The 70,563-nt window shown below is 48.0% G+C and overlaps 2 protein-coding genes across 10 annotated transcripts; both read right to left on the bottom strand.

Moving 5' to 3' along the window:
• On the bottom strand, positions 43,701 to 49,727 carry TLR4 (toll like receptor 4). Its single transcript, XM_021414061.1, has 3 exons — positions 49,405 to 49,727; positions 48,246 to 48,412; positions 43,701 to 47,250 (listed from the first exon to the last, which is right to left on the bottom strand). The coding sequence occupies exons 1-3, from the start codon at positions 49,507 to 49,509 to the stop codon at positions 44,991 to 44,993; spliced, it is 2,532 nt and encodes an 843-aa protein (XP_021269736.1). The 5' UTR covers positions 49,510 to 49,727; the 3' UTR covers positions 43,701 to 44,990.
• Positions 54,428 to 70,242, bottom strand: LOC110406974 (CMP-N-acetylneuraminate-beta-galactosamide-alpha-2,3-sialyltransferase 4-like). 9 transcript variants are annotated; one of them, XM_021414131.1, is made up of 14 exons: positions 70,159 to 70,242; positions 69,606 to 69,664; positions 69,359 to 69,501; positions 63,345 to 63,442; positions 61,725 to 61,779; positions 61,172 to 61,252; positions 60,979 to 61,035; positions 60,151 to 60,278; positions 59,482 to 59,545; positions 58,568 to 58,663; positions 57,817 to 58,009; positions 57,353 to 57,481; positions 55,757 to 55,909; positions 54,433 to 55,368 (listed from the first exon to the last, which is right to left on the bottom strand). In XM_021414131.1, exons 4-14 carry the CDS (start codon positions 63,439 to 63,441, stop codon positions 55,261 to 55,263), a joined length of 1,161 nt encoding a protein of 386 aa, XP_021269806.1. In that variant the 5' UTR covers position 63,442; positions 69,359 to 69,501; positions 69,606 to 69,664; positions 70,159 to 70,242; the 3' UTR covers positions 54,433 to 55,260. The 9 variants fall into 9 exon arrangements, with proteins under 9 accessions (XP_021269799.1, XP_021269806.1, XP_021269805.1 ...); XM_021414130.1 differs by having other exon boundaries at positions 70,089 to 70,172; XM_021414129.1 differs by lacking the exon at positions 70,159 to 70,242 and adding an exon at positions 69,833 to 70,082.

Genomic DNA, 70,563 nt, shown 5'->3' with positions numbered 1-70,563 from the left:
ACCCAGCCACCTACCTGGGATGCAGAGGCGCATCCTGCGTGCTGGGTGCCAGATCCCAGGCTTCAGGCAGGGACCTGAGTGGTCCCACAGGAAGGGCTCAACTCCTCAATGAATGCACCTCACAGTTCTTTCTGCAACAGGCTCCTTGGAAGCCCCACTGAAGGATTCAGTGGGTTAAACTATTCACGGCTGCCTTGCGCTCTCTCCCTGAAAGAGAAATACATGCTGCTTTCTGTGATCTATCTTCTGTTTGAGGAGCCTGGTGATTCCCAAATCTGCTATTCTTCCTCATAAATGTGGTATCCTCCTCACTTAGTAGCCTCCTTGTTGACAGCTTAATACAAGGGGGCTCTGAAGCAGATACCGAATACCTGGAAAGGTCTTGGAAACCTGGAGTCCTGCAGCAAGCTGGACTGCATCAGTGGAGAAAACTGCATTCAGAGGGAGCTTACAACCCAGCCCTGGTCATTTGTGGCCAATAAATCTTCTTTTGATGTTTTAAAGGAGCTGACACTGATGTCTGTGCCCCAGTAAACTTTCTTTCCTCCCTTTCTGGCTCACATGCATCTCTCTGGCTGGGAAGGACGGAGACCAGCAGCACGTGCAGCATTTGACAGGAGACTCGGACTTTGATTCACAGCTCCACTTCCCTAAACTTTTCTGGTGGAAAACGGGGCTGTTTTGCATAAGGCAGGCATATGTTGCAGCTTTGGCACGAGGAAAGCCAGTTGGCTTTTCCTTGCCAGACTTTTCCCACCCTCCTCTGATACCATCTGCCTCTGCGAAACGCTGAAATTCCCATCTGTCAATTTTACTGTAAACACACAATTACCCGGGCTGCCGGGAAGGAGTGTGGCTCAACCAGACCCTGGCCATCGTGGAACGGGCTGAGCTGGGACATGAGGACCTCTGGCTGTGGACCCTGGCCATGGACAGCACGCAGCCCATCGCAGCCAAGTTCTGATGTTTCCACTTTCCTTCTTATGGCCATTGTCCCACCAGGAGGAGAGACCACCTCAGCCACCCTGCACAAAACCTCAGCCCTGCAAATCTCCCTGGGGCAGAATCCACACCAGAACATTGTCAGCACTAGCAAAAAAGCCTTCCCGTGCCTGTTCACACCAGCAGTGTATTTGCTGTCAAGCTGATCCCCTGCGTGCAGCTTTCATCGCACCAATGCCCAGATCCTGCGAGTTTGAATTATCCCCTCCAGGGTCTGTGAAGCTGAAAGAGAGCGTGAGCCCAGCAGGATGAATGCAAGGGCTGCAGGGAGCTGTGGGTTGGGGGCTGGCTTTGGGGCTGGAAGGGAGCTCTGTGTTGTTAGATGGGCTCTCAGTCCCTGTGCGGTGCCTCCAGCCCAGGAGCCGGCTCCACCACCTGTTTCATTTAGATGAATGAGGAGGGAGAGGGCTGTGGGGCGGCGGAGGAGCTGGCAGATGGCATGTGTTCCCAGAGATAACATGGGGCTAGTTCAGAGGTCACTAATTGGGTTCCTGTTTGCCTTTCATATTCAATGTGAATCAAAATGAGAACATGCTGTTCAGTGCGTGGTGGGCTCCCTCCCCAAGGATGCTCCCTGCATCCTGCGCCCTGCCCACCCTCCCCCAGAAGTCCTGTGTGTGCTGTTCATTGACAAACCAAAGTGAAAGGGAGAGGAAGAAAATAGCCAGGAGGAGCGTAAAGAGGCAATTAACACATTTCTCCGCCAGGGCAGGCCCTCGGGCCTGCAACCAGCCCTTCTGCACATCATAGAATCATAGAATCGTAGAATCATTAAGGTTGGAAAAGACCACTAGAGATCATCAAGTCCAACCATCGACCTGTCAGCACCATGCCCGAAAAACCATGTCCCTCTTCATGGTGTTGGTCCGTGCAGCCAGCACAGGAGTGCCACACCACGTGCAGGTGATGTGGCAGCAGGGCCTCCTTGCAGCACAGGGCGCAGTGTGTGTAGTTGGCCAACTCAACGGGAGACCATAGGCTTCCTCTCCATGTCCCACATGCGGAGCCACACATCTCTGGGTCCCCTTCCTACCACAGCCTGCAACAGACTGAGAATCATCTAGGCTGGAGAAGACCCTCAAGATCATCACCTCTAAAACTTTCAGCATCTAAGGTTGATGGTAGAGCTGCGCAGGGGAGTCCAACCACAACACTCTCAAGCAAAGTGCATGACCCTGTTATTACAAGTGCCCATCCCCAGCCTTAATTTCTGGTGCAGAGATACCTCTAACAGCCTGATTTGAGGAAAACCTCAAAATTTTGGAGGTAGCAGCACACTGTTAAGTCTCAAGAGGAGTTTCAACCTTGAGGTAGGGAGAATGGCTCCCACTCACAGAGGTTCCCAAAGTACTGGTACCTGGTACCCCAGAAGGAAGAACACAGCTTCTCTGGGGAAGTTCTCGAGTTCTGCAGCCTCCGCAGCCCCTGGGGTGCGTTCTGCGGTGAGATGAGATCTCACAGGGAGAAACTCAGGAACAGAATGCAGGAAGTGTGCACACAGGCTCCGAGCGTGGAAGAGGACAGAAGTCGACTGAGAAAAACAGAAAGCGCTTTGGAAAGGAAAAGAAAATCGAAAAAAAAAAACCCAACCAACCTCCTTTTCAAAGCTTTTTGCAAATATTGCTTTTTCTCCCATCCCTCATTTTCCAACAAGCTGCAATCAGCATTCAATATTGTCACTCAGCACCCGATTTCACAGGGGCTAGGTATCCACAGCGCGCTGTGAGAAATACATAAATACATCTGGCCACGTAGCACTGGGGCTTAGCTGAGAGCTGAGCTCCTCTGAAAATCCGGTCAATCACGGTGACATTGATTTCAGGACAATTACTCCTGATTTACACTGGTGTAAATGAATGGAGTGGCATTAAAGTGCTGACTGGGGAGTCCACGCACAGGCAGAGCTCATCAGGAAGCCGAGTTCCCGTTCTGTGAAAGATGGAGATTAGCTTCCCCATCCAAATCAGGACCAAAATGGTCTATTTTTCTTAAAATGGAACTAAAAATGGGTGAAAAAAAGGCACTCGGGTTCAATAAAAACTTTGTTTTTGAATGCGTAACATTTATCAGTTTGACACTTTGAAATGTTATTCATATCTCATAAACACGGCTAAGCCAACTTCCCCAGTGTCATAATGAAGCAACTGGCTTCAAGTTTTCTTTTTGCCCAACTAAAACCTAATTGGGTTTGGGGAGGACACTGCGTGTCGCTGACCCCCACCCCATTCACCTCCTGCATCTCCACTCTACTGTGCAGTGCCTGTAGCAGCACATGGAGGGATGGAGAGATGGGGAGAGGAAAGGAGAAATGTCAGGAACCTTGAAAAGCAAGAAGAGGAGGGGAAGAAGCTAAAGCTCTTCGAGGTTCCCTACTCTGGATTTTAAAATACTTTTTACCTGGATGTATGCCCTGGACATAAATCACTGTTGCTCAGGATGAATGCAAGCCCGTAAGTGCCACACACGCTAATGACAACATCCATCAAACACTGAGCTGCTCCATATTGTGGCGGTCTCCGGGATGCCCATGGACATATGGACCCAACGCGCTCCAGCAGCCCCATCCCAGCCCTGCTGGGGCAGGGGCAGCCCTCTGGTGCTCCTGGAAAAACACACAGTGCACAGAGTAACCCCGCTCAGAGGAGCATCTTGCTGCACTTTCCCCTTCTCCTGAGAACATTTTACTTTGGATTCCCAAAATCATGCAATCACTATGGTTGGAAAAGACCACTAAGATCGTCTAGTCCCACCACCAATCCATCACTAAACCATAAAATACAGGTCTCGACCCCACAGGAAAAAAATGCAACCCTCCATCAGAAGTCACCGCAGCAATGAGATGCATCCTATGAAGCAACCAAGTTCCCGAGCCTCTCCCAGGCAGTGGCTTGCTGCTAATCCTGCTCTCTTGCAAAGTGCAATGCATTAGTTTAATTGGCAAGGAGAGCAGGGCAGAATGCTGGGAAGGGTTTGGGCCAGCAGGAGCTGCTCCATGGCGTCACAGCAGCTCGGGTGATGGATGGAGACTGCACCGTGCATTTACCCCTCTGGTCCCCGAGTGCTTCCCTTGGGAGAGGGCATTGAGCAAAACAAAGTTTTCATAATTCTAATTCTGAGGGGGACACTCAGAGCTTTGTAGATCCAATTCAGGGCAAAATCCCAACCCCAGAAGGAAGGATTTAAAGCCAGAAGGGAAGAAAGCGACCTGAAGGGGGGTTCCTGCATGTGAAATGCGTTCAGTGCAGGGGAGCACTAAGTCCGTGTGTCCAACGTTTCATAGCACAGCCTGAACCATCACACAGGCTGCTCTATAATTACATTTATCAAGAAACGTATTTAAAATGAGATCTTTCCTGCAGACGTGTTTCAAGTTCAAGAGTACATGTTCTCAAGGTGAATAGTCAGGAGCTGGAGGACCAGGAACCTTGCAGGATGCGGAGCGAGGCATCGCTGCGTGCTTCCCAGCAGGAATCTAAAGCTGGGTCTGTCTCACACCCCCGGCTGAGCTGATTTCTTGCCAGACCAAACTCTTTCCCTCTAAAAAAAAAATCTGAAAGAACACATCCTTATGTCAGCACTGAATAAAAAAAAATTAAGAAATCCAGAGCAGGGTAACCTTCTCATTTCCCGGCTTTGAGCTTTAAGAACAAGGTAAGCAAAGCAATTTCCTCCATCTCCTAATTTAGCTAAGTAAGCTGCAAAACTTGGGTTCGATTTGAAAACAGAAGGTACAGCTACAGCCACAAATGAAACAGTTTTCATTAGGAAAAAAAAAAAAAAAGGAAATAAATGTACTACTCAGATAATGAGAGGTTAGAGATTTTGTTTGCTTGCTCGCTTGTTTCCTTAAAACCTATCAGAAAGTTAATTTTGTGTTTGAGCTAAAGCAATTGTTTATGAAGATGTTGATTATAGTCATCTCGCTGCTCTCCCATGGGCACTGCGGGAGGAATATCAGCGCAGACTGAAGGGGGACGTGGCATTACCCAAGTGAAAATCAGCATTAGTTTTGGACTGAGTTCTGAATTGCTCAAAATATTCATGAGCAGGAACATTCGCTCAAATGGAAATAAATAAAAGTTTATTGAAATATGAAACTGCAAATAGAAACGGCTGTTTTAGGCCCTTCTCAGCAATTATGCGGGAGACATTCATTTCCTAGCTTTTATATGCAACTAAAAAGATGCTTTAAAGTAATTTTATAATTTATTTACTCAGGGAAAGCCCAGCTCAGCAGCAGCATCTGCTTTGTTTTAACTCTTCTCTCTAAACCTCAGTGCAGAATGCATTGCCCCCCAGTGCTTGCTCTTTATCCAGGTTCTAGCTATGACCCAGAAGAAAGGCTCCTGAGGTCACCGTGGTGGCCAAAATCAGCACAACACCCCTTTGCCAAGGCTACTTCATGTTGCATGGTTGGTATTGTTGTCAGACTTAGGAATATATCAGAAAGGAATGGTGCTGGAGAGAGGAGCATGAGCAAACAGAAGCTGAAGGCTGGTCCAGAATGATGACGCTCGTTGCTGGTAGAGCTTCCTTTGGACATCTCCCAGCCAAGGGCTGTAACAGCCTGGGGAGCAGACACCAAAATTCAGTTTTCAGAGCAGCCAGCGGGAAACACTGGTCCTCTTCTCTTGCACGAATGCCCGGGCCATGCTGTAGTTTGAAGGCAAAGATCTGGCTTTCAGAAAAGGAGTCAGAGTGATACATGTCATATTCATCAGAGCTGCTGCTCAGGGAGGGGTTAGAGACGTAAGAGTGCAACAGAAGTGTTCCTCAGGTCTGAGCCCAGCTGCACCACACAGATAGGTTTTAAAATATACACAGTGCCTACCCTGTGCCTTCATCTTGTCAGACTGAGCCAAGCCAAGCTGAGTTCTCAAGACACTTAATTTCATCATTCCCTTATTTCATGGGTGAATTTCATGTGTAGAAAGGCAAAGAATTAATGGTATGAGTGTGCTCTGCAGGTATAGGACTGAATGAGATCAGGATGGAAGACACCTTCTTCCTTGAAAAAATTCAAGTTATTTTTTAAATTCATTTAAGGGGGAAAAAACCTTCATTCCTTCATCCTGAAAGGTCAAATATTTTATTAAAAAGTCGGGAAAATAATTTCTTGGATGAAGAAAGCTGTTACGTTCTACTTTAAGAAAAGTTTAACAACTTCTCAGCCACACCATTCTCCTCTCAGGAGAATGTTCAGGACGAGACCGCCAGAAGCTAGAAATGAATTGTGATGAGCAGCAAACATTGCCTTTCCTCCTTGAGTGGCAGGAGCTGGGTGGTTGGCTCGGGGCAGAGTAGAGAGCTCCGTAACACCCATGTGCCCTTCTGGCCACCAAAGCACCCACATCTCCCACATCTCCCATCCCCTCCTGCCCCACTGGATGGAGCTGGCACCAACCTGAGCACCCATCATTCCTTTCTTCACTCTCAAATCTCTTTACATCAAAAAGGAGAAACCTGAGCTCTGAGGTTTCCTTTTCTACCTTCACAGGTGTTCTGCATGACTTGGTTTGTGTCTGTCAGCCTGACCACGGTCCTCTCTCCCCATCTATAGAATCACAGAATCATAGACTAGAACTGCAGAATAATTTAAGTTGGAAAAGACCTCTGAGGTCACGAAGTCCAACCCCAACCCATCCCACCATGCCCACTGACCACATCCCTCAGTGCCACATCTCCATGGTTCTGCAACACCTCCAAGGACGGTGACTCCACCTCCTCCCTGTGCAGCCTGTGCTGATACATCACTACTCTTTCTGAGAAGAAATATTTCCTGATATCCAACCTGAACCTCCTCTGGCACAACTTAAAGCCATTACCTCTCATCCTATCCAGACGTTCTCCTTCCAACATTCACCACCCCCAGGCCCCACAGACTGCATCCACCTGGGTGGGATGTCTTCTTCTCCTTGCAGCCACCCTGTCCTTCTCCCAGCTGCCATGTGCTTTCACATTTATTCCATTCTGAGCTGCTCGTTCTCTTATGTCACATTCATAGGGAACTGCTTCACTGGGATTTTCTCCCTGGAGGTGTCCAAGGCCAGGCTGGATGGGGCCCTGGGCAACGTGATCTTGAGCCTGATTTAGTGGCTAGCAATCCTGCCCGTGGTCAGGGGACTGGAACTGGATAATCTTTGAAGTCCTTTCCAACTGAAGCCATTCTATGGTTCTGTGATTCCATGATTTTCAGTGGGACTGCCTGGGAGGAGCAGGGGGAGAAGCAAACACTACAGGGACGGCAGTGCCGGCGTGTGTCAGCTTGCATTTGTTCCATGGAGAACTGAGGAAGAGAGGAACACAGAGGATGGAAAAATATATCAGTGGAAGAAAAATAAGCAGATAATAAAAAATAAGTGGGCATGAGTGAGGGAGTGGTGGAACATGCGAACAGCATGGGTCCTAATCTCGTTACGCCTTTGGTTCGAGAGGCTGATATACCCCTGAGGACAGGTTGACATTTTGATGCTCCTAGTTAGGGAAAACATGAACTGGGGGAAGCTGCATTAACAAGCAAATAAATTTATGGTCGGCTGGCACCAAAATGAATCTCGCTGTTTGTCGGTGGCGTTTTCTCAGTGATGAATGAGGAGGGCAAGCTGCCGGCAGAGCATCCCTGCTGCCCCTCGGAGCCAGCGCTCGGCACTGGGGGAAGGTCATGGGATTCCCAGCGCTGGAGAAAGGGAATGGATAAACCACTCCAGCTGGGTGCCCAGCCTAGGGGCTGGGTGTTCTGCACCTACAGAGGGCTGATGCTGGGGGGTCCTTTGGGACAGCCCCCTGGTCTCATCCAGCCTCTGCTTTTGGGGTTTGAAGCCCCACAGAGGGCTGGGGAGGGGTTGGGTGCTCGGGGGTCCCTCAGGGAGAGGCTTCCTGCAGTGGGGATGGAGCCCAGCGCTGGAAGGCACAGCTGCGTCCTTAAATCCTCGTCTTTCTGCTGTCTGGTGAAAAATAAAACTTCACAGAGTCTTGCATCTTTACACAGCGGATAGGGAAAAAAACACAGAAAGCCGTGAAACATGGACTTTCTCCACTCCCCCTCCAGCAAAGGAAACCTTTTGCTCTGAAAGCTCCCTCCAAGGCACCGTGTGCACAACAGGGGTGTCAATCACAGGGCTTTGTCTCGCGCTTTCAGGATCCAGATCAAAACTCACCGAAGACAAAACTCTTCTCACTGACATCCGTGTGTTCCTCATTGCACTTTTATATTCCATTTAAGGATATGATTGAATTAAACCTTCCAACCCCTCCACATGGGAGAAGGGGAGGAACGGTGCGTACTGAACTGCCTCCCGCACACTTTGGGGACAGCCCAGCAGCAATTTAGCACCATCCATTAGTGCAGGGAATGCACCACGGGCTCCCATTCCCTTCCCACAGATTGATGCTGAGTGGGCACGACCCCACAGCCGTGACCCACGAGTGAAGAGGAAAGCCAGGCCACGCTCCTGTCCTTTCTGCTCCTCCCCCCCTCAAGCAGGCATTGCTAATAGCCTGTGTTCCAAGGAATCGGATGTGGGAATTTATAGAAGTAATAACAATATTAATCATGATTTGCACTTCTTGAGCATATTTCGTCTTGGGAACTCAAAGTTCTTTTGAAACCGAATTAATTATGCTTCTCGTCCCACTCTGGAGGTAGGTCAAGGGCAGTGGGGGGTTCCCACTCCCCCGGGAGCAGAGGGAAGCACTGAGCAGCTCGGAGCCACCAAGGATGTGGAACTGTGGGACAGCAAAGTGTCACCAGCTGAGGTGGGACAGCCTGGGATCCCAGCATCGCTCCTGCAAGAAGCAGCCTTGGACGAGCTGGGAGCAGGTTGTTTCTGTATACCACATGTACTGTATACACTGTAAAACTATTCATATTCATTTGTTTCTGGCATGACTAATGCTGAAATATATTTACTTTTCTCATAACACTTCAGGGAGAGTTATCAGCGCTACTGGTCCAGTCACACTGGATACTGCATCAGTCACATCTCTACTGGTGATAGAGAGGGATGGGCTGAGCCGTGAGACCTTCAGATTCATTTCCGCTCCTCTCCTAATTAGGACCGAGGATTTGGAGCAGGTTTTCTTTTGTATCAGCTCAGCACCTCCCTCCAAAGCTTCTCAGCCGTTCTGCTCCCCCTTTCTCTTCTCTCATTTAACAGAAATTTGACCCCAGACCCCAAAAAACTTCTCCAGTGAGAATCTGTGGAAGCAGACAGAGTCCCTCAAGAGCTCTGGGCCTAGGAACCTCCTCCCACTGCGCTGTCCTCTGGGCTGGGGAGGAGCTCAGCACAGCAATACAGACCCAAGGCACACAGCTGGTGGTGGGCTGTTTGGTGTGGGGAACCTTCATGCCAAAGAAGACCCCAAACTCCAACCTCTGCTCTCAGCCCTCCCTCCCTCTCTCTCACCTGGTGCAATTTCATTCAGTTTGGGTTCCTTTTCCCCACTCACTGAAAACTCCGGGATGGGTGAGGTGCTGCAGTCCCAATATCAAAGCCCTGGTGAGTTCAGCGGGGTCACAGTTATTCTGAGCAGAAGTACTGCAGAAAAAGCAGAGAACTGTGAAGAGGAGGGAGCTGCAGTCCCAGGAAAACCCCATGCAGTCACAGAATTACAGAACCATTAAGGCTGGAAAAGACCTCCAAGATCATCAAGTCCAACCATCAATCCATCCCTGCCGTGCTGGTGACAGCAGTAGAGTCCCCATCAGCCCACCCTGGGGACCTCCTTATAAATTAACTGCACCATAAGGGAAAAAGCAGAGCACTCAGAGAGAAAGAACCGCCCCCCCCATCCCCCACCCTCACCCATCTCAAGGCATTCGCAGGGATTCTCTGCATGAGCACACAGAACCTTGCAGCCCCACTCAGAGCTTGGCACAGCCCTGGGTGCACAGAGGCTGAGCCCGCACAAACTCAGCACAACGAACACAGGATCATAGAAGGGTTTGAAATGGAAGGGACCTTTAAAGGTCATCTAGTCCGGCTCCCTGCAATGAACAGGGACACCTACGCCAACCTCAGGGTGCTCAGAGCCCCCGACCTTGACACACCAAACCTCACAGCCAGGTGCGCTCACAGCGGGTGTGCAAAACAAGATCCCAAAGCACCTGCACAAGCAGGAGCATGCTGGTGTGCTCGTCAGCCTCATTCCCCTTCCATGCACTGCTCGGGGTCGGGTGCTTTCAGTGTGAGCCCCCCAGGGAAGGCAGCACGAGGCCGTGCTGCAGAGCAGGACTCAGCTCAACACTGGGCAGCTCCTGCCCCATCCTCCTGCACCCTGCAGCGAGCTGTTATTGCAGTCCTCAGGCACAAAAACTTCCCCGATAAAATGTACCTTATGGGTATTAGGGACAGGCTGGCTCATTTTCCAAGTCCTTCATATCACCTGCCAGCAGCACCAGTGCCTCAAAACTCCATCAAAGCACAGCACCCCAGGAAGGCTCGCAGCCCCCGGCCTTATCAGCACGGCTCAGCGCAGCTGATTTGCCTAATGGCTTCTGTGCACCGGCACACCGTGCACCTGCAGGCAGCAGCCACGCTCAGCAAGGGCTTCCCCGGCAAAGCAAAGCACCCCGCAGCCCTGCACCCTTTCTGCTGCCCCTTTGCTTCCCTGCTGCTGCCTTCCAAAGGCAAAGGAGCTGGCCAGCAGGGTGGCCGCAGCCATCAGAGCTGTTAAATCATAACCAAGCAGCTGGAAAACAAACCTATAAATCCATATAAAAATATATGCGTGTCTATGTGCAAATGCTCACATATAAATACAGCTCAATTTATAAGTAAAATTATAAATTACAATGCAGCCTGACCTGTGGATTGCATATGCGCGCTGCTCTTTACTTTGCAAATGGAAATCTGAGCACAGCTGGGTCAAAAGTTTCTCCGCAGCAGATTTTTCAGGCAGTGGATGCTATTCAACGAATGCAAAGTGGTTTGCAGGAGGATGACAATTCCACTTACATTTTATTGCTATTTAAAAAAAAAAAAATACATCAAAATGATACAGTTCTTCTTTGCCATTTTTTGGCCTTTTTTTTTTTTTTTCTCTCTTTTTTTTTTTTTCTTCCCTCTCTTCCCACATCATCCCTCGTCAAAGACTCCAAAAGTCAAAATGGAAATCTCCGGGTGAGCTACCAACCATCAGAGCCCAAACAGTTCGATGCTGATGACGTTTTTTTTTCTAAATGCAAATGCTTCTTTCCAGATTATTCTGCTATGGGGTTTGGGAAGGGGGAGGGGGCGGAGGGAAGGGGGCTGTGGTTTTTTTTGTTTTGTTTTGTTTTTTTTTTTTCCCAGGATAAATAACTTTTATTCTCCTTTGGAACGAAATGAGCCCTGGGAATATCATACAACACAAGATCGGAGCTCTGTGCTTTGCTGCTCCCCACACACCGATGCAAACCTCCCCCCCCCCAACCCGCCCCGCCTCTCAGAACGCCGGCCCCCGGTGCCATCCGCGTCTATTCCTGGGAATATTGGAATCCACGCAGAGCCAGCGCTGCGAGGAAAGCATTGAACCTTCTGCCAAAATGGACCCGAGCCCGCATTTCATCCGGAATTTCATTTCTATATTTAGTCGTAGCGCGATCCCTGCTGCAGCGGTTCTGGCAGTGTCCCCGCAGCCTTTCTGAAGCCGAAAACTGAACAGCGCTTAAAAGCGCCGCAAAAATAAATTAACAAGAAAGCCGAGCGCGCTGCATTCTGCGCTGCCCCAGGCAAATCGCAGCGCGAAAACGCCGCACAGCCAGGGCGCAAAGAGGGACAGCGCTAAGGGAGGGGGGTACGTCAGGGAAACCTCAGTGTTTTAGAAGCTGAAACACCCTCACAGCGGTGATTTCCCAGAATACGGATGGGTTTCACTAAAGCACCCCCCAATAACTCCGCTCTTCGCGCGGATCGGCCCCTCGGCCTCCAGGGGCCGGGAGCGCGCCCTCGGCCGCCGGCTGTGGAGTTGTGGCGCCCCCTGCCGGGAGAGCGCCGCCTCCGCACGCCCCGAGCTGGGAGCGGGCGTGGTGCGGGGCGGGGTGCGGGGCGGGGCGGGGTGCGGGGCGGGCGCTGCGTGCTGAGCGCGTTGTGCTTCGTGTCGGCGTGCCCACGCGTGGCTGTACGTACCTCTACGCGCCGGTAGCTCGGTGTGCGTCCCTAAATCGGCGCCTATACGTCTCTCGGAATGCCTGTAGAGAGATGCGGCGTTGCTCCGAAAGTGATGCCTCCATATTGTGTCTGTGGAAACTACGACAAAAAGCACAATGACGCGGCTAAAAAAAAAAAAAAAACAACCGAGTATTTTTCAACATGAATGTCAATGGGTGCTGTATCTTCCACATGGAGGAATTCAGTTCCACACCTTTGCTGCATATGCATTTCCATTCCAGACACTGTTTCCTCAGGCCGCCGCTCTGCTGCCATCTGTAGCACGGCAACAAAACGTAACGGGATATTTTGGGGAAGATTCAGCATCTACTGTCATTCCACCAACATCCGCCTCTGATGTTGTGGGCCAACGTCATAAAACAGGAGGCATTACTTTTGGAGCAGCCCTCTCGTATATCTTAATCTCATAGAATCATAGAATGCTTTGGGTTTGGAAGGGACCTTAAGGCTCAGCGAGTTCCAAGCCCACAGTTCGCACTAGCCTGGCCCACCAGCATCCCACCGCTGTCCTCTGCTTGTGCCCATGCTGAAAACGGAGCCACCAGGAGCCTGGCAAGGGTCAGCTTTCAGCATGAAGAAGGATGAAGCAGAGAAGCAGGCGTGCGTTGTCCCCACCTCACAATTTTATGGAGTCACCTGCGCCCCAGCCACCCCAGGCTGAGAACCACACTGGCAACTTTAAGCAAAGCCCCAGGGACAGCCAGGGAAAAGCCCTGAGATGGGGGTGATTTGGGGACAGGGACTCATCCTCTCACAGCACAGCTTTGGGGAGCCCTTGAGTTCTTACCCTGGCACAGCACTGGCCTGACAGTGCTGAGAAGTGGCTGGGCACCTCCAAAGGCAGATTCTGCTCTACTCGGGGCACCGCTGCTTTAAAGGGAGTTAGAGAAGTTTTTGTTTGCTCAGTTTGCATGAAGAAAATCTCCAGAGTTAAAAGGTGAATTTCAACCCCAAAGTTTCTTTGCAATTTCTTTGGGAAGCCAGGGGAAGGTAAGCAGAACATCACATTCAGAACACCTCCCTGGGAATATTTCTCTTGGTACGACAAGACAGTTTGTGCTTTATGAATAGTGTTGAAGGTGAAAGCAACTCTAACCCAACACACACAGCCACCCCACTGGCCTTCTGCACAACCTCTGCAAAACTGGGGACAATAAACACTCCTTTATCCAGCAGGCATGTTAGTGAGGCTTCATTAACTCTGAGCTTCAATTAAAGTCCATAAAAGGCTTTGAGCTGCTTGACCAAAAGGTTCTTACGAAAATTAATTTAGTGCTTTTGTGGCTGCTCAGCACTGCAGTGGGATGCTCCGTCCCACAAATGGGTGCGCTGTGCTGGTGGCAGGTGGGGATGCAGTGGGAAGGGATGCAGTGGACAAATCATCTGCTGGGTTTAAGCACTGCTCTTCCTCAGGTAGCTGGCTCACAGCTGCAGGCTGAAAGCAGCATGCTCATCTCTTCTCAGCTGTGATGTCTGCAGAGCTTGAGATCCTGATGAGATGGCTCAGAGTAGGACGGGGGTTAATGGCGCAGCAGCAGCATTCTTGTGGGATCTCCCAGGTAGCCAGGAGCAGAGACAAGCCTGGGGCCCAAGAAACCAAATACTCTGAGTGTGGCCACTTCCTCAGTTTCCCCCTCTATAAACAACCTTAGAGTGCATCCAGGAGCTGGGCACCCTGGCACACGAAAGTACAAGCAGGGAATTTGCCAAAGAAGAGGAAAAGTGAAGAGGAATGAGGGAAAGGGAAACACAAAGGGAAATAAAAAAGAAAGATGAGCATTGGTGAGACACTCCATTCTGAATTTAAATAAAACCAATCTCTTTTCTCCTGTTCCCTGACAGTTCTGTCTAGGGGTTTGTGTTCAGCATAGGCTCCTCAGTAAACAAATACGAGAGTTTTATGCAACAGAATAATTGTTTAGTATTAAACAGCTCTCTCCATTTGTACACTTCAAGCTGCAGACGCCTGGCAGAGCCGACACTCCCTCCTCAGTCAGAAAGGGAATAAACAACACAGGTATGGGCAAAGCAGTGGTGGCCCCAAAATGGACCCAATATGGGGACTGTCCTCTTTGCTGTCACCCATGGGACATCACCATGAACATCCCCTAGAAACCAGGAAGCCCTGCTTGTAGCTCTCCACTTAGAGCAGCAGACAGACAGCAACTCTGAGGACCCCAGCGCTGCCTTAATACAAGACACTGCAGTAAGGGAAATATTATATTAAATCTCTATATTTATATGTGTAACAAAAGTGGTATCAGCAAAATCCTACAGCATCAAAGCAAATCACTTACCTATTTTTAGCTGTGTGATTTAGTCACACACTGAGGAAATAAGGTCAGGTTCTTTGCAATGTATCCCTTTTCTCTCTGTCTCTCACTTTATTTTTTTTTTCTTCTCCTTATTAAAATTCTTCACCCTGCAGCAGAGCTTTATGACACGGAGAGTTTGTGAGATCCTCACCATCTGCAGGGTCAAGCTGTAGCCCTGTCCCAGTAGGAGTCTGTCCTGCTGTCAGCGTCTCCAGGTTAGAGGCAGCAAAGGCAGAACCAGGATCTGCATCCCAGCATCTCCACCAACCTCCACTCAACAGGCTGGAGACCCCTGGGCTTCTTCCAGCCCAGTGGGGATGCAGTAGGAACCCTGGTGAACAGCAGTGCTGGAACCACGAGGGACATGGCCCTGGAGTGCCAGTGCTGCCTCCTCATGTGGCTCCCTACCTCCGTTTCCCCAGTTTCTGCTTCATGCCTTTGGTCTTGTTCAATAGCAAAATGGGAAGTTGAAGTCAAGGGAAGTCAAGGGACATCAAGGGAAGTCAAGTCAATTCAAGTGGAAAGAAAGGGAAAGGGAAAGGGAAAGGGAAAGGGAAAGGGAAAGGGAAAGGGAAAGGGAAAGGGAAAGGGAAGGAAAATAATTCTTATATTTAATACAGAAACTCCCTGACAAATCTCCCATAAAAGAGTTTTCTCTATTTTCTATGCATCTATTTTCTACCCCTGTGCAGCACCTCCACATTATTAGCAGTGACAAACAGGTAAGGGAAGCTAATTACAAGAAAATATGAAATGGCTTCTGTCACTTCTCTTGAAAGACTTTAAGTGAGACTTGTTCTGCCTTCAGTTGCCAGGAAAAGGTCTGGGCTGGTAAGCAGTAATACATTCATCTCATGATGCTGCTGACCTTTGAACTCCTTCATACGGCACAAGATAACCTTATTACTTCTTCTTTTTCAGCTTGATAATTCACAGTTATTTATAACTGGAACATTAACCACTGTCTAATACATTGTGATATTTTACCTGTTGTGCAATGCTCATGATTTATAGCCTTACTATCCTATGAGTACAGTTACTGACCCCTGAAAATTCCTTTTTGCTTTGCAAGTTACAGTAGTACACATGAAACAGCTAAAATTGGCTCAAACTCAATTTCTGTACCATGTGAAACCAAGCTTTCTAATAAGGAGATATAAGAAAACCTTCAGACAATTAGTTTGCAGTCAGTCTGAAGTCATCTAATATTCTCTTCTTTTTAATAATCAAAAATTCGGAATAATCAAAAGTAACATCCAATTGAGAAATATTTTCACACTCAAACTTTTTTTTCTTACTTTTATTCTGAGAACCTCAAATGGAATAGACCTTGACCCCACAAAATGTTTTACTTCCATTCCTTCATACAAAATGATGGCAATGTTGCGAGGATTATGTCAGTGTCAATTAATTGATACCATCATTGGGAACGGATGTTATGGCTGAATATTACCAACGATCTCCTAGGCAAATAAATGCCTCAAATACTGTTTTCAAATTCAGAGGTGCCATGTAGCCTCCAGCCCTGTACACAAACTATTTTACAGCCAAGTTCTGATTGCTCCAAACTCTGGATGCTCTTTTCTGTGTTGATTATTTACTCCTTGGAGAACGCATTTTATTTCCATAAATTATGCTGGTTTTGGTACCGGGGCAGAGTTAAGGTTATTGTTGAAACTTTAATCAATACCTTTGTTGCTTTTTGGCCAATGTGTTTTTTGACCTGCAGACTCTCCATTTGTTTTAAATCTTTCCATTGAGTAATGACAAAAGAAGTCCTACTTTTTTTCATGAATAACTGCAAGGTACTAATTACGTTCCTGTAAATTAATGGTCTATTTACTGCCTTAACCTATCTTAACAAAGATTTTGTTTGGGAATATATTACTAATGAAAAAGCCTTGACATCTTAACACTCTCCTGGGTAAATCGTTAGAATAGATTCCAAATGCAATTAAAGAAAGACTTTTTTTAACCACTGTATTAGCAGATAAATGGGCACATTCTCCCCTCTGAATGATTGTTTGTAAATTCACAGAATTTCCATTAACTCCATGCTTCTTGCAAAAAGAAAAAAATGTTTGCTGAAGATGGACTACGATGGAGGAAAGTTTGGGTAAGAGGGACAAGAACAGGACCTCTCCTGCACGGCTTGCACCAGGCAGATGTTGTCCCAGGAACATCTCCCTTCTGAAGTTCCAAATACATTTTCAACCACTCTTGCCAACTTCGATTCTCTTTATGAAAGTCTTGTAAGTTGGGGAGTTTCTAACCACTCAAACCATTTACGTTTCTCAAAAAGAAGGAATTTTTCAACCTTTAGAATCTCTAAAGCCAACCCTAAAATTTCCTACAACAAATTGCGAGAAGCTGTGGTTTATTATTTAATCATTCTTTCCGACATAGCTCGGGGAGGACCTGACCCTTGGTTCTGCAGTGATGGGAAATTGCTGTTTTTCTTTCGAAGCATCCAAATCCTTTCCTGGCAGGTTTCAAACCTGCAGCTCTCAAACCTTTAACTTTTCTGGTCACCCTAGTTATGGAGGATCTATTCAGGGAGGAAGGCGGCAGAGGAAGGGAGGATGATGCTCCTGCCATTGCCGCTTCCTTCGCAGGACCAGCGCACCGAGGCCATCACTTCCCCTGGTCATTGTGCCCCTTTCCAGTAGCAAGACCAGTTTATCAACGATGGCCATATAGAGAGGCCAAACAAGGAGCACAGCTGAGGCAGGAGGAAGGAGAAGGCAGTTGCTGCCTCTCTGCTGTGGATCAGCATCCAAGTGACTCAGTTGATCCCTAGCTCCATGCTTGGTGGTCCCTCTGATTGGGCTTTTATAATTAGAACAATCTTGCCTCGAAGTGTATATGCAAGGGCTGCAGTGCAAGCTCCCAGCTTTTTATTGCAGATGAATGTAAGGTGTTTATTCTGCTTATCACTACCTCTCCCCCATCCTTATTTGCCAACAGGGGCTTTGTTCTGCGTGGGGAATTTGCAGGGACACAGGATTAGTGCACCCCTTCTCTCCTCGTCCCAGATCTGTCTCTCTGGTGCATGCTGGCCCCATTGGATTATGGCACTGTGCCACGCTGCCGCTCGCCTCTTGCACTGCGGTGATGTCCCCCTCCCACATCCCTTCCCACTTTCTTCCATGAGAACAAACAGACTCAGATATGCCAGAGCTGCTTCTGTCACCGCTGAGATTTACTGCGCCGTGCAGAACAAAAGCATGTACCATGTGTCCGGAGAGTGAGAGTGACAGCAGGAGACGGATACTGGGTCTGAGGAAAGAGAGGAAAAGGAATTACAGGGGAAAGCTCCACGCCAGGGCTTGGAAATGAGGCAGAGCATGGCCCAGCACACCTCACTCCTGCTACCAGGACTGGGAAAAATGGGATGCTTTCTCTTAGGAGGGCAGATGCCCAATGCCATGCTCAGAGAACTCCTTCCTATAGTGTCTTGTCCTCTCCGGAGTGGGAGCTGTCCTGTGACAGCAGTCCTCAGCCTGCCCAAATCTGCATTGTTACCCAGATCCTGCACCAAACACGCACTGCACTGCTTTGCTGTGTTTCTGCGCCAGTGTGGTTCCAGACCTCTATGGGCTTTGAACAGTGGTGAAAGTTGTTTTTTTCTTTAAAAGGACACTTTCATTCCTGAAGAGGGCATTAGAAATCTCCATGTTCGGTCGCTCACTTTCTTCTTCCCAGTTTGGTTTTGGTTTTGTAGATTCATTTCCCCCCAGTGACTTTCCTGCAATTTAAATATGCGCTAGCAGTTTACAAGCCTTTCTAGATGCTGCCGTAGGCAGTACTGTATGTCTTCACCTTCCCTGCTGTCAAGATTTAGCTGGAGGGTCCAACTTCAGTGGTAAATACCTGGCCCTTAAAATTCCAGCCTACTGCCATTGATTGCAAGGGTTTAACTGCTCAAACTGAACAAAGCAGCACCTTTAAAGCACAAAGTACCCATCCCATCCATATGGGGCTCAGAGAGTGGATGGGGGGAACTGGAGGCACAGCCACGGGTGCTCACCCAGCTCCATGTGCACCCCAGCACCCCACACCCAGTCCAGCGCGCTGCTCTCACCCCACATGGTAGATGCAGCAAGCTATTTCCAGCAGGTAGGCCATAAATCCCCCGTTTATTGCCTTTTATTATGTTGTTTCAACAGCTCTTAAAGCTGGAACAGCCACCAATTGATAGCTGCTTTAAATCTCTTTCATTTTCTGCCCATATTTCTTTATTTTCTGGGGAGGGGGCATCCACTTTTTTCACCTTTCCACCATCGCCTTCCCTTTGTGAGTCAAACCCCATCTCTTTCCCTTTATGAGCCAAGTTTTACAGATACCCCCTTTGTCAGAAGATTGTACTGAAAGAGAAACACTGGAGGTGCTGGGGGACCACGGCCAGGGAGCATGGGATGAGGATACAGTGTTTGTATTTTGCACAGAGGAAGGGAGAAGACTCAATGGAGAAGGATTCACTGCTGTGCGGTGGGGAAGGAGAGACCTGCAATTAAAATAATATGAGATGATTGTAGCTTGGATCGATGTTAAGGTGTTCGTTTGCAATTGCATTCACTCCTTTTGAACGACCGTCTTGTTCTGCAGGGGACAGGACAGCAAGCACAGCCCTGTCACTACGGCTCTAAGGATGCCAGCAGGTCTTTATGAAGACGCTGGAGGAAAGTTATGGATTAAATCTCAGTATCTCAGGCAGCCCTGAGCACGAACCCTCAGCTAAGGGTCACCAGGGTCCTGTGAGTCACAGCAGCAGCAGCCATGCTCCCAGGGCTTGCTGAGGCAACCAGCCTGCAGGCAGGGATGTGATTGATGGCAGTGCTGGGGATCTGGAGCATTGCCCTCCCAAAGCCTGTATTTTTCCAAGAGTTGATCAAAATCTTATTATTTCGGTCAGGGTAGCTATCTACTAGCAAAATAGAGTTTTCCCATGAAAACATTTCATAAGGATATGTCCACAGCACTGAAATTTATCGTGGGGGGAAAAAAAATCAGAGTGAATTATTTCAATAGTGTTTGCTCCAGTTCTCCTTTTGATTACCTTCATTTTGACACGTATTTTAATATATTCATATTTTCATGCTTTGACCTTATCAGAACGAAATGCTTCATTCCATCTAAATGAAGGGATTACAAATGGGCTGGATGAAACTCTTGGCTGCTCTGAATCCACTAGTGTGACAATTTCTGTTCTGCAGGAAAGTTCCAAATTTCAGCATCTCATATGCATTCAAAGCAAACTCCCCAAAGAGTGAGAAGGTCTCGAACAAGCACCAATTAAAAGTCTGGATCCTCTCACCATCCAGGAGCCTTTTTAGGCAGGTTTCCAGCGTTCATTAAGGCTCCTGAACTAACAGCTGATTTTCATGCTGGATTCAACCTGGTCACCGCAGAGAACTTCTTGCTTTAAGGGTGGTTTTTAAGCACCTGGAATTGCAGCCCCAGGTTGCCTGGGCACTCTGATCCCACAGCCCTTCACACATCTCTAATGCTCTTTTCTCTGGCTGGAGGTGAAGACTTTTAGCAGTCCATTAGCTGTAAGCAGCCCTTTCTCTAGGGGTTAAGAAAGACACTGAACACACACACACACAAAATGGTGCTAAAAAACAAAAAGTAAACAGTCACAGGAATTAGCATCCTTCCTAGTGAGACTCTCTTAGGGCTGTGGCTGCATGCTGTGAAAGATGCCATCCACCCAGCAGGGCTGCTCATGTACCATCTGGGAGGCCAGCAAAATGTGTCTTCAGGCTTCCCGGGTTATGTTTCTCCACAGAGTGCATAGGGATTTATTGGTATAAATCCCAAAGGGCAAGCGTGACAAAACTAAATCATGTACACACACGAAAGAGGGGGAAAAAAATCTCCAGTCACTTCAACACACTCAGCAGGTTTCCTATCCAAAATGAGAATTAACTGTCTTATTTTCTCTTTAAATTAACATGAAGTGCAGAAGCCAGACATTTTCAACACATGACTTGTAGTTTTACAGTGAATGCGTCTGGATCCCATGTCTTGACTGGCTCCACCTTTCCTGATTTATGTGACAATTTGCTCTACTGGGAACTGTGACAAAACCTCGACATCTCTGATGGATGGGGTGTCACCACCAAGTAAATTCTTACCTGGGCACTTTTCAAGCAAGGAGCACACCTATTGTCTGACATCTTCATTTCAACACTCTGTTATTACATTTTTAAAGCATTCCCAGATAAAGGCCAAGTGTACACTTAAAAGTTTGGCGAGCCTGAGCTATGTCAGTATAAAGGGTGAATCGCTTTTTTTAATTTTTTATTTTATTTTTTATGACTTAAAAGTGCCAATAAAACTCTTGGCTAGTTTTCCACAGTTTGCTTGCTGAATGGAAAGCAAATTAAACTGAGAAAGCAATTATTTTTTCTAGGAGCAGGAGTCGGTAGCAGAGCTGCTTTCTAGGACAACCGTCCAGGCAAACCTCTGAGCGTTACCCAGAGGCAGAGCTGGGATCTGCAGGACTTCAGAGACATCAACAAAGATTCTCTTCTTTATGCAGCGTGAGGACAGAGCCATCCCTTTCTGAAATGTCTCATTCCAAGGAGTTTAACAGACGATTCAAACAAAGAACCACAGAAACAGAGTTAAGGAAAAATGAGGTCTAAGCCAAGATAAATCTTTATCCAAACAGGAGTAAGAGTGGCTTGGGAGTTTCAGGACTATGGGTGCCACAGTGCAAAAAAGACATAAAACTATTAGAGAGTGTCCGAAGTAGAGCTACAGAGACGGTGACAGATCTGGAGGGAGCAACGTGTGCGGACGAGCTGATATCCCTGGCTTTGTTTGGCAAAGAGAAGAGGAGGCTGAGGGGAGGCCTCATGGCGGCCTGCATCTCATCATGGCGGCCCACAGCCCCTCATGGCAGCCTGCAGATCCTCATGGCAGCCCATAGCCCCTCATGGCAGCCCACAGCTCCTCATGGTGGCCTGCAGCCCCTCATGGCGGCCTGCAACCCCTCATAGCCTGCAGTCCCTCATGGAGGCCTGCAACCTCTCATAGCCTGCAGTCCCTCATGGCGGCCTGCAGCCCCTCATGGTGGCCTGCATCTCCCTCACGGGAGAGCTCAGCAAGGGGCATTCCTCCTAGGACCCCTGTACACCTGTTCCATATTGATTTACTGAGTACACTTCGGGCAATGCCGGTGTCACAGGCTGCATCCTCCCACCGCATGATCTGTGCATCGGTTTCCTCGTGTTGGGATGGTAGGCAGCAATATTCCCCTATTGCCCCCATCTTGCTGTGCTTGGGAGGTGGCATGGATACCACCAGCACCTTGCAAAACCCAGACTGCTGCTTCTCATCAGCAAACCGTTTATTAATAACCACTGTCACAGCAACCAAATATTGTCCTCATTGGCTCCTCACAAATGAGGACAATCGCTCACAGAACTTCTCCCTTCACCCAAGTGCCAGACTGCCGGCTCTGGTGACTGGCGTTCTGACTATTTCTGCCTTTAATAGCTGCAGCACTGATTAGATTGCTCAGAGTAGCCCATGTTCAGCAGTTTAATGGGTACCAGCCCAGACAGACTAATGGATCTGGAGACCAGGAAAGAGCAGGAAGGTGAGCTGAGTGGGGAATATTGAGGCTTTTAAGACAGAAAAGTAGCAGCTAGACATGGGGTAGCTGACTCGCAGAGCCTCAGTGGAGACAGATATCCTCGCAGAACGTCCTCAGCCATTCATCACAGCGCGACATGCCCATGAAAAGCGGTCATTTCTAGAAACAATTGGCAAAATGCAAAGCAGAGCTGGGAAGGGTTCCTGGGGCTCAGGGCCAGGTGAGTTATTGTAGTCTGCACTCACAGGCTTTTCCCTCTGCTAACGAAATGCATTTCTATTCCCAACATCTCATGTCACCACCCAAGAGGTGTCAGCTGTTCAGACACTCAGTGTCCTTGCTCCATCCAGTACGGGTCACTGTTCTGGCTCTGAGAGGTACAGAGAAGAGATGTCTGCTGCTCCTCCTTGCAACAAACCACCCAAAAACCCCACCAACACATTGAGCCTTCTCTCATAGAAGAAAAAGAATAAACAGGGAAGGATTTTCTAAAATTGTTTCTCGTATTCAGTGACTTCCCTTTGTTCTGCATTTTCGTAAGAAAAGATTCTGATTACATATGGAGGGAAAAAGATGGAAACCAGAGATGGTGTGTGTCCTTCGGAAAAAATATTTGTAGAATAATATTTATCCTTTTCAGACTATGAAGTGGATGAATCTTCCCCAAACATTAAGCACTCTGAGCAATGAAGAAGGATTTGCACCAGCAGGAGTATGAAGAGAACACCTAGAAACCATCCGAGCTCATGTAAACCACCATTCTCCAGTGGATAGAAAAGAAGTTCATGGACTTCTCACAGATGCAATATAAAGAGAGGCTGGGAGGGTCTGGAGAGAATCTGGGTGATCCCATAATTAAACAAAAGGCTTTCTCTAAAGTCCCCACTGATGGATATCCTCCTGTGGGCTGGGAACCAGCTTGTGTCATTTGGTTTTGTTCCACCAGCCATAAATAACAGCCCTTTCAGGAGTTGTGAGGAGGGTAAAAGTAGCGTTTGGCAGAAAAATTGCAACAAGGACAAGGATGCAATGGAGATCTCAAGTAAGGGATGTAGAAGGCAAGGTAGAGACAAATTGCCAGTTTATCCCAACCATCCCTTGGGGCATCCCCCCCCCTTCCCCAAACTTACAAAATGAGCCAGGCAGAAATCAATAGCTCAGCACAGTCACAGAGATAGAGATGGTGAAGAAAGCAGCAGACGGACAGGACATCAGAAAACAAAGCCCTGGGGAAACAAGCTTCCACAGAGGAAAGAGAGGAGCACCATGTGACTCAAGGATGTTGTCCTTGTGATCACACCTGGACTTAGGTGCCCTGGTGATGCTGAACCTCCTCCCTCACACTGCTCAGTGAGACAGTTTTAAGTGCCCTGCATTCAGGGCACAGGGCAAGTCATCTTGGTACCTAAGAAGTCCTGAGAGCACTGGGAATCTCCAGCCCCACCAGCAGAGTTGCAGGTTTGCTCCCCACGGGTTTGGAGGAGGACAGGCCAGGTCAGTGGGGATGTTTGTGGGTTTGTGCCCAGCAACACAGACTGCCAGGAAGATTTTGGTCTCGGGTGGTTTCTCATGCTGCAGTTCCATGGCAATGTCCTCAGTAAAAAGATCACTCCAGCCTGCAGCTTCTCACCCTTGTCTCTGATTTACCTCCCTCCTCGATTGTGCCAACGTCCTTATTTTGCGGAGCCATGCAATGGAGCAGGGATTGGCCTAAATTGCCACCTGGATTAAAAACCTTCATCTCAACCTAGATGAAAAATCTCTCTGAACACAGCTTCCCCCTGCAGCACCCACACAAAAAGGGGGAAGCACATGAGTAGTGATACATAAGTCTCTGGGGAATTGCAGCAGACTTTGCTGTCACTTTGCTGACTAGAATGGGGTGGGTTTGTCAGCAACTCTGTCCCTTGGGTTTTCGCTATTAAGTCCACATATTCAAATGGGAACACACACTTGCTGATTGCATTCATCTGCATTTCTGGGTAGCGCTCTGAACACAGTAATGCCCCTTCTCCTACAGACCTGACCCCTGGCAGCTAACGCTCTACAACAATGTTGTGCACATTTTCAGTTTAGTTACTTAAGCTAAATTGCATCTCAGCCCTGGCAAATTTAAAAGGTAGACGGCAAACCCGCCAAAGAAGAGCCATGATAGAATTCAATTTGTGTTGACTCCAACGTGGCAAGGATTTACAGCCGTGCTCAATCCGACACAATGCACTTTCGTCTTTTTATAGTGCAGCCTGAATGCAATAGTGTAACCGTCACGTTAGAGGGAGTCAAGCAGAAGCTAAAGAATAGAAAGGGATTTTATGGATACTATAAGATTTATGAAGAGAGACGTTTCTCTGGAGCAGGAAGTGAGGGAACTTCCAAAGTACCAGAATAATTCTGTTCTTTCCCCAGATGCTTTCAATGGAGCAAGGAGTCTACTGTATCCTTCAGGTGTTTTTTTTTTAATCATAAAGTAGAAAGGAGCACACAGTAGGGCTGTGTTCCAGTTAGGATGATAGGCAATAGCCTTAAGTTGTGCCAGGGGAGGTTCAGGTTGGATATTAGGAAAAATTTCTTTTCAGAAACAGAGGTCAGGCAGTGGCACAGGCTGCCCAGGGAGTGGTGGAGTCACCGTCCCTGGAGGTGTTCAAGAACCGTGGAGACGTGGCACTGAGGGACGTGGTCAGTGAGCATGATAGGATGGGATGGAGTTGGACTTGGTGATCTTAGAGGTCCTTTCCAACTTTAATGATTCTATGAGTCTATGAACCAATAGTTTAGGAGGAGTACAGATGTCCGGGCGCCCTCACACACCATAGTTACGTAGAAGGTCTGTAAAGCATTTGGAGGCTCTCAGATGTTAGCATATTAACATACGTGAGGCAATGGACCTCTGCTAGCAGTGTGCATGAGAACAGTTCTTCCCCCCCATTGCAGCAGGTCAGCTGAGTATCCACAAAGCCACTGCTGGGTCGAAGTACCTTTCTGAGACCATAGGGAAATCCAGGCAACTTCCATGGCCCCTTGAAAGTTTCAGAGGCCCCAGCCCTGCCACATGCCCCACTGTGCTGTCCCAGTGGCAGAGGACACCAGGCTCCTGCTCATCTTCTACTGCCATTCTCCTTCCCCTGCCGCAAGCACTGCAGCTCCACCGGCTCCAGCCGCGATTAATTGGAAGATCTCCCACTGATTCCTGATTAGCTGCTTTTGATTAGGGTTTAATGACTTCACTAGGGCCCCTAATTCACAAGGATGAGTTCTGAAACGCCTGTGAACTGCTCAAACAGAATTACATTTTCTCCCACCCCGGAGCCACCACTTAAGCTCTGTACACACAAGCCCTGCTCCTCCAACCCTGCGTAACCTGCTCCCTCCTCCTCCTCCTCATCCTCTTTGCAGCATCAGGCAGCCAGGGATGCTGACTGTGTCTCTGGATGGCTGGGAAGGAGCTGGAAGGAAACTGTCTCCAGAAGTGCAAATGCAAGGATGGATATTTTGAAGCCACCTTGGGATTCAGGGGATATATAAAATTTAGTTTTTGAATAAATTTTGTATTTATCATCAATTTATTATTTGGAATTAATATTGGCTAAGGCTCCCACATAAGCACGCTTGCAACACTCATGGTAGTCAGAATCACAAGGCCCTTGGTATTGCCCTAATGCACAGTGGGATGTCCAGGAGTGGCCAGGACAGACCTATATTGGACTTTCAGTCTTCATGGAGTGCAAGAACTAGTGCAGTGTGGCTCTCCATGGCACTGCACATTGGGAGCTAGACATCACTTTCCTAACTGATGGATCCAGGGTCTGGATGTAGGGCTCAACCCAGGTCTCTGTGTACTGAATCCTGGAGAGTTTGCTTCCCTCCTCTACCCCAAAACTCTCATTCAGTGCCTGAAGAAGGAGAGCACATGGGAGGTGGGTGACAAGTCCCTGGTCCTTGGGGTCTTTGCTCCCCCTGGGTTGCAGAACCTTCATCCCAGCCTGACCTTGGTGCTGCCGAAGGTTGTGTGTCTCTGTCTGCCTGCCTTGTTGCCAGCCAGAAGCAGTTGTAAGCACAGGTTTCAGAGGCTGCCTCGCTTTTTGAAGATCTGAAAGTGCATTTATCTTCTTGAGACATGCATTAATCTATCAGCTACAGGTGAAGATAAGGGGATGAGAAGAGGCTTGGGGGGGGGGAGAGGGAAAAAAATAAAATAAAATAAAATGAAAAACAGAAGTCATTTTCATCAGGAAGAGGATGTTTGTGGGCTCTTTCTTGCTGCCTTAGGCAAATGTCCCACCGAGCAGCTGCCTTATCACAGCTCCCTGCGCGCCGAGCTTGCCCCAGCACTGTTTGGTGACAGCTCACAGGGCGACTGGGTCCCTCACTGTGCCCCAAGCCCTGCAGTGGATCTCTTTAATCGCCACATCTCAGTGACGAGGCGAGAAAGTGGCTCAGCTCCCAGCAAGGCAAACCCAAGGCAGGCTGTCTGATCTCACTGTGCCTGGCAAGAGCTTCTGTTTCACTGGCTGGGAGAGGAACAGAGCTGGTTCTCGTCCTTCTACATAAAGATGATGACAAATTACCTTTTTTTGTTGGTTGCAGTCTGTTTCCCTAGTGGCCTCCCAGCTGCATTGCCTGCCCTGTGTGGCAGAAGTCCTCTGGGTGCAGGTACTGCCAGCTAGAGGAAAAAAAACCCTTTGTGAAGGGCACCCAGTGAGGACAGTGCACTATGTGACAGGAGAGGGAGAGAACACACAAAGCCCCCAGCCCAGGGAAGGCACTATCCCAAAACTTTGTTGAGGGGAATGAGGGCTCATCACCATGCATTCTGCTGGTGATTTCACCAGCAGCACGATCTGGGCAGAGTCATTTTGGTGACCTTTTTTTGGGGGGGAACCTCAGCTGCATCCCGGCAGGCTCAGGGTGATGCCCGGCTGCTCGTGCAGCCAAGGTGCCCCTGGGTGTCCCTGGGCTGCTGGGCTCTGCTGTAGCTGACAGCTAAGGAGAAATTAGGGAAGGGAAAGGTGGGGGGAAATGCCGCAGAACTAATAAACAGCTTTGAAAGGGATGGGGAATTGACTCAGGCCCACATTAAAGGGCAAGGAAATGAACGCTGAGATGAAGGCGCCTGCAATTTCAAATGTATCAAGCTGATAAATAAATAAAGTTAAAAGAATGACTTTCAATTACATTTGAAAGAAAAAAAAAAAGAGAGAGAGAGAGAGAGAGAGAGCAGAGAGAGCTGGAGTGGGGGGGGTGGAGGGACTGCAAAAAAAAAAAAAAGCCCATAAACTCCACCACTGTCAGACCCAGCTGCTCACGAGCTGTGCTCCTGTCTCCAGAGCGCTCCCACGGAGCAACCGCAGCCAGCGGGTCCCAGCAAGACGAGCCAACGTGCCCTTAATGCCTCAATTAAGGTTCACTCCGTTCAGCTTTAAAAAGCGATTTAGCCCTGCTAAGCTGCACCGGGGTCAGAAGCAGGGATAGATGGCAAGTCTCATTTGAAAGCCAAACACATATGTTCCCATCATTAGCAGTCCCTTCCCATTAATGAGAATAATATTGTTGGCTTATAATGTTGCTTTCATTTAACAACTTGAAGAAGAATGAAATGCTTTCCTCCGTGCTTGGTCTGGTGCCAGGAGGCGCCTGTAAAATCCAGATAAGCGTTCTTAGCACAAAATTCCAATAAGGGAATTACCAGGTAAATCTTAAACTTTGGTGAAGGAGGAGGTGAGGAGGAGAGGGGAAGTGCCTGAGGTCCCTCACAGGTGTCAGCCCAATAGGCTGAACCTTACCAGACCCAGCTTCCCTGCTCCCTGGATCCTCATCCCTGCTACCCATCCATCCTGGGAAATTAGCCTTTTCCATGGCTTATGCAAAGGCCTCACTCCTTAAGGATCTTCTTTTTTCCTTTCCTTTCTATTTTCTTGTCTCTCCATACACCGCCGTCCTTACTATTCCTAACATAACTCTTCCCTTAAGTGGAAACCAATTCTCCATCAAATCTTTTGGGGTTCTTTCACCCCATTTTTCAAAATAACTTTGCCCGTATCATCTAGATCATCCACAATTTCAATCAAAGCTAAAAATTCCTGCACTGACTGCAGATCCAACTCCTCTTGCAGATGCTGCTGAGAAGAGCAGCCTGTCATGCATGGTCAGGAGACACCTGGGGGCCCAGCTGGATGTCCACCTGCCTGGGCCCAGGCTTGTGAAAGCTGAAGCTGATTCACAGGAGCTAAGAAACCCTGGGAAACCTGATGCTTGGAAAAGGAGCACAATAAAGAAATGAGTCAGTTCCTACTAGCAGTTTAAGTTGTACATCCAAAGGACACTTGGTTTAGGTGTGATAAATCTCCATCTTTGCTTATGTTCAGCCAGGTAGGTTAACTGCAGGGATATTTCTTCCAGCTCTCCTCTACAACTGAACATTGTTCTCACTGCACTTCTGGAGAGCCTATGCCCAAGGGAGATTGCATGAGCAGCTTGTGGTCGTGGAGCAAATTAAGCTCAGAAGAAAAGCAAAGATTAGAGCATCAAGTCAGCTCTCTGTCTAGCACTGAATGCTTGGAGGGCTCCTGGCCAAGTCACTCCATGCTTAAGACGTCTAGATATTAAGTGGAGATACCATCAGCTGGTGGGAAGCACGTCTATGATCTTCTGACCACCAAACAATCACCTTGTCAACACATCCCTATTACCTTCTGGCGTTGCAGAAGGAAAGCAAGAAACAGAGCCATGACTACTCACAGCAGCACCAAGGTTCAGCAAAGTGCTCCTTCCCATCTTCAGATCCTGGCCCCTTCCTTTAGCAGCTGCTCCTTGAGCCAAGCCTCCAGCTTTGGTAAAGCCAGGGCAACATACAGATAGCTCTCATAGAAATAACAGAGATTTTCAGAGTCTAAATACAACTTGAAAATTTTCCCCAAAGTTGTTGTTTCTTAACTTTTATATACCAAGAGGGAGCACCAAAATAACATTTCAAAGGCCATACCCAGCCAGTTTCCTGCAGAGCAGGCAAGCTGGGGATTCCAGAGCTTTGGTCTGATGGACACCGTTAATGCATCAGTCTCTCACTTGTAGGGATGGCTAGGACCTGCAAGTTCTCAAATGTTAGGAAAGCTGAAACCATAGAATCATTAAGGATGGAAAGACCAATGAAATCACCAAGTTCAACCACCAACCCAACACTACTGCAGCATTAAACCGTGTCCCTCCGTGTGACATCTCCCCTTTTCTTGAACACCTCCAGGATGGTGACTCCACGACTCCATGGGCAGCCTGTGCCGATGCATCACCACTCTTTCTCAGAAGACATTTTTCCTAATCATTGTCACTGTCGTCCTTGTCATTCTTGGATCTAACTCCTGCAGATGTCCATTCTCTGTTTTGAGCCCCGGCCTTACATTACCCAAAACTTCTGTCGTCTGTGCTGCCCATCATCATTTAGGCTTGTACAAGAAAATTCACCGTTTCTGGAACAGCAAAAGCCAGGCAGGAATATCTTGTTAAGACATTTATTTCAGTTTGAAAAAGGCTGATTCATCTCAATTGAAATGCTTCACAGAAAGAGCTGGTTTGATGAATTTCTTCTGTCGGGAAAAAAAATGGAGATGAAGACAACCTGTTTTAACTTTTTATTCAAAGTGACTTTGTTTTGAAATTTAAGCTGATTATAATAAAAACATTTTTTTAAATGAAAAAGAGGTCACACATGAAACACTTTGATATCATCAAAATGAGGTATTGCAGGCAATTTTTTCTTTTTTTTTCTTTTTTTGTCAGTTCACAAAAGTCTTAGAGATTTTGACTTTTCTTCCAGGACAAGGAATTTTAAGCCTCCATGTTTCTTTCCGGGATGAGAAAACATTTATTGCTCATTTCTAATAGAAAAACAGAGCCAGCTTTTCAGTTGCTAGTTGTGCTTTGAACTGAGACTGAGAGTTAACTAGAGTGATCCAAAGTTGTTAAAAACCCAGAGAAAAGCTTTCATATTTCAGACTTCAATCTTTCTCTGCTCCCAGCGGCCAAAGAAAATGCCATTAGCCTTGGAGGTACTTTTGGTAAATAAAGAAAAGGGGGAAAAGGAAAAAAAAATAAAGACAGGCAAGAGAATCCTTTATCCTTTATTTTTTTCTCTCGTATACGTATAATAAACCGTTTTTTCAAGGGCGTGAAAGTGTCTCGCTTCAGTCCGCGGCGCCAGGGGAGGCGGAGGTTTCAAAGCCGTGTTCTGAAAGGGGCTGCTGGCTTTAAAGCCCATCTCAGACATCGTTTGCTAATCCGGGGCCCTTCACTAGGGTCTGTCAACGTGCTGCTCCCCGCAGAGACCCCTCTAAGTGCGGCTGAGAGTCTGCAGGAAACAGCTCGGCACAGCTCTCCGCCGCTATTTGCACATCAGCGCCCAGAAGGAGGGGACACGCTGCTTCATCACATCTCCTGGGCTGTGCGCTTCTCCCTGCTTTGCTATTTGTTTGAGAATATTTGCAGGGGGAGTCGCTCTCAGGAGGCAGAGGGATGCAGGGACAGCGCTGCTGTCCTTCTCTGAAGGGATGGGGGATTTGAGGAACTCGGTGCTGGCTTTGGCTTTTGTAAAGCCGTCGCTGCTTCTGTCTCTACTTAGAGTTGTGCTGTCAAAAGCGAGAGAAGCAGCAGCTCTGTTGGACGGAAGCTGATTTGGAAAGGGGCTACTTCAAGAAGTTTGGTCTGTGAACAAAGTCAGGAGTCCTCGTTTGACTTTCCGAGTTACTTGTGAGCGCCGGAATCAATGCACACAGAGGAGGTGACTTTTCACTTTGCACTTCGCCATCTCCCTGCCCCAAAGTGGGTGGAAAAAAGAAAGAAACACCAACAAAACCAAGGCAAGAAACAGAAGCAGCAGACATAGGCTGCTAGACAACGTCACTTTGATTTCAGGACATTCCCCCAGGAGCAGCCTCAGCAGAGCGGTGGCAGTGGTGACACACGTGTCCTGCCCCACACAACCCGGGGCAGACAGTGCTGACAGTGACAGCTTCAGCACCATGACACACCACTCCTGGGCTGCTTCCTGCAAGAAAACACTCAAATTCCATCTACTCCATAGGACTGCTTGGGCACTTGCACTGTTTGGTGTGCCCATGTCTCAGATCTCCTCAGGACTGAGCACCTAATAGACTTCTGATGCTGGTATATATTTTTAAATGAGTTTTAAATTCCTGCCCATCATGCTATCCCACTGAGCATCAGTCTGAGAAGCGTATTCCCCTTGGGGAAGTACATCCTCCATGACTGTTCTGCTGAACCATCTGCTGCCTAATGTCTGCCTTGATATGTAATGAAATGCAACTCCGGGAGGGACAGAGTGCATTTGGGACCAAAGGCATCTTGAATATGGGGAGCGCGTTGCTGACAAATAGCACACAAACATTTACACCTTGAAGATTTCTGACAGTGTTTTTGCACTGTGCCCTTCCGAAGGTCATCCGTCTGCCAAAATTAGAAACTTTGTCTCCATGCTGAGGGCACTTAAACTGCACAGGGTGGGTTTGAGACTGAGAAAAAGGCAGAAAGAGGAAAGGGAAAGGAATAAGGGAAAAGGAGAAGGAGGAAAGGAAAAGGGGGAAAAGGAAAGGAAAGAAGAATAAAGGAAAAAAGGGATAGGGAAAAGGGGAAAAAGGAAAGGGAAAAAGAAAAAAGGAAAAAAGGGATAAGGAAAAGGGGAAAAAGGAAAGGGAAAAAGAAAAAAGGAAAAAAGGGATAAGGAAAAGGGGAAAAAGGAAAGGGAAAAAGAAAAAAGGAAAAAAAGGATAGGGAAAAGTGGAAAGGGAAAGGAGAAAGTGAAATGGAAATGGGAAAAGGAAAAAGGAAGTGGGAAAAGGAAGAAGGAAAAAAGGAAAGGAAAAGGGGAAAGATAAAAGGGGAAAGGGAAAAGTATTCCTTCCACTGGAAATAATCTGTCCTCCGAATAATTATGAAGCATGGCAAGTTTTGCACTAAAGCGTACTTGTTTCCCACCATGCAGAAAGAAAAAGGAAAGTACTGACTCTGAGCAGTTTTATCAATTCATTCTTACTGAAGGAAAAGTTTCAGTAACAAGTGTCCCAGGTAGATGAGATGTGGACTCACATCCCAGTAGCCATGACTGGGATCCCACCTGGTTGCAGCTACGTGAAGTGCCTTTAGGTGGTAGCAATTTGGGGACAAGACAAGTGTGTGTCGGTTCTTCTGGAAAGCAACACATGCTACAAAGGCTGCTGCACTCCCAGCCTGGGAGAAGCCATCAAGGGAAGGACACAGTCACCCCACTCTGTGACACGATGCTCGAAGGGCAGGGGAGGGACTGGGTTTGCGTGATGTGTGGGAAGTGTTCAGCAAGAGAGCACTGTGAGAGAACTATAACAAGATAGTTTAAATGCTTCCAAATAAATGGCTCCCAGAGCGAGGCATCTGCTCCTGGCTCTCCCTGCTGAGTTCTTTAAATGCTGGTGGCATTGTTTAGATTTGAAGTCGCTGGGAGTTTTGCAACCACGATGAGTACAGCCTGAGATTTCACCCTTTCTGAGAAGGGACCTGCAATAGCCAGCCTGAGGAGAGCACGAGGGAGGAGGGAAACCGCAGGGCGTGCTGGTGGGGTGCAGGAAGTCAGTTAATGGGGCTGCCTGGGCTGGCTGCAAAGTGGGTTTGTCATGCAGTAATTGCATCCACTTATTTGCTTCCCTTGTGAGTCTTGATAACAGAGCTGCTGCAAAGCAGTGCTGATGTTGAGCCCATGGGAGGTGCAGCTCTTTTCATGAGCAAAGATGACTGTGCAGAGGGAAGGCAGCTCCGGTGCTCGTGATGTTCCCGCACTGCAGTGCTCCATGGCATTTCTGCAGATATTTACAGTTGCACTCCTAGGGAGTCTAATAGTCCCATCTGGAAACATCAGAGCTCAGAGGGGGCTGGAAGTGGTTGTGGCAATTCCGAGCAGCGGGAGATGGGTGTATGGGGCTTCATAAAAACCATCGCAAGGATGTGACACAGGCAGTCCTCAACCCCTATAGCACCAGAAAGGGGGAAAGGACACAGCATGGCTGTGGGAATAGCGCATGAGCATGGAGTGCTGCACTGTGCTTTAGGGCAGAGCTGTGTGCACACCTGCCCTGGTGTCTCCGGGCAGAATGCTCGGGGCAGAGCAGCTCCAGCCAACCTTCATGAGCCCTTCCAAGACTCCAAGACTGGAATTCTCCTCGTTAGCAGGTTTGGGTTTAGGGAACAGGGCTGGAAACCCCCCAGTGAAGCAGTGCATCAGTGGGGCTCACCTGCCTGCTGCTGGTAGGAATGGCAACGCCACAGCCTCTCCACGCTCCTTCTTAAGGTCACGCTGCCCCATTGCTTGAGCTCAGGGTGACCTTTGCTACATCGATCAAGTATTTAACATCCCAGTTAAGCAAAAACATCTCTGTCAGCAGCATCTCCCATCATTTCCAGGAGTCCTTGCATAAGCATACAGCTTTGCATCCTCGTTATGCACAAGTGGGTGCCTCCAGGCACATTTAACACTCTCAACTGCTTAACATCCACCGAGAGCTGCTGCCTGGCTTCCCTCACACCACAACCGGAGCACATCGTGGCCACCGGAAACCACAGGCACACATCACAGCGCAGCCAGGCAAGTTTTGGGCAGCTGGATCCCTCCCTGCTCGCAGCATGCAGACCAAGTCAACTTTGCAGCCCTCCTCTGAGGAGTCAGGATGATCTCATGCAACGTTTGCAAAGTTTTGCTGAGGTGGGTGGAAAAGGGGAAAGCCAGTTTGCCGCAGGACTGACAGCCATCCTAAGACCCGGTTTTGTCACGTGTCGGAGAGGGCTGAGCCCTCGCTGCTGTGCAGAGCACTGTGGAAGCTGTAACCACAGTAGCTCTGTTGGGACGGGTGCACAAACACAGCAGCTGATAAATGGGGCTGCGCCCCGGAGCTGGTGGTCAGCGTGGTTCCCTGTTCTGAGAATCACATTTAGGGTGCTGGTATTTCGGGAGTGCTGCAAAACAGGGCTGAGCTGACAAATTCCACCTCCCCTTTCATCTCTTTATTTTGCTTTGCAATCAGTCTAATCCAGAGGCAAATAAATTATAATTAATAAAAGGAAGGGAGGTGAAGGTGGCCTTTAGTTTTAGGCAAAATATGTGATAGGGAGCACCCTGGTGAGCATGCTTGGGAGCAAGACGAAGGTATGCTTCCCTAAGAGAAAAGTGTTCATTTAGGATAAGAGAGCCAAGCAAAGGGCAGACTCCAAGTAGTCACTGCTCCATCACGTTGCCCACAAAGCCTGCCTTTTCTGGGGCCCCTGCCATGTACTTTCAGGCAGCAAATGAGCCAGGACCCCCAACAGAGGATGGGGCCAGGACGCTTCAGTTTCCCTGTTCAGCCAAGGGTACTTTTAATGTGAGTGCAACAGCATCCGAGAAAGGTTCCTTAGAGGGAAGGACTAAGGACAAATATAATAGAAAAAAAAAGGCAGAAATAGCATTATTATAAGCAAAGCAAAGCAGGCCATGCTATTCTGGGTTGCACCTGCCGAAGTCCTGCATTGCTGAGCTGGACAGGAGCTGGCACCCTTTGTCTGTGCTTGGGATGGGAGCCAGCAGCATCCTTCATAGCAAGAAGGATGGCGTTCCCCAGGTGGGAAGTCAGAGGGATATGGGATTGAGAGCTGGGAAACAGCCTGGTGCTGTGGCCTGCATGGATAGCAGTGTTGCTTCTTGCCTTCCCCATCCAGTGCCAGCAGTGCTGAAGCCAAGCAGGGGCAATGCCCTGGGGAGCAGCCTTCAGAAAGCACCCAGGGCTTGTGGCATGGGCTGTGCTTCTCGATGCAAAATAAAATGAAAGGAAAAAAAAAGAAAAAGTGTCAGCAAATTGGAGGGTCTCCAGGAAAAGGAGATAAAGATGATTAAGGGTTTAGAAGGATTGACCTATGAGGAAAGATTAAAGGAACTAATTATGTACAGCTCAGATAAAGGATGAGTAAAGAGGTGATTTAATAACAGCCTGCAAATACTCAGAAAAGTGTCAACAGTAAGGAAGGGGGAGGAATTATTTAGTCCTTCACTGATGAACAACACGAGATGGAATGAAAGAGGAAGGTTACATGGGACATCAGCACAATGCAGAGAGAAAGAGATTTCTTGAGGGAGCTGCAGGTGAGTCAGGAGCACAAATCCTCTGGAAATGTTCTGGCCTTCCATCCCTGAGTGACCTAAGAAAGCATTTTCAAATGCATTTAGGTGCTTAAAAGTGCAAGGAAGTTCTTTAATAGGATTTCCAGATGCATCTAAGCAGGTTAGGCACCAGATTTCAATGGGAGTCAGGCATCAGTTCCATCAGATGCTTACTTATACCGCTGCACAAAGTAACTTGAAGGTCTGGCTCGAGGACTCATCAGAAATTCGAGGGTTGGAGGAGATTACAGCTGAATCCCACAGTGCTGGAGCAGCATCGAAGAGGGCTGGCTGATGTGCAGGAGGACGTCCTGCTGGAAACCATCTTGCCTTGTCAGGGCGTTGTGCATTGATCTGCACAGTCGATTTGAAAGTCAATGAGATTTAGACTCCCAGGCCCATTAAAATAAAAATTTAAAAATGCCTTTGGCACTTAAGCACCTTGGTCAGTTAGGTAAGTCTTTGATGCAGAGTGGCTGCGGATTATCAGAGTCCAAGGTGAACACAGACACGGGGAAAAGGGCTCCCAAAGCACCATGTTCTCCCTTGTGCTTCACTTGGATGGGTCACCAGGCTCTGAGGAAACGTCCCATAATTCTATGAGCCGCAGTTGAGTCACCTGCTGTTTTCCTGGGAACAGGGGACATCTTTCCCCAGTGAGTGGTGAGAATACTCAACTGCCCTTGCGGATGGAGGAGCAGCGGGAAGACATTAAAGACCAAGCAACACTGCCAATGCAAACTGAAAGTCAAGAGGTTGCCAGGATGAAACTCCCACCAGAGTCTCCAACCATTAAACCTATAGGGAGGAAATGGCAAGTCTGGGCTTTGAAGAGGGTTACTGCTGCAAGCTTTCTTCTCAGTGCCCCATGCAGACATTACCAAGGCTTCAAGACCAAGTTGGTCTCCAGGGAGCTCAGCCAAGAACATCTGGGGCTCTCCGCTGTCACCAGCATGTCCAATGCACTTTGCCCATGGCCATCCACCTGGGCTTACTGCACATGCCTAAAGTAGGCAGCATGAGCTCCCACCATACACCCTGCAGCTCCTTGAAGAGAACTCTAACCCTGCACCACGGATACATTGAGCTCTACATCTCTGCCCCAAGCCCTCAAGCACAAGAATTTGTGAAACGCACTTGATTTCCCACTGTTCCCAGATACACATGCAAATTTCTAAAACAAGAATATAAAAAGTGGAAGCCAAAGTGGAAGCCTACCCGATACCCAGAGGTTGGGCTGTCACAGCTATCACAGCAAGTCTAGATGCCATGTGAAAACTTTGAACGCGGTAATAATAGAAGGCAGAGTGAGAGGAGAGAGGTTGTGACTTGTTTGTGTTATCACCCTGAAGGATTCTTCAGGGCAAATATTCCAGAGACAGTTTTCATTAAACCACAAACTTGGCAATTTAGCCTAAAATATACATGTTTTTTTTTTCAAGTAATTGCTTAAAAAAGGGGAGATCTTTCCAGAGGCCAGTTAACCCTTTCACAGCACTTGAGTCCTCTTGAAATGCTATGAAAGAGGAAAGTTAAATACAAAGATAAATGCATAAATGGCCAGAGTTGCTATGGAAATGTAAGAGGATGGAAATTGAAAGTCAATAGAGGACTAAGTTACTGTTCAATTTTAAAAATAGTCTTTCTATACAGAAACGGAACATTTTTCAAATCTCTGTTGGCCTGTATTATACAAAATGGGAAGTGGTTTTGTCGCTGGGTACATCTATTTACTGCTGCATGTTCAATCTGCAAACTGCATAGTCAGTGGTATACACTAAGTGGGACCTGTTCTCTGCTAATCTCCATCATGGCTACAGAGCCCTGCTGACAAATGCCAGCCATGAAAAGCACAGGTATGTGAGTCAAAGGCGGTGGGATATAGAGACAAATAATTTGCAGAGATCCCAGGTCAGCTTTGTTGACTTTTTTTCCATTTCCCAGGGGAACAAGGCTCATGTGATTGGCAGCTGGCCCACAAGCACCACATAACAGCTCCCTAAACCTGCTGGTCTGCAGTGAGGGCTGGCAGAAGAATACAGGTCTCAGAGGAATGAAGTTCTAACAGACTTTATAAAGAAAGATATACCCAAATTAACACTTCTTCCCTTCATCTTCCACTTCCCAGCACGCTCCTGGGCCGTGATATGGGCTCACCCACTCTAGCTGATGCCAGTTCTCCCACATGGGAGCCCACCATAGGAAGCCAGGCTTCCTGTCCCATTGCTTGCAAGACGACCTGCTTTATTAAGACAAATGTAATCCACTTCTCTGGTTGCATTCCGAAAAAGGAGAGAATTATGTTTGAACAGCATAAAGCCCTGTCCATGAGCAGCATACCAAGAGCTTTGATTCAGACTGCCTGTACGTGTCTTCTCTCCATTGCCAGGTGCTGCCAGGGCTTGGTGGTAGACTTTATTCACCTACAAAGCATCCCAAATTCAAGATCACCACATCTCTCATCCCCAGGGCACGGCTCTTTGAGCCTCGCTGCCTTCTGTGCCTGTTTGCTGTGGCATCCTTCTTCTTTCTGCACACGAGTTCCCTACAGCTGGAGGCATCTCACTGACTTTAGCACAGCGAACCCAAAAAAAGACACACAAGTTGTTGAAATTCAGCTTTGCAGGCGGAGAGCTGGCACGAGATTCAGCCTTGGCAAAACAATCCTGACGCTTCCTTTTTAAGCCACGTTCCCCAAGTCTAGCTCCATTCCTACATGGGGTTTGAAAGCAATCCGTGGCACCAGCAGGATTCTCACCAGCCCTATCTCCCAGCCCGACAGAAACAGGCCTTTAAAAATAGTTCCGTGCTGCTGGGTGGGATTTTCCTCTGCAGGTGCTGCGCAATACGGAGCGAGATGAGATTCTAATCATAGCTCCCTCGCAGAGGGAAGGGTTCAGAGTTGAGCCTCATTTTCACAGCAATATCGCTCCGTTCTCTGGGTGTCAGGGGAGCACATATTGCTGTCACTTCCCCATGCTGTGTTTGGGTATCAGATGCAAAGAGTGGCAACGACGCACGCAGCTTCCCCTCTTTTCACACCGCAGCCCCACCCAGGGCGGCTAAAAATTCCCCACGCTGCAAAACAATAGGTTTTCCCCCAAATTAGTCAGAACCAGCACGTATCACTGCGCACCCAGTTGCCACCAGCCCGCTGGAGGTGCGCACCCTTCTTGGCTCCATCGCTGGCGTGCCAGCAGCTGAACACGGCTCCTGCCAGCTCCCTTCACTGCAGAGCCAACAGCCCCTGGGAGGAGGAGAGCTCAGCATCTGCATCCCCTCGGCAGAGCAGCCGGGCTGCCTCCAGGCGTGGGGGAATTCTGACAAGGTCTCTCAACCTGATCCAGCCGACGTGTCCACCATCTGCTGAGCGCAGTGCAGCTGGGAACCGCGTCACCAGCACGCAGCACAGACAATGGCATTTTCTCCTTTTATTTTCCTCTTTATCTGGCACCATCTCTGCTGAGCTATGCTCACTGCTTGGTGCCAGCTCATACAATTTGGGCTGTGGTAACCCTGCCTTCCCTATTTCTCCATTGCTGTGCTTTCAGAAGTTTGAGTCTGGCCATGCACAGTAACCTCAAGGTGCACATGGCATCCCCTAGGCATTCAAGACCAGGCTGGATGTGGCTCTGGGCAGCCTGGTCAAGTGGTTGGCAACCCTGCCCACAGCAGGGGGGTTGAAACTCGATGATCTTTGAGGTCCTTCTCAACCCAGACCATTCTATGATTCTATGATCTATGGTTGAAGAATATTTCCTAATGGAGGTCCAAGCCAGAACCCCACTCCAAGGACTGTACCTGCCACAGTCTTGGGGGAACTGCAAGAAGGGATGTACTTCTGGCACAGCATTCACCCCCATTGGCTGCTATGCCTATTGTTCCTTCCTCTTTGATGTACAGAGGCCTTCTATGCCCCAGACTTTATGAGGATGTTTCATTTTTAGCCTTTTCCAGCATTATTAAAGCAACTACACTCTATGTTTCGCTTTAAGGACGTGGAATAAGGCAGCAGGAACTAGTTTGGATTAGAGCATACTTACACTGATCCTGCAGCCTGGCATCACCTGGGTAGGGAGGCACTGGCACGGGCTGCTCAGAGAGGTGGAGGATGTCCCATCCCTGCAGACACCCAAGGTCGGGCAGGACGGGGCTCTGAGTACTGACGGAGCTGTGGCTGTCCCTGATCATTGCAGGGAGTTGGACCCCATGGCCTTTAAGGGTCCCTTCCAACTCAGACGATTCTGTGATCACCCAGGGAAGGATGTGGGTATCTCAGGCCTGACCTAGAGAAGGATGGGAGCATTTGGGATCCATGCCCATCCAGCTGGGTACCCAGCCTGGAGCATCACCCCAGACAGCACTTGCCCTGGCAAATTTGCCCAGGTGCATCTGTGCCTGCAGGACCCCGCAGATCGAAATCATGGGAGCAGAAGTGATATTCATCACATGGACTCAAGCAGTCACAGCTTCATCACAGCACACACAGATTAGCACTGCCCTCCATCTCATGCCACCCACAATTTACCCCAAACCAGCAAACCACAGACAACAGCGAAGTCACAGCAGTGTGACCAAGGAGCTGTGACCTACTCTTAGATCCACACCTCCACATACACAGATGTTTAATCAGATGCATGACAGTGCTGGCAAATCCTGTCTCAGAGCTGTTCTGTGGTTACCAGCAGCGAAGCTATTAAGCCCCTTTTGCAGCCCCATATGCATTCACTTCGTGCATTTAATCCTGACAGCCCTAGTAAATTCTTCCTGAAAATAAAAGTAAGCCCTTATTCCCCCCCCCCTCCCCGAGCTACCTCTTCTTGTTAAATGTCATTAAAAGCAGAACCCACAATAACATCACTCCTCGCTGAAGGTTGAAACCACCTTGACTGCAATCCTGGTGTGGCACTGGATACAAAAAATAAAGCAGAAAAGCAGATACTTCCTTCCACTTCTCTGTCAGCTCCACTTTGCATCAAAATCTCCTTTGTATGTCACACAGTTATTAAAGTTGTGGATTGTGGCTTGCAGTGTGCGCGTGTGAATGTGAGTGTGTCTTGGAAACTGGGTCACCCGGAGAGCTCTGTGAAAACTCGGCCCTGACAAAGCGGGCTGGCGAGGCTCAAAGATACCCCTTGTAATGTTTTCCTGCCTCCCGTCATGCTTTGAAAGGAGCAAATAATACTACTTTCTGCTGTATCCTTGTATCTTTTATTCAGCAGTTTCCTGAAGGTAAATAACCTCCGGCAGGCAAATCTAAGAGGATGCTCCTATCTCATTTGCTGTCTCCTCGCACCGAAATCATGATATGTTTTGCTTTCATGAGGCTTTTTATAAAACATTCCCTTTTTCCACGAGAAGCAGCTATCACAGAGGGCAATCAGCTCCCCAGGCGTGGCTCTGGCTCCATCCCACCGTCTCATCCTTCTGTACCCTGAAGCCCCAGGAGGGCACCAACCTGCAGGGATGGGAAAAGCAAGGAGCAGAGGAACTTGGCCACGGGGCAGCTGCAGGAGGAGTGCAGGAGCTCCAGCCCAAACCCCCGCCACGCACCGAGCTGCAGACATGGGCACAACTCTGCTGCCTGCTCCCTTCTCCCATTAAGGGCTCTCCAGCCACGCAGCCGCTCACCAGCACGACGTGGGTGACCTGGCACAGTGGGCATGAAGGGGATGGCTTGATGGATGGACTAGATGATCACGTGCTTTGCTGCCATCTGTCTCAATTCCCAACCTGGGCTGGGACAACTGGCAAGGGAATTGCTTCTCCCCCACCCTGCTCAGTCGCTCTCAGGCTCAGGCAGCGTGCATGGGTTGGCATCACTTACTTGATACGTTCTGCAAAAGGCACTTAGTGAAACTCATTCTGGGGATCTGTGTTTTTTCACAGCCCACGCACACGTGCGGTACAGTCAGGCGATGGTTTAACATTCGGAGGGTCGGGGTGAGCGCTGTCGTGGAATTGAGATTTCCATTTTGTTAAGAGTTCCCAGCGTGGCACAAAACTGGGGGGGGAAAAAAAAAATCACAAGTCTTTCTACAAAAGCAAATACGTGGTCTTTAATTTGGGTAGGTGGAAACATTTGTGCTTCTTCTTTTGTTGTGGAGGGCTGGGCAGGTTGTATCAACTGAAAGATATTTCAAAATGAAAAGCTATGGTGAAAAACATCAGGCTGAGACTAAATTGGCATTTAAAAAAAAGATGTTGTGAAGCAACTGAACTTTTTTTTTTTAACCTTTTTTTCCAATCTCTCCAAAACACAGTTAAAATTGTTGTTTCCATGGGAAGTATCTGCTCCAAGATGACAGCCCCATGCGATATGGAGCCAGAAACCCTGCTATGACTATTTCTGTTCCGTAGATTCTCTGCGCTACCTCATTAAATTACATAAACCACCTACAAAATAGCATCTCCCAAAGGACAAACACTCTTCCTGAAAAGTTTCAACCTGTTCCTGTCAAACACCATTCAGCCCAGAGAGAGCAGCTGCTTTCCTCGTTGCACTGTTACATCTGACACCAGAAGTCTGTGCTAAAATCTGGGGAGGCCGAGGGAGCCCTCGTGCAGTGCTGCTCCCACTGCAGCCCAGATCCAGGCAGCAGAAATGCCCATGGCTCTTTTGATTTCTAACAGAATGCTTGTGCATGGAGACCACAAACACAATCATGCTAACGAGGGCTTGCTCTGTTCAGAGCCCTCACGGCAAGCTTACATCTTAGCGATGATGCTGGCACATCACAATGGCCTTCCCCCGAGACACTGATCTCTGCAATGCAAGCAAGACCAGAGCTCCATATATACTGGTGCTTGGCATGGGTCAAATTAAGCACATAGTGAAAGCAGAGCACATCCCTGTTACAGATGAGATGAAATTATCTTGGCTGCTACAGCCCTTTGGAGCTTCATCTCCATCTGCTTTTATGACCTAGGCCACAGTTGCTTTAATAACTGGAACATGCTTGGCTATTTACGTGAGAGATGAATACAGATCTGTTCATTTATTCACCCACATGAATAAATAATAATAGCAAAGCTACCTGCTGCACACTCAACACTGACCAACAAAAACTCATGCCAGCTGTAGCGCAATGGAAAGTGCAGCAACGACAGCAGAGCAGCAAGGTCCTAGGCTGCACCAGGTGAGGACTTGCTGAAATACAACAGCCATGGACACAGAAATAAAAGAAAGAAGCTGCTTGCCTTTAGAAGGCTGCAGGTACACAGGGACCTCCAGCAAAATACTCTTGCCTCCCCCTGCCAACCCTTAAATGAGGTCTGGGAAGGGGTGGATCCTTGCTCCCTCCCTTCCAGTCTCTCAGGTGCATTGCATGCACCTCCCCTGGGTTGGCCCTGCCTTCCCACCAGGTGCTCCATCACTGCTTCAAGCCGTGACTTAGCATTTCTGCTACACCAACACATCTGGAGACATGAGAATGTTCAGTCCTCCTTTGGAGATTTGCTTCCAATAACAAGAGCAAATATACGTGTGTGTGAGCCACAATACTTTTCCTTTGACCCAGTACTGTCTTGGTTTGAGAGGACGATTTGCCTTTATTTTTGGGGGAAAAGAAAGTTGTTCTGGGAAAAGAGGAGTTGTCCTCTTTTCCCAGGTAACAGGAATGGTGTTGGCTGGGCTCACAGAGGATGAGCCTCATCCATTTCCCTTGTTTTCTGAACAAGGGTCTCCGCTCCAGTCTCTGCCTCACCATCTCTCCCCTCTCACCCTTTCCAGAAGCCGTGATGACTTTTATTCTTTCCCTTGGGCAGCAAGAAAGCCCAGGGCAATTCATGTATCTGCCTCTGCTGTGGAGGCTCCAAGCATATTTGAAGAGGACGAGGATGCCAAGTGACTGCCTTCTGCTCACCCTGTGCGGGTGGGAGCCTCCTCTCAGCATCGCCCCTGCTCTCCTCCTGGAGTTGCTTTGATATTCAACAAACCATTGCTTTTTAAACAATACTGGCCTAAAGCCTTATTGTGATGCTCAGAACCACTTGCAGGCTTTCTGAAACCCATTATTACAATTACAATCAAGAATCATAGGATGCCATACTCCGTGCCAGAAATATGAACGCACTGAACCGTTTGCAGAAGAGACACAAAGAGGGATGGAGAAATGCTGCTTCCACACTGCTCAACTCAGGAGCAGTAACTCTTACCCCACTACATCTTTCCTCATTCTTTTGCTAATGTAACTTGTAACTGATGAGATCCAGGCTAGTATTTGCTTTGTCCTCTGCGCTCTCCTGTAGCCTTGGTGCAAGGAATCTAGAGCTAGACCCGTGTCTTAGCACTGCCTCCCACAGCCCACCCCCATCCCCTGCCCTGGGTGAGGATCTGGGGGTGCTGTGAGGCGCAGAGCTCAGGGCACATCGGCCAAGGCAGAGGTGAGGAGCGTTGCACTTCAGAACTGACTGCAGCAATACTCAACAGCTACAAAACAAACCATCCGGGCAAGCAAACGCAGCATCCAGCTTGGTTTTATTAAAGCTTTGTCTCATGGGTCACAAAAAGACCTTAGAGAGGGCTGTGAGGTTTTTGTTAGTGTTATCCCAATACAATACTGACAGAACACACAGAGAGGGGACTGTGGTGCAGCTTTTTCCAGCACGAGCCCTGAAGTTAGCTTTCCCTCTTTTGCAAATGATGTCTGAAGTCAATCTCGTCTATCGCCAGCTTCCACGGAGATGTTGCTATCTGGTGCTTAGAAAAGTGAGATGGATCGGGCCCTTTCTTCTGAGAAAATGTCAGATCTGATTCAGCACTCAACTGCTTCTGTTTTGCCTCTGTAGAACGGCATTGATTATAGAGGGATTTGCAAGTTTAAGACTAGACTAATTCAGTGATTAATCCCAACCAAAGCCTTCCGTAAATAGAGAGCAATACTCCAGCAGTATTCAATATCCAACACATCAATGAATTGCTGTGTACTATGATTCAATGGCATTAAACTTTCCCTCCTTTTATTCACGGTAGTGATGGGATACATTTAGTTTAGCTAACCCGGACTTTTCTCCTCTTTCTCCTGTATAAACAAGAGTTTCAGGTCATGAAAGTATCTGAGGGTTTCAATATTTGGTCTTAGTCTGAATTAAATTGAAATAAACATTTTGGGGAAATTTCCAACCAATGACAATCTCCCCACACACTGGTGATGAAACTGTTCAGCTTCACCAAGTAGCTGCCAGGGAGTGCAGGGCTGCCCATTTTCCTCTGTAGGGTTTTTCCCCCAAGTCATGGTTCCTAGGGAGGCTCACCCAATATTTTCAAGTCCTAAATCTTGTTTCTTTTCCTACCATGTTTAGAGTTTAGAGCCAATAGTCCTGTACCTTCACTCTCCCTTGGAAACCCTGGGGTCTACTCAAAGTGGCAGGCTGAAATCCCCCTGAGCAAATGGCTCCTGGGCCCAAACTGAGTTTCAGAGACAGACAAATGGTAGTAAGAACAGCCCATCCATTCTCATATCTATTCGCTGACCCCCAGATCTGCGTGGATTGCTGGACCAGCTGCAGCTGACGGCTACAGACAATCACAAAGCTCAGGCATCTGCAGTTTTTCTATGTGTTGCCACTCCTTATTTTGAAAGCTGCCTGGAGGAAAGGCAATCATCAAAGTAGGTGTTTCTGTAGTGCTTTTACTTTGCCTCTATCCACTTCCTCCAACTCTAAATAGCCACAGAAGAACCAGCTTCCGAGCACCAACCATCAGCCAAGGCCAGGATGGGAGACAGGAAAGAAATGATGTTTCTTTCTCTTTACATGAGTTTTATCTCTTCATGATTCCATTTTTTACCTTCTAGTAGGACTGCTGTCAGCTGCCTCCAGAAGATATGCCTACTTATTTCCTTGTCTTTCCACTCCAGGTAAGTGTTCCTCCTCAGATATCGGGACAGTCCTAGCCTCTGCCTCAGCAAGGTCTTATCCACTTCCCCTAGTATGATCATGATGATTCCAGCCTTCCCTTCAACAAGCTGCCAGGACTGAGCAATGTCAAACTCAAAGCTACACCATTTGCTTTCCAGAAAGTCAGCTGAGATGACTGCAATGACATTTCTGCTACTCAGAAAACCTTCTTGGATTATATTAGTAACAATGGGTACCCCTGGTAAAAAATCTCTGTAGTAAAGACAAAGCTGGAAGGGAGGTTTTCCTCCTTCCAAGGGTTCCACCAGCTCTTTCATCACCCATTCTTGATCTTTGCTGGAGTGGATAACAAAGGCATCATAGGTGTCTCCCCTTTCTGCAGAGTGTTTGCACCCACTGAGCAGCACCAACGAGTAGTATAGCTGGAAGTAGTACTTATAAATGAGGAACAGAAACACTCCGGCAGCAAGTAACACAGTCACTGAGCATGCCACTGTGGTTGGGTTGGGATGGCAAGAGGACATATCAAAGTTTGACAGGCTCACGTTCTTCACATACGCAGGTGTGTGGCATATCATTGAATGCTTGTTCTGCAGTAGATCCTGCTTTTCCTTGACCCATTTCAGAAAGTTCAGGTGTATGCAAGAGCATTCAAACAAGTTGTGAGAAATGTCTAGCCAGACCAGACTGTCAGGCAGGATTTCCAGGGCTGAGTCCGACAGGGCACTCAGCTGGTTGCTGCTGAAATCCAGGGCTGTGAGGGCTTGGAGTGGCTTGTAGGTTACAGGATCAAAAGTCAATAGCTTGTTGTTGCTGATGATTAGCTCTTTTAGTTCAGAGAGAGCGTTAAAACAATTTTGGTCTACCCATACTAATTTGCAACTTGAAATATCCAAGGTGCGGAGGCGTCTTACGTTTTCAAAGTTGTTGGCCAGTGTATTGTTCTCAAAGGAGTTGCCTGCCATCTTGAGCACTTGCAAAGAGTCCAAGCCACGGAAGATATGATGGGATATAACATGAGTTTTGGTATAGGAGATATCAAGGTAAATGAGTTTCTGAAGGAGTAGAAAGAAGGGGTAGGTGCCATGATAAATTATCTTTGTGTGTTGAAGGTCCAAGTATAGCAGATTTCTCAGGTTAGCGAAATCTCCAGTCAAACTGATGTCAGAATTGAAGCTTAGGTTCAAGTGTTTCAAATTTGGAGACCCTGGAAACTTCGGGGAACAGCAGGTACGGAAGGAGAGACGATTCTCACTCAAATCTACGACCTCCAGGTAAGTTAGACTCCCAAAGTCTTGCTCGAAGCTATTTAGGTCTTTGCTCTTGGTAATACGAAGCACTCTCAACTCCGTAAAAAGAGACAGCTTCTCAGCAGGCACTTCCTGAAACTTACATTTCTTCCATTCCAGACGTTTCACTTGAGAAAACATAGGAACCTCTGACAATATTTCAAGACTAAGGTCCACCAACCGAATAGTGGAGACATTGCCTATGCAGTCAAAGAGAGTGTCTGTGTCATTCTCAAATTCTCTGAAACACATTAGGACAAACTCCTGCATCCGTACCTGACACAGTCCACTCAAAAGTCCATTCTGAAATTCTGTCATTTTCTGAATGTTAGTGAATTCCCCAACTATTAGTCTGTTGACCTGTAAACCTGCCAGGCCCTGAAGAGAAGAGTGCATCACGTCGGGGTTCTCAAAAGAGGATCTCAGAACAAGTTCAGCAAGGTGAATCTTTGCAAAGGATCCTGACTGGATGTACTTTATATTGTTCAGAGAAAGTACCAACGTGAGGTTGAGCCTGTTTGTTTCCCTCAGGACATCAAGGTCTCCTTTGGAGATGTATGTAATATTATTGGAGGAAAAGCTCAGGTGCCTGAGAGAGGTCAGGTTGGCAAAATACTTAGGAAGCTTCAACGAAGCAATGTTGTTATGGCCCAGGTTCAGCTCCTGCAGGGTATACAAGTGTCCGATGGGTAGGCCAGACAGAGAGGATATGCTGGTTTCCACCAATACTAGTTTTTTCAGCGACGTTAAACCATCGAAGGCTGCTAGACCCAGGTGCTGGAGGGAATTGGCAGTTAAAATTAAGGTGGAAAGGTTATGAAGATCCACAAATGAGTTATCTTCTATTGTGTGGATGTGGCACCTGTTGAGCAGGAAAAGAGGATAAACGTGGATGAAACACTGTCCCTTTCAGCCCCTGTTTGCTAACACTACTGCACTAAGTACTAATGTAAAGTTATCAGGCTCAGCATCACTCTGGGGTTTGGTTTGGCTTTACTGCACTGACCAGGACCTCTGAACCCAACCCCTCAAAGGTGAACACGTTCATTTCCCAGGAAGGGGAACCATTAACAAGACAAAAAGAACCACATAATAACAGGAGACCTTCTCTCGCCCCTTCCTCCTTCCCTATATCTGAAGTTCAATGGCAAAGCAAGAGACCCGGAGCCATGGTGAAGGTCAAAACTCATGCAGGCAGAAGGACAGATGAGAAGACCCAAAATCTGAGACCCAAATCTATTCTGCAATGAACTCGTGAGCCTTACAGCCAACCTGCTCTGCCACTCGGTCACTTCAGAGCTGTAACTGTCATGGGACGGAGTGACATTGAAAAATTTACACAGAGGAACTGTTGTCTCAAGTCAATGAAAACGATATATCAACTCAAATTTGCTAATAGGCCTCCCCCGTCTCCTCCCCCAGACATGTGAGTAGAAAGGAAAAGAGGATACGTTGATATTTTAAAACAACCTTTTAAAAAATTAATGTTCCTTCGTTTTTATTCTTCATTTTCCCTGCGATGAGAAAAACAGCCCACCCAGCGTGTTCCACTTCGGAGTTTTTGTAACAGTGAAAAGTCTGACATTTTTCTTGTTTAGAGAGAAGTAAAACATCTTCCTTCCTCCTCCTCACATCCCACCCTACAAGATCAGGCTGACAGGCTCAGCTCTGGGCAATGTGCACTCAGTAACTGGACTGAAAGCTGCACGTCATTGCCACGGGCGTGTGCAGAGAGACAGAGGGATCAAGGCAAGAGTGAAACAGGAAACAGCCAAGAGCCACCAGACTCCAAAATAAGGAACTGGTGAGGCCCAGATGGTGAAGACAAACTAGTAACCACGTACAAAGCTTCATTACCTTGAAAGATCCAGAAGCTGCAGTTCAGGTACTGCTGCAAAATAATTTGAGCTCAGTGATTTCAGATTGCTGAAACTGAGGTCCAAGTCCAGGGTGGTGTTTGGGATTTCAGCAGGAGCTCCGGAGACATTCCATTCCGTGCACCTGAAGGCTTTGCCGGGGATGACCTGTGGCAGATCTCAGTCAGCATCCTCTCTCCACCAAATGTCAGGAAATCATACAGTTATACAGGAAAGCGGGAGCAGAGCCTTGTAGCTCGTTTCTAAATGAACCTTGTAGCTCATTTCTAAATGAGCTGCCCCGAGCTTCAGGAAATAAGCTCATATATCCCGAGCACCTGTCCCACTTCTAATAGGACCAGTCCTACTCCCCAGCAAGAGCTACATTTCTTGTTGATTGAACAGGGCAGTGCTCCCTGGGGCTAAGGGTGACCCAGCAGCAACCTCTGAGAGAGCAAAACAAACACGCAGGGATGCGTGCTGTGCCCAGGACCAGCTCTCAGCTTGGTGACATTGCAGACAAGCATGCAGATCTAACAGAAATTTCTGAAAGTGGCAAGTGAAGTTTGTAACAGGCACTGATCGGTGCCACGTGCTTGGGATAGTGGTGAAATCACTGTACTGTACCAATCAGGCAATAATAGCATAATTTGCAGATTCTTTAGGCAGGGCTTGGATCTCTTCCTGAAGGGAACAGAATCATAGAATCGTTTGAGTTGGAAGGGACCCTTAGAGGCCATGGGGTCCCACTCCCTGCAATGAGCAGGGACACCCACAGCTCCATCAGTGCTCAGAGCCCATCCCCTGACCTTGGGTGTCTGCAGGGATGGGGCACCACCCCCCCTCTGGGCAACCTGTGCCAATGCCTCACCGCCCTTATGGCAATATAATCTGTTCGTTTAACTGTAGCGTAGCAACATCATAGGTACAGAAAGCTCACAATAAGGGATGGTTAAAGCTGCTTGTTCTGGTTCTCAGGTGCATCCGAGACCAGTGTTTACTTGAAATATTTCAATCGCCTTGGTAACAGCCTTGGGAGAAAGATGAGCTTTCCCAGGAAAACTAACACACAACAGTTTCGACGCGCAAATCTCTCAAGCAGAAGAGAAAGTTGCACCAGAGAAGCGAAAGGATTTTGTGCTCGTTCAGAGATCACATACCTCCAGGCAGGGACTGAGGATGCAGCCCGCCAGCAGGGACAGCACCAGCAGCAGCCGCAGCAGCACCCCAAGAGTCTGCGTGGTGGGAGCTGCTCTCCTGGGCATCTTCAGGAGCAAGCACCATGGGTGGCACTCAGGGACGCGGAGCAAGGGACCCCTCAGAGCTCTGCATGCTGCCCTTCACCACGCCTGCTTCATCACCACGGGGTGCAGAGGGCAGGAAGGGAAGTGAAAGCGGTGGCTGCCCGGTTTCTAGACACGCTTGCAGTGAATTGCTCTTCTAGCAGGGCTGTGCCTGAAAATAAGGAGAAAAAGGAAGCAACGAAATGTAGGGGGTTGTATCAGTGGGACGTCACTTGATTGCCTCAGATCAGGTCAGGCTAAATTGGTGAAAAAAGGGAAACTTTCGTGAAACTCTGTTTCCAGAAGGACAGATTACACATCCCATGACATGAACACATGCTCCAGCACCGTCCCAGGACCGGGCTGCCCAGGGCCAGCTGGGCTCTGTGTGCGAAGCCTTGCTACAAAATTGAGTTTGGGAAGGGCTGTCTCAATGCCGTCCTTAGCTCACAGCGCAGACACAGCTGTTGTTTCTGGAGGAGACGTTTGCAATATTAATTTAATTCAGCTGTGAGCTTTCTAACAAAGCTCCTTGCCGTCATTTACCTTGATAAATGGTAGTGCTTCATTGTATCTACTCATGTGTTTCTGGCGATAACTAAGAGTTGTTACTGAGGATCTAGCTGTAGGGCTGGGGAATATTACTAACGCAGAAAAGTGGCAAGAATGGGAAATGAGGACAGGATATGAGTCTAGAATTAGATAGAATAGGGAGTGGCGAATCATGAATGTCTGTGAAAACTGATAGTAAATATAAGCTGGTACACCAGGGGAGTGAGAAATACACTTAGAGAAATAAAATCTCAGGGAGAGGAGATGGACATGGGACTTCTTTGGCAAGGTCAGTACAGGGCCACTGAGGGATGAGGAAATCCTAAAATAGCAGATGATCCTTGTGATAAAAAACACGTGGCAGCACAATGGGAGCTAAAAGGGACGCCCTGATATGCAGCCAGATAGCGCCCATTAAGCCAGCAGACAAAAAGTTTGTGGAAATTGGGCAAGTTCAACAAAATCCCTGTTCTGAAAAGCCTCTAGTGATTGCAGGTATTTCCTTTTACAGATGGAATCAAAAGTGAATGGAAACAATTGCTGACTGCTTCTGTGCCTGGATTAAGGAAATTGGCAGAGCATCGTGTGTCTGCAGAGAGGACAAATGAGTGTGTCCTTTAGTATTCAATATGCAGAATGAAGCAATCCACATTTAATTTTTATCTAAAGCTGAGATGAGCCTGAAGTATGCTCTAGACATTAACATTTCAATGGAGACTCACTGAAGATGCTGGAGAGCTTGGGAGCATCACGAAATCCATCCAACAGCCACGCTTAGGGGTCAAGTGGAAAGCACAATGTGAAGGACGTTCAAGAAACGTGCCACTTCTGTCACAGGGGACAGTTTCACAATGCATACCATCAATGGTTCAAGAACAAAGCATACAGAAATTGCAAGGAGTGGGGCTCAAGCAGAAAACACACCAGCTAGCAAATCAAACCCAGCCACCAGTTTAGAAAGTCAATGCCAGTTAACTTCATATTCTTCAGCTTGCATACAATGTGCAGCGACTGTAGAAAGCAGAATGCCTCTGTAATTTCCTCTTTCAGTTCACAAGAAACAAAAGTATTATTTGGAATCCTTTAAAGTGACAAGAATAACATCTAAAATAAAACACGATTCACTGCACTGGCAATTTTCTGGTAGGATCATCAAAGATCTCTTAGGAAGGAGGTGTGACAGAAAATCTCAGTGTTTCTAAAAACGCTTGCCAGGGTAAAAACTTTGTTCTTCTGATTATTATAATATAAGTAACACAGCAGCAGGCAGTGTAAACGCAATCTCTGTCATCTGAAGGAAGATGTTACTCAGTATAAGATGGCCACAGTATAGTTGGACCAACAAAATACATTGCACTTCAAGTTAGTTAGACAGCTACTGAGACCTTGAGGTTCAGCTGAGACATGGTCCTTCCTTATACACAGCAACTGAGTCATGTGGCTGAGACGGAGAGGTTGTCTGAGTGGATAGAAAAAGCAAAAGGAAACATCTCAAATCCAAACTGTTGCTTTTCACCAGCTATTTTCTGGGAAAAGAAAAGAAAACAACAGCAATTTATCTAAATCACAATGAAAAATAATTAAAAAAAAAAATCTGAAAATGGCTCCGTAAGATCCCTTTGCTGAGAATATCAGCAACGCATTGCTTCCTGGAAGCGGTGAGTCAGTGCCTCTCGCAGCCATCTCTGGCTGACCTGGCAGGACCTGGATAGAGGCAGCGCTGACCCCTGCCCTGTGCTGAGGCTGGAGAAGGGGCTGAGGACTGGTGTCATAGAAAGGGTCCGCACTGCAGTGCTTGTGTGCCCGCAGCCCGCACCTGCGATGCTTCCCCCTGTGAGATGGGTGTGATGGAAGGTCAGCCTGAATGACCCCCTGCCTTTGCTTCTGCTTCTTGTACCTCTGAAGAAGAGAACTGTGTTCACATTGGAAGAGTAACTCTGGTTTTAGTTTGGGGTTTTAGAAAAATTGGCCACTCTCCGTCCGAGCAATGCTTGATCCTAGTTACAGATTATTTAACTGCTAGGCTCAAAGCAAGGGGCATCAGTGGTGCAGACTGCTTGCTGTGCCTGTGCCTGTAAGTGGCAGGTAAGGACGTGGAGGAAGGATCAGAGACAGTCTGAGCAGGCTGTGTAGCACAGACCAAGCCCTGGACAACTGCAAATGGGGCCACCCAAAGCAAAGCACGATCCAGTGTAGCTAGGGACTTTCCCATTGTGGAAAAGGACAGGTGTGGGCATACAGAAGGGAAAGAAGCAAACCAAAAACTAGTGTCCAACTTCGTTTGATTGAAAGCAGCTGAGCCTACATTGAAGTAGGTAATGTGTGTCATCAGATGGGCTATTCCCCAAAGCCAAGGTCATATGAATACCCCAGATCTACTCAAAAGCTATTAGGGAAGAACTGTGTCAGGTAACCAGGGACAAATAGATGACTAAAGGAAGTGATTAATCAGTGTCAAGGCAGTCACTATCTGTGGCAGGTACTCCATATGGACTATGTCAGGTCATTTAGGAGCCCTACATTTTACACAAGTCAATGTTCAGTCGAAATGGTTGGAAGGATTTCACACAGATGCTGGAGGCATGCAGACTCACCTGCCAAGTGCAGCCAGGCAGCGATGACAGTGGCCGGGAGCTCCCTTGTCCCTTGGGGAGAGGCAGGCTGGCACCACACAGCCCAGCAGCTCCCAGCCCTTCTGCCTTGGTCACCCTTTGACCGCAGAGCTGGGGACTCACTGTCACCATCGATGCAGGGCTGTTCGCAGCGCCTGGCATGGATGCACTGTGCTGGGAAGGAGCACAATTCCTGCAGCCCTGAGAAGGATGCTAGCTTTTGCTACTCGAGAAACAATAGGACTCATTTTCCTTTTCTATCCCCTTCCATCATATCCTCATGGTGTCTGGTAGCCTAATTTACATATGTTCTGTATTACCATGGCCCTGCTTTATCCTACTTATTCCACCTCCTTTCCCTCAGTTCTCTTGATAATAATGAGCCTGCTGTAGGGCAGGGATTTATTCAGACTACCAGGCAGGAAATCTGTGTAGGACATGGAGGATGGCAGCTCGCAGACTTGGTGACTGTGACCAGTGCTAAGACTCCCGAGCCTGGTGTTCATGGTGTTGCTCCCATGACTTGTCACTGCACAACAGGAAAGTGTTGCAATGACTGCGGCGTAAAGTGCAAACGCAGCTCCTACAAAGTGTGGTGAAGTTCTTGTGCGCGTTACCTAGAGAGAAAATGTAAGCCATGTCCTGGGGTCAGCTGGTAGCACGCTTTATACGTCAGCTTTTAGACATTCAAACTTCCATGCCACTTTATCAAGAGAAGAACATGGAGTATTAATGATCTGTATACCGGAGAGCCCGCTGTCACTGGAAACAGAGCAATAACCTCTGAAACAGTTTGAGCCAGATCCAAGTGCAAACCTGTAAACATTCATCTTTTCGGAACCCAGCAGAACCTGCGTGGCTACTGTGTGCTAGGTAGAGAGCGAAGATTTATTTGTTTTCAGAGCATAACCTGAAGCCAATGTTTAGCCAATAAAGAGAAACTTATTGAAACAGCTTTTTTTCTCCCAAGCTCGGTTCAGTTCTGTTTGCATGTGCAAGATTGGGTCATCCCCTTCTAGCCTTCAAGTGACCTTTCTCAAAATGAGCTGCAGTGAGGCCTCGGTTCTTCCACGAGACTCCTGGGGCAAGGCAGCTCTGGGAGAGATTTGTCAGCATTTCTTTGGCCATAATCACATGCACGGACCAGGGCAAAACCATTTCAGCTCCAGAGGAGGAACCAGGCTGAACAAAAGGGAAAAGCAGCCAGAGCAACATGAAGGGGATCAACTCTTGGCAGATCATGAGAAGGCATTAGAGAAAGCCTTCAAGTGAGGGCTGAGATACTGGAAGTTACCCAGGAATCGAATAGCATGGGAAGTACCGTAAAAGCCTGACCACACTGGAGCAGGGGAAGGAAGGAAGTGGGAGGGAAAGCAGAAGCTTTGTCTGCTGTAGAAAGTGTCAGCGGTTATTTGGGTAGTGTACTAATGCTGAAAATGCAGCGTGTTACAAGACACACACAGCCTGATATAAATTTAGCCAATCCCACCCTTAGAGCTTGTTCTTAAACAGCTGTGCAGGAGGAGCTGCCTTTCCATGAAGACCTGCCTGACATGGCTGCAACAAAGGGGTTATACCAATATCACCACCAGCTTAACATCACGCTGCAAGCTCTTTCTTCAAGAAGTAGCAGCATTCTGGGGAGTCATCAACTGAGGTGAATCCATGATGACAAAAGATCAGGAAGAAAGCAGTAAAGAAAGGACGATACGGCGTAGCTGCATCCTGGAAGGAAGCTATTGCGAGAAGATGTGGCCACAGGGGTAGAATGCAGACACGAGGCAGCCACAGATAGGTGGAGCTTTTAATGAGGTTTCTTAAATGTGGAAGATCTTCAGCACACAAAGCAGACTCGGAAGGGTGGCTCTATTCTCTGAACAAAGAGCAAGAAGCACGCAAAGCTCAGAGCAGCGTGCTGAGAGGAAAATAAAGGGCGCTACGTGGGTCCATGAACCATATGATCTCAGATCATCTAACTCTCACCTGTCCCCATGAGGAATCCCCCTCACAGAAGACAGTGCCAACTCCTTGAAAACAGCAGTACATTTATTCTCAAACAGAACAATAAAATAAACAATTTTTTGGTGTTTACTGCTGACATTAACATTTTCCATTAGCAAGACACTAGAATTCTGTGTTTTTAACCTAGTCCTTTTCCATAGTGATGGGTATAACTTTCTTTTGCCCCAATTTGTGTATGAAGGTGTTTGAAATCTCAGGGTAAACCCTGCACCTTCATCCCTGAGTTTCTCAGGGCCAGCAGACCAGCTTGGCATCTCAGCCTGGTGCTTTTCATAAATAGCACAGTGAGTACAAGATAGCTGATTACAAACCAGGAGGAGATTACCCAAGGAAGAAGTGTTGTGCAACACTCCCAACCCTCCACTGCAGCAGGCAGTGGTGGAAGCCAGAGGCCAACACAGAACGAGGAAGGTGCTCTGAATCTCAGGGTTTGACCTCCCATTCCACTTGGGCAAGGATGCACTATGACATGCTCAAAACAATCTGGAACAAGGGCAAAGCCCAACTGGGGTGTCTGGATGGGGACAGCAAGCAGCACGGCCTTCTCTCAGTGGTTCTGGGCCTGGAAGGCATGGCTGGTTAAGTCAGCAATCACTCCCCACTCAATCATTTTCAGCAGCCAGTTCCTCTCAGCTGTGATATTATGCTGAAAGAGCTGTAGGGACAAGAGAGCCAATGTTACAGGTTAATCCTTACAGTACCTCTCATCCTCCCTGAAATGCAGTGATCCTGCCTGACCCAACTTCCAGCCCCACTGCACAAGACCCCAGTCAGAAAACTAGGACAGAAGAAAGGCACCATGAGGGAGGCAGCATCTGCTTTCAAGCAGTTTTGGGAAGAAAGCATATCCCAGCACTTACAGAGGAGTTGGACTAGACGACCTTTAAAGGTCCTTTCCAACTCTAAGGATTCTCTGATTCTAATTTCCACAAGTAAAACTGGTACCAGATAGCTACCAGAGCTCACAGCTCCTTTAGTCCCAGCTTTTTCCAGTGGGTTCCCCTATGGAGAACACCTTAGTTTGGAGGGAAAGCATTTTCTACCTCGTTTTTTTTTCTCCGTGAGAGACCAGTATTGTAATAATGTATTGGCGTAGTGGTGTCATGGTTGCCAGGGTAACCAAAGCCTGCAATGTTGACCTCTTGGCACAGATGGAGGGCTAAGTTCAAAGCAATGATTCCCGTGGTGGCATATCTCTGGGAAAGGAAAAGAGAGAACATCTGTTTAGCATTTCAAACTCATACTTTTACAAAACTGACATCAGCAACACCTTTGCAGCTGGGACCAGTAGCTTCCTTCACACTCCATGCAGGAAAAAATACATAAATAAAACAGAACAGGTGCCTGGATAGCACTCCCAGAACTCAAACAAGGAGCATCTTATGAGAAGATGCTGCAGAAGATGTGGACTCAGGAGTGTACAGCCACTGAGATTATAAAACGTGGAGCTCCATGGAAATGAAAAAGCTTTGGATGGAAGCACACTTTTTAAGAAGACCACATCTATAACTGAGCCTGTACCAAGTCCCTGCATCTCTTTCATTTCTGTGTGCCTCTGTGTGTGCGTTCCCTGCTGGGGGCCTTTGTGTGAAACCTCGCTTCTCATCCATGCATTAAATTCCTGTCCCTGGCCTATGTGTTACAAAACTTCCCTCTGCACACATAAAACTAACATGGCCACGTACCAGCTGAGACCTTGCCTTAACAACCTCGTGATGGTGCAGAACACCCACCACACTGTGAGTGGCTGAACATGCTGTCTGGTCCCTCAAGCTTAACCGAGCACTTAGCACTTCTTCTCTGGATTGCCCCACTTCACGCTTTCCAAGCAGTTTAGCAGGGAAATGTACTTTTTTACAGCACTGCTTCAGCAGTCAGGAGACTTGGCACCTAATCCCAGCCCCAGCCAAGTTAGTGCATGACCTTGGACAAGGTTATTTCACCACACTAGGCCTTCAAGCTTCTCAAGCCTTTGTTGCAGATTATAAACATCCTGGTGGTGCCCAGCAGGCTTAAAGTTAATTAAAGATTGCACAGCACCATCACAAAGATCGTCAGGACTGAAGACAAAGTAGATTCATTAATGAAGTAATCCTCCATTGTGCAGCGAAGGAGAAATTTGCGTTCCCGAAGTAGAGGGTATAACAGCCAGCCTCAGGCCAGAGATCTGCAAGACCTGAATGTTTTAAGGAACGCCAACCAAAATTCCTCCCATTTTATGATAGCCAATTATCAGTAATGGTCTAGAGACAGGAAAATCACAGGAACATGTATGAAAGCTCTTATATGACAAAGCTGCTAGTCACCAGAGAAGCAGGTGTCCTGAGGCCTAGAACCACGGCCAGAAATTTAACTCTGAAAAGTTACTTGAATTCAAAATGGCAAGGGATTGCAGGGCAGACTGGAATTAAAGTAATGCTGCACAGTTGTGACAAGCAGGGAAAGGTCTTCTTTGAAGAAACAGGGTTCAAAACCCAAAACACCATGCTAAAGTAAAAGATGGCATTTACTAGGGGGAGGGACCAGCTGATCTAGCAAATGGGTTTTCCTTCCCCTTGCATGGCACTGAAGCAGTGAGGTATTAGGGAAGACACTAAACACTGATGGTCATCTGTTTGCCCTCCAGCGTGATCACATACCCCACTTGATTCATTCAGCTGCAGCAGTTTGTACGTTGCCTGATAAGTGACATATGGATTGAGAATACGTAGCTGAGAGACGTTCCAGTTCCACTCCTGGGGAGGCTGGCGCCAAAATCCCTCCTTTGTCTGTAGGACAAAGGCAGAGAGGTACTCAAGACATGTCCATAAACACCACACCGTGCCACGATAACGAAGCCTGAGTTAGCTGTGGCCTGTTGCACTGGCTGGATGCTCAGAAGGACCAAGAGTTTGGAGGAATAAAGCACCTCCTGGTCTTTTCCACTCATTCTCATGCACCCATCTGCAATCTAGCTGTGACTGGGGTCTAATTAGTGACAAATAAGGTCTCCGGTGCCTTCTGCGGCTCATTAAATATTTGAAAGATACATGATTATGAGAGCTATTGCGTATGTGACTACAAATAACCTGGTTTCAACCATCCATCATTAAAGACATCTCACCTTGTTCTTTGTTTTCAGTAATACTTCCCTCAGCCATAAGAAATCCAGAGGCTTGAATGGGACAAACACCATCAGTGTATCGTTGTCATTGTTTTCCAGAGGGTTAGGCAGGGCTGATTCAGGGAAGAAGAGACGAATGCTGGTTCTTTCTCCCACATCCTTCTTGTACTCTTTTACTGGAGCATCATTTAATCTGAGAATCAAAGCCAGAAGGGCTGGATTTGTGGCATGTCAGTATTGCCTGTTCCCAACTGTAGAGAGTTGCTGTCAGATGCAAGACTGGCCATGGGAACTCAGATGAGGGCACCAACACATACTATAGCCCCATATAGCAGCCTGGTTCCACAGTATGGGCCACCTCATCAGACATCCCAGTAGTTCCTCCTTAGCAATATAAAAACAGATGACAGTGGCAGGCAGCCACAATTTTTCAGAGAGGGACATGAAGCACGTTAAACGATTTGCTCAAGTCAGAGCAAAGCTGCATGTAAGGCTGCAATGCAGTCAAAGATTCCCTGCCATTCCACTGAGCTGGAGGTGGCTATCCAGTCCCAGGTACAACATCTGTGAATGAGCAGTGCAATTTGTAGCTCCTGCAATGCCTGTGCTTGGCCACAAACTGCAAGAAAGATCTTTGATTACCTGGGTAGCTAGATCCTAGATGTTATGTTTCCCAGGCAAGAACATCACATACACATTATCATTTTTCAGTCTCTGATTAATCATCAAGGTTTTAGTAAGGATTCAGTACCTTATGATAACATGGTGAGAGTCAATCATTTTCCCAAAGTGCTGGCCATGGATAGAGTAGCCATTGCCGACCACAATGCACCTTTGGCACCATAAGCTGGCAAAATAATAGATAGCAAGAGATAAAATTCTCTGACAAATTTCTCCACCAGGTTAGTTCAGCATCCCCCGAAGGTCTTTTTGGGGTGACATTAGAGGAGAAAAGCCCTGACTAGTAGGACTCTGGATTCTTCCCACCCAGATGATATTTGTCTTAGAAAGTACAATGGAATGTGCTTACACATTCACAAAGGCAATGGAATATCATCAACATGCTAGAGGTGAGACTTCTAGTTGGCTGGAGTGAACAAGGCACTAAGGAAATAGAAAGTCAAGTGTGGATACCCAGCAGACCAGTAATTACACGGGCAGACCTCTGCTGGAGGCATGCAGCGTATCAGGGAGAGGGAGGTCACAGAAAGTGTCTGAATGAAAGTGCTTGTCAACAGCTGCCACAGACAGACTACTTGAGTTCCTGCTCCCCCTGAATGTGGGCAGGCCCAGCTGAGGGATTCACCCAACTCCCAGCCTGGCATGCTTGGGATGGAGTTAGAGCAAAAGAAAATAGATGGGACACGGCAACACGGAGAACAGAACTCAGGGTATGACAGAAGTTAAAGGGAGGGAGCTAGGAGCTAGCAGCTTAAGTTCATCAGTATGAGAGCTGCTTGAAAGGGTACGTTTAAAAGGGACAGAAAGAGAAACCTACTGAGAGAGGAGATGAAGAGTGGCAGGAGTAAGAGGCAGAAAGACTGTGAAGTTGAACACTAAGAGAGAGAACTTCCAATAGCTGCAGAGACCACAACTCTCAATCTAGCAATCACTTCCCTGACAGATGCGCTCCCCCAGCTCCCATCTCCAGCCCAGACTTCATACCGGCCAAAGGATCCAGGCAAATCCTGCTCTGGAAGAAGCTGCAATGTGCTAAAAGCAGAGAGAACTAGAAGACAAGAAGTTGAAGAGTCATCTTCACACAAAATTGTGACCCCCCACTACCAATAGACTAACCTCCTCTTTCTTCTGCTCTAAAGAGACAGGTTTCATCCCTATACAAAATTCCAGGACAATTTACATGGGACAGCCTGCTCAACCACCACTCTTGCAATCATCACCTGCCCAACAGTGTCCAAACTAGGCATTTTTTCCACATGAAAAGCATGCACTTTTTGATCAGTGCTACTGATGCTGGTCTGCAGTACCTTGCACAGAAAAAGCCAACAGGTACCAACTCAGCTGATATCCTCTCTCCATTAGCATTTGATAACTTCTGCAGTGCCTCCTGCTCCATCCACAATAGCATTTGTCAGCCCTCCCCTTTCCATCTCTCCTGGAACAGCTACAGCCAGGAGTTAAAGCACTGTCCCTATTTCTCCAAGACCACTATTTCTCAAAGACATCCCATCCAGTCAGTCCAGATTTCCCTTGGTGTGTTTCTCAGCTGTATTCCATCTGCAGCACTGCAGGCTGCTCCATGAGTAGGAGGCTCTCCAGCCTCACTGTGCCCATCCACAGTGGGGCAACACCAAGGACAGAGTATTTCAATACCTGAGCTCTGCAGCCCAAAAGGAAGTTTATGGTACCACAGAACTTCTTCAAGCTCCTGTTTAAAAGGCCTGTCCAAGAGTGAGTATATGGATTTGCTGGTGAGGAAAGGCTCCCAGTGAGATTCAAACCTAACAAGAGATACAGACAGGCAGCAGCTTATGGACAAGTAGAGCTGTCAAAGCAGTATCAGGCACAGGACTGGGGCAGCTGAAGCAGGCTGAATAATGAAGAGCTTTGGAAAGCTACCGAGCTATCCTGAAGTACTTCCCAGAAATGACCCATATTTTTAAAATCTACTGCTGTTTCTAACTCATCTTTCAAGCAGCAGTGACAGCAAAAATCTCATTTCCCCTCCAGTTCTGCTCCACCTCCCAGTTCCTCTCCCTTCTCAGTCATTCCTCTCTCTGTACAGGTTTGGGGAATGCCTACTCATTGTTTCATTGTTTATCCACAAGAGAGAAGGGGAGAATTCCATTTACGTTCCCAATTTCATTTATTCGTTCACTTCACGACAAAACTCGTAACACCCAAGACAAAATCTCACAACACAAGGCTGACTGCCCACAACCATTTCAGCTGCACATCTCTTCCTCTCTGTTTGCCCTTTGGAGGACATTCTGTGCACACATCTGCATTGCATCTTCCCGCTGGCCTTCTGACTCACTTGTTATGGTGCCAAGATGCAATTGTGCAAGAGTCAGCTCTATTTCCCTTTCTGCATATCTGCACATAAACCCCAACCTGCCTGCTTCCACCAAACAGTAGCCACTCAAACACTGACTCACTATCTCACTAAAATTCCCCGAACAAATGAGACAGCTAACAAACCTTCCAAGAAAAGGCTTTCTCCAAATGAAGCGTCTCCGGCAAGTACCAACGTGCCTCCTGCAAAAGAAACAAGGTTCATTTCTTACTAGCTCTTCCTGAAGGCTCTCAAGCCTTAGACTGTGGCCTGAGAATCAGGGACAGTTCAGGAGGTCTCCTAAAGATGTCTACAAAAGGAAGGTTTTGAGCTCCTGACCGTGTTGTCCTGTCTCCCAGCTCCTGACCATTGCTGTCCATGAACATGTCCCCTCCAAAGACCACGTAAAGGGCTCCATTTCTGTTCAGTAGAAACACAGATGAATTTAGATGGAAAAAAGATCTCTAGAGAGGTAATACCAAAGTTAGATCAAGCTGCTTAGAGCCTTGAACAGGTTGAATTTTAGAACATCATTAGTGAGCCTTGTTCTTTCCTCCATATAGAGGCAGACAAAGAGCACCATGAGATGTCCACAAGACACTGTGGCAGTGACCAGCAACAGCGGGGAATCTCTCTGTGGTCTAGCTAAGACAACTCCAGGCTCACCAATGCTGTTTTATCCTGCTCCTATTCCATGTGCCCTGCTCTCAAGCCATGGCCAGGCAGAACACAGTCCCCCAAGACCCCAGCAACTCAGACCTTACTGGGGAACTGTTTCTCACCCAGGTTTTACCCTGGGAGGAGAGGATGTATCTGCTTCCCACAATAATGAATTGTGCCCCACCACAGACCACAGTAGCACTGAAGCCAGAAAATGAAAGAGGTAACTTACTCAATATGCTTGCCAAGTGTGTTCGTCACATAGTACAGGCTCTTCATGCACAGACCTGCAGAAGGCAATGAAGCTTGGATTGCCCTGAGTGCCCTGCTCCACACGCATGCATCTGGGACTGTGGATGCAGCAGGGAAAGGCTCCTCCACCCTTTGCACCCTTCTAGCAACGTGACACAGAGCACAAAATGGGTGAGAATGAGCACAGACAGTGCTGCAGCTCTAAGACGTGGGGAAGGGGCAGGATTTCCCCATGACCCCTGTGGGTCCCTGATTTGGGAGAGGCTCTGCAGTCTGTCCCCTCACCTAGCCCATAGTTGTACCCAGCTCCTCCCGCTGGCTTCACAAAGATGCTGCTGTGCTTGTGCTGGCACACAGGGATAAGGATTTCCCAGCATTTGTTTTTTCTTTTTTTCTCTTTACCATTAGTAAAGAATCCATCCTGATGATAGATAAAAGACTTTTAATTTTACTTTCCTCAGCACTTCCCATATTGTACCACAAAATAGTCGTTATATCACTGTGCACTGTGATAGCTCTTTCTTTTTTATGAAAATGACAATGGTCTCATCTTGGTCATTAAACAGCAGCGATTTTTTTCTGTGACAAACAACTGGCCTCTCAACGATGGCATGAAATTAGAATTGGTTTTCCTTCTTTTGGAGGGAGAACACAAGCAGTGACATACACTCAATACAGACACTACAACACAGGGTCTCTCCCAGACTTCCCAAACTCCCTGCACAGAGGCTTTCATCAGCCAGTTATTTCTGCATTGCTACATGCATACACACAACATAGGTAAGCACTCACTTCTGGACCCTGATCTTGCAAAGATCTCAGCAGCATTTATCAGAAGGTGACTGCCAGACTTTCCCCTCACCCCAGGAATTCAGTCTTGAGTATCACAAAAGCATATTAATCCTGCTCCAGCCTCCACAGCCCCATGCACACAGGAGGCAGGCTTTGCACTGGGGTTTTAAATAATAATAAATATTAATATAGGGGAGAATTCACTGAGTCAACACCTGGCTGTACTAGTGCAAAACAACAGAAGAATTTTCATACTTTGTGGAAAAAAATCACCTTTCAGATGCTTTTCTGCCCTCCACCCTCCCCTGAGACAGCCAGAATGACTCAGTTTTCCAAAAATTCACCCAAAACAGGCACAGCTAATGCCACTCTTGGAGGCTAGTGACAAATTTGAGTGCAAGACCCATGCACAGGAGAGCAGAGCTGCTGCACACAAAGTTGTGCATGGTGGGGCCACTTGCAGCACAGGGCTCAGCATTTGGGAGCACAGCTGATAGAGCTATGTGCAGTGAAAGCGAGTCACTGTGACAGTGCCTGTGCTCCTGTTGCTGAACCCTATGCCTTGGTATTTAAATTCACAGATTCCTCCCTCATCTCAGCCTGTGGTGTGGGATTTATGGTATTATGTCTTCTTCCTCTCCCCTTCTGTCACACCCATGATTGGGGTCTCTCCAGTGAAGACATCAATGGCCAGCAGGGGCACCTCACTCTGGACAGTCCCAGCCCAGCAAGGCAGGGGACTGGGGGACACAGTGGTGATCGCTGGCTGGAAAACAGCAGGGCTCAGCATGCACTGAGGTTTTCTTACCCATACACAGCAAAAACAGCAGCTTTTTGCTCTGGAAAAGGACAAGGAAGAGTCTTCTGACTACAGCTATGGCATTCATGCTTGTCTTCACGCGCATCCTGCAAAACAGCAGATGACATCAGTCAAACAAGACTAATGAGCTTTCATTTAGCAGTACTTTTGCACAGACAGGCAGGCTGTGCACTTGTCTCACAAACCTGGATTTCTCAATGCCGTGCCTCTGTCCTCACAGCATGGATACCCCCCACGCTCTGTCTGCTGACCCACAAGACCCACATGCACATTGATCAGGATCAGTGCAGCTCATCCCACTGCCTGCACAGGACCTGGCATCACAGCTGTGTATCCAGTGAGGACTGGAAGTACTTCACCACCATCCCAAGGATGTTCCATTCTCACGCCCCACAGTTTGTTCCACTGACAAAAGAAGGAGTCCACAAAGAGCTGCTCTGACTATCGCTAAAGTCCTGTGATCAATCCTCCTAAGCTGTGGAGTTTGTAGTGTTTAGGTGTACAAGTCTGAATGACAGCCTTAATTATACAGGGACAGCACCACAGTTCACACAGACAATTGCTGGCTCAGGCTGGTGAAAAACAAGAATAATATGCTTATCTCTTGGAGGGATGTTGCAGAAAGCAAGTGCTGAGCTTCCCCATCTGATGATGATCATCTAATTATCCTCAATGAGCTGGGTACAAACCTCAGCTCAGCCACAGAGAAGTACTTGGGGATGCTTTCAGTCCATCCTCTTTCCCTCAGTCTATGGCCTGGAAGAAGACCTTTTTAAGGCTGATTAATCCATTCAAGAAGACCCTTCTGCTGGTTGCCAGCCTGCTGGAGCAAGGCTGCCCTCCAAATTCCAGGGCTGGCAGCTGCTGTTCCCCCACACCACATCAAGGAGGTTCCATGGTCCTCCTTGACACAGGCAGCACCTGCAAGGCATCAGGGCTGGCCTTAAATAGGAAGCCCTGGCAGCATAGTGTGCTATGGGGACAGCAGGGTGTTTTTCTGGGTGGATGTACTTCAGAGGAAGGGAACTGGAAGGGTTTCCCATAAAGATATTAAGGCAGGAATGTAGAGAGAGAGAGCTCAGCTGCTCTGGCTGCAGACCTGCTCTGGAGATGGGAGTGGGCTGAATGTGTGCCCTCCACAGACTGCTGCTGTTGCTTAAATAATCTAAGGAAAGCAAGAGGTCTCCTACCCCACTTCCCTGCAGGCTCACACTGTGCTCTCAGTTATACACGTGGTCAACTTTTCTCCTATTCAAACAATCTTAAGGTCTGAGGAACAATTTTGTATATGTATCCCTCGCGTACATCCCTGGAGTTAATACCAGCCTGGTAAATGTAGGCATTTCTTGCTGCTTTCTCCTGCTGTAATTTCCCCCAAGGCATGCAAAGGAGGGCCAGCATGTACAAGAAATCCCATAATGAATTGCAGAAACCACCGGGGATTAATTTAACCCTTCCCTTTTTAGCGAAGGAAAGAGGCAAGGCAGGTATGACGGTAAAAGAACAGCCCCTTTCCCCTTTGTTCTCACAACAGAGTTACTGAAACCAAGCCACAGATCTGCCCTGCAGACAGAGCAGGAGCTGTAGGAGGTCGAGCAGCTTGAGAACAGCTCTCGTTGCCTGACAGAAACGCAACGCTACTCAGTGCAGCCAGGCACCTGTACCTCCTGCTTTGCACTGAGCAAAGCAATCCCCTCAGCTGGTGAGAGTACACGCACTTGTTTGTGCGAGATGCCTCCTGCCTGCCAAGGGGCTTCGTTTGCCCCTTTCTACTTCTCTCAAGCCTTTCAGGTTTCTTTTCACAGAGCTGTTTTATTTTTCTGTACGATATTTTTTTTTTTGCCTCCCTTCCGTTCTAATTAAGGTATTTGTCTCCGCAGCAGGAAATATAAACTGCAGCAGACAATCTCGATTATGTATTTTAAAGGAGGAAAAAAAATAGTTAGAAAAGCTATCGCTTCGGATACACACAGAAACAATGGCTAACCACGTCCCCAAAAACCAGGAAAACAAGGGGGGGGGGGGGGGGGAAGAAAGGAGGGATGCCAACCCTTTAAAAACTATTTTAAAACATGAGAAAGTTTTTCATTCCGTGCCGAGGGATGAAGGGTCAGGTTTTTGGTAAAGAAAAAAATAACCACTCCTGTTAGCAATAGCAGGAGCTTTTCCTTAAGACACACCAAGAGCGGAGGAGCTGCTGAATTCTTTTGAAAACTTGCTGCTCGGTATTATCGCTGCTAAGCGCTACTGAAAGCCTCCTTTTGTCTAAGTTTAAAGAGCTGAGCGCTGCTGAAAATGCCGTCTGGATTCTATGTGCTGACTGAACCGCTGTCCTCAGCCACACACGCACGATCTGAAGGGGAAGGAACCAATTTACTACGCCGTGCCTCAGTTTCCCCGCTTGCAAAGTGGAGACGATCACAATTCCCTACTTCTCAAAGAGGCTACAAACCTGAAATCGTTGGCACAGAGCAGCTACAATGAGTCACTGCAGCAGGCCAAGAATAACACAAAAATACCTAAAGAGACGAGGCATTTTCTATTCTTCAGAGAGCAATTGATTAGTTGAGCTATACTGGGATTTTTGTCCATCAGAGATTGCAAACTTGACAAAATGGCCTAGAAAATGAGAGTTCATTCTCGTTGATTCTCTTTCCTTCTTCCCACGCCACTCCCAGCCTCTACCTCCCCTGCTCCATTTTTTTGTTTTTAAATCTACTCCTCTAAATATTGTTTCTCTCACATCAGCCCAGCAGGAGAGGCAGAAATCAAATTATAACCACTGAAAAAAACCATCAGCGTTTAGTGCCAGGCTGGTGGGTGGAGACAGTGGAACATTTTGCTTTAGGTTTCAAAAAAAAAAAAATTAATAATCTATTTTTATTAAAATAAACAGGCAGAAAGGGAGAAAGAAAATCAATCAGCTGCATTTAAAGCAGAGAGATATCAAGCAAAGAGTGCTCCATCCAGAGAGATGGGCTAGAGCTGCAGAAACCAAGCCCCTCTATCCCTCTCCTTTCATGGAAGAGTTTTTCTCTTCTGATGCTGATGTTGTGCTTTTAATCCTGGATACGCATCTTGCTGTGTATGGAGAAGTCCTAGGGATAACTTTTTTTTCCTAGAGGGATAACAGAAGGAGGAAAAGCAGAGCCAAGACAACCTCTACAAAGGTGACCACACTGTTTCACATAGCTACATGATCCGGGCAGAACTTGCTGCATTTATACCTCTTCAGTTCAGCAGGGGAACGTCTTGTCTGCAAAGAACAGCTAAATATCAGATCTGTCACATCCAAGTATTTTTTTAAGAGATTATTTCAGGAAAAAGCACATGCTACATGGAAATGCCATTGCAGCCTTTCTGCTCCTCTCTCTGTCTCTCCCTGGTTTTTGGCTAGAGAATTGGTAGCTTCAGGAACCAACAAACAAACAAATGAGCTTGCTCTCTTCCAAGCCCCAGGAGGCAGCCAGCAGGACATTATCATGCAAGACTTGCACCAGAGCTTGCTTCTGGCCAGCATGTATCTGAAGACCATCTCTCTCCCAGCACAAGCTCAGGAAGTCAAAACAGCAGAGTCCAAGGCTGGGGGAAAACTCCTCAGTACAAACCCCCCCCCAGGTGAACACATTTGGTGCTTATTAGCCTTTAAGTGTTATTGCCCAAATTAGCTCTGCACCTGTCTGGCCACCTAACTAAGCACAGCTGGTCTCTTTGGGGAAGGTTTGCTTGGGTTAGCATCCACCCTGCATTTTGGAAGGTGCTAGTCACACACGTTGCAGCATTGTGTGCTCCTGTGGCTCCCCATGCCCTAGGCTGATGGGGTGATGCTGCAGAGGCAGGTAGGCAGCAGCCTGGACTCAAAGTTTTGCCCTAGCAGGGGACAGCACTAGGCACCAAGTCCCCCAGAGCTCTCTCTGCACCTCGTCCCTGGAAAGCCTCTGCACCTGCAGGATCTTTGCCTTCTCGGAGGGCTAAGAAACCCAGCTGAGCTGCAGAGGGGGCTGAGGCAGTTTTGCGCTCCTGCAGTGCCATCGTGTGCTTTAGGTGTGCACTGCATTATCTCCCGGCTGCCAAAACTCACAGAGGCCGAGGAAGCGGCAAGCAAAACCCCAGCGCCACCCGGGTGTGCCCAAGCTCCCAGCAGTGACCACCCAGGAGTGCCAAGTCCTGTGGCCGCTGCCACATAGGAACGGCTGCACTCAGCAGTGATCACAGGAGAGCCCTGCGCCGTGATGCTCCCCGGCCCAGCGATGTGCAGCTGCTCCCCCTGCCGCAGAAAGTCAGCTCGGTGGCAGTGCTGGAGCTCAGACTGTGAGACCAGGAGGTGCCGTGGCCAGCACGGCTTTATTTCAGCTTTGCCGTGGCTTAAAGTGACCTTTTACTGAAGGGAAGGAGGGACCGGGAGGACCCACAGATGCATTTGTGGGGGATTTTGCAGGGAGCACCCCATCAGTGCAGTGCACCTACCCTAAACAGGCTCTCATTCCCTGCAGACACCCGTGCACAGAGACAGGAGAGCAGCCACACCCGCCCTACACCAACTTGGGTTTCACTCTTCTGCTGTTTCTGCATTATTAAAATGGACTGTACAGAAAACCTACAGAGAATTGCATAGGGCTGGGAAGGAGGGAGGCAGGCAGGATCTGAGCCCTGCTCCCTTCTGCAGCAAGGCCCCTGAATCCCAGCACGGCCATACTGCAGAGCCGAGGTGTGATGGGAAGGTGAGTGTAAAAGCTCCAGACAAAATGTTTCTGGAATTTCGGTGTGGTTCAGCTCTGGCCTGAAATCAGCCCAACATCTCACAAGACCGTCAAAAGACTACCAAGATCTCAGAGGGGAATAACAAAAGGGTTCACCAGAAAAGGAGCTGAGGAGTGAAAAATGAGAATTTTGCCCTCCAATTCACCTGGAAAATTCCCCAACCTGCAGATGTCCCAGCAAAGCTTTCTCTCTGCTGAAGAAGCCCTGTTCCAGCTGTGGCAGGTCCTCAGCTCCTGTCAGCAGGCATTGTGCCACGCTGCTAAGCGCATCCATGGGAGAGAGCGCTCATTAACAATGTGAGCAAATGGCATAACGATGCCTTGACAGCACCTATGGTGACAGCTGCAAAGTGCCCCAATCAGTGATGGCAGCAGCAAGCAGCATGCACTGCATGGTCTGTGGCCACCTTGGGGGATCTGGGAAGGGGACATCCAGTGATAAATCTGGGGACAAAGGAGCCCTGCACTATGCACAGTGTAGGGAGGGCAGAGCACATGGCTGACAGCACTTGGGGCCACTGACATAGCTGTGTTTCTTTAGCTTGCTCCAGTCTGGCTCCTTGCTGGGAAAAGGCACCTCAGGGTGCTGCAGCCTTGTCTCTCTGCAGGCAGACAAGTTTGCCTTTACTCTGCAGCCAGCATGGCTCCTGTCTCCCCACACAGCTATTGCTGTCTTGCTCCTTCCTATTCTCCTAGTTCCTCCAGGGCACAGCTCCAAAGGAAACCCTCCTTCAGAGCTCTTGTTTCCTCCCATTGCTCTGATGTCAGCCCACCAGCCCAAAGCTTTGGCAATTCATTCTGCCCTCTGCAGCTCTGCCCTTTCTTACTCTTGCGCCTTAGAAAAGCAGCAAGGCACACAGGCAGGCCCTGGAGCCTAAGCTAGACACAACTTATTCAGCAAATACAAGCTGCTGCATAGGAAAATGAGCTAACCTAAGGATTCAGGACAGAAGCCCTGCAGGCCAGGAGGAAAGATCCACATGCACTGTCAGACCCCAGGGCAGAGGCTGGCTCTCAGAGCCCCGGGCTGTGCAAATGCTTTCCCACAAATCCCTGCCTGCAGCCCAGGCTGACACAAGCAGAGGGGACAGTGTGCACGTCCCAAAGTCCCCTCTCAGATCCCTCCCAGCTTGCTTCCCCATACCATGTCCTGGGGCAGACGGTCCAGCTAAGCCCCTGGGAAGACAAAGCAGGAGGAAAGGACTGGAGAGTGATGAGAGGAAAGAAAGCCTTTTATGGCACCTTGTGCTTTGAAGAGCAGCTGAACCCAGGTCCAGCCTTGCTTGCTTGGGGCCAAAAGGTGGACGCTGTGGGCAGCTCCACTGCAGGGACAGACACAGCAGCAGCGCGGTATGCTCCTGGTTTCACAACCTTTGTTTCTGGCTCTTACAATAAAAATGAAAATAAAATAATTAAATAAAAATAAATCACCGAAAGGAGGAAAATGAAGCTGTCTGATGGCAGGAAGGATAAGCAATGGAGTACATACCGCTGGGGTCTGGGTTATAAAACCAGCCGTTGTATTAATTGTGGCCTGGAATATCTTTCCTGTGGGGAAGAGGAGGGAAATGAGGCCTGGTGTTACACGGGCATGGGGCAGTGTGACAGAGACGCTCAGCCCTTGGAGTGTCCCTCCTCCTTGGCCAGGCAGTGTGAGGCCCCCGAGGGGCTGTACCACCCACATGTCAATCACATCCCCAGAGAATGTTTGCCTACCTGTAATCCACCTGGAAAAGGTCCTAGGCCCCTGCTTTATCCTCCTTGCAGCCTGCAGTCATGCTGCAGGCCTCCATGCAGCAGGCCTCCTTCCCCAAGCTCCAGCCTGCCCTGCCACCATTTCCCTCACAGCATGCGGCCCTGCAGGCCATGGCTTCCCCTGGGAAGGCCTCACTTCGCACCCCCTAACCCCTGCCCCGCACTGCAAGGGACTGTGGGGATAGAAGGGAAGCTTCTGGCTCCTTGCCACCCCTACCTCCTTCCCCAGCCAGCTCCCATCCAGGCTGTGTTAGTCACAGAGGCTTGCATGTCCTCAAAATACCAACCTGCTCCAGGCCGGCCTCTGCAATCCCATGACAGCCATGCTCCGCCCTGTGCTTTGTGTGGCTCCCAAAGCAGATCTTTTTGATTCTTGATAAAATCCCTGGCAGTGATGAAGCTTGCACACCGAGGTGGACAGGGGAAGGGAATTTACTTTTCTGGGAAGCTGTGTTTTCAGGCTGTGTATATTTCTATATTGACTGCAGTGCATGGCTTTGACTGGCCATGTTCGTTTATTACTTTCTAATGAAAAAAAAAAAGATATTTGGGAGAAAGTAGGTTCTTTTCAATCAAATAATAAAATAAAGAATCTACCTCATCCAGATTCTGAAAAAAAATTCTACTGAGAAGAAATTTATGCTAATACAAATGGATATAAAAAGTATTAGAGTGGAATCATAATATTTTCC

This window comes from Numida meleagris, chromosome 16 (genome assembly GCF_002078875.1).
Source record: "Numida meleagris isolate 19003 breed g44 Domestic line chromosome 16, NumMel1.0, whole genome shotgun sequence".
Taxonomy (NCBI): Eukaryota; Metazoa; Chordata; class Aves; order Galliformes; family Numididae; genus Numida; species Numida meleagris.
The sequence above is the reverse complement of the archived record's forward strand: the minus strand, read 5'-3'. Positions and strand labels throughout refer to the sequence as shown.

Coding starts and splice junctions, on each gene's coding strand:
- TLR4 (XM_021414061.1), bottom strand. CDS start 49,509: ATGCCCAGGAGAGCAGCTCCCACCACGCAGACTCTTGGGGTGCTGCTG. Junction 48,413..49,404: donor TCCTCAGTCCCTGCCTGGAG/GTATGTGATCTC, acceptor GATCTGCCACAG/GTCATCCCCGGCAAAGCCTT. Junction 47,251..48,245: donor CAGCTTCTGGATCTTTCAAG/GTAATGAAGCTT, acceptor CCTGCTCAACAG/GTGCCACATCCACACAATAG.
- LOC110406974 (XM_021414124.1), bottom strand. CDS start 70,141: ATGCAAGCCTCTGTGACTAACACAGCCTGGATGGGAGCTGGCTGGGGA. Junction 63,443..70,088: donor GGAGCTGGCTGGGGAAGGAG/GTAGGGGTGGCA, acceptor GCTGTTTTGCAG/GATGCGCGTGAAGACAAGCA. Junction 61,036..61,171: donor CTGGGAGACAGGACAACACG/GTCAGGAGCTCA, acceptor TTTCTTTTGCAG/GAGGCACGTTGGTACTTGCC.